Here is a 72089-nt window from a genome sequence, read left to right as displayed (position 1 = left end):
CTCACTGCTTTCACCAGCGTCCTCAGTCTCCACAGCGTGCTGTGTCGCCTCCTCCATCCCTTCCATTTTAAATATTTTTTTTCTCTGCAAAAAACTCAGTGGGAACAACGTTCTTTGTGCTCAGCAGTCTTTTTGCTGCTGGTAAATCTCCCTCCTACCTCCCACAACAGCCAACCAAGCACACAACACACCCACACATGCTTTCATTTCCTCTCTGCTCCATCTCGCTCTCTCTCTCTCGCCCCTCTTCGGCGCATGTATTGATGACCCCTGACCTCCTGAAACGCGGGAAACGACTATTGCCATGCCGTTGCTATGGACGCCGGCACTTTACGGCAGAAGGTCAAAAAATGTAACGCCAACGCCCATTTCAGAACACTCGTGGTAACGCCCATTTTATAAAATGGAAAGTTGGGGTTTTGAAACTGGGCGATAATCTGACGATCTCAAAACCCATATTTACCGCCAATGCTGGAAATAACATCCATTTTTGGGCGATCTGCACAAAAGTGTAAAGTCTAGCCCATAAGGTGGTTAAAAAGGCCTATGGGATATTTTCCTTTATTATTCAAGGCATACAACATAAGAGCAGGGAGGTTATGCTAGAACAATATAAAACACTAGTTAGGCCACAGCTACAGTATTGTGCAGAGTTCTGGTCACCACGTTACAGGAATGACGTGATTGCACTAGAGAGGGTACAGAGGAAATTTATGAGTGTATTGCCAGAGCTGGAGAATTTTAGCTGTGAGGAAAGATTGGATAGGCAGGGGTTATTTTCTTTGTAACAAAGGAGGTTGAGGGGTGATTTGATTGAGGTGTGTAAAATTATGAGGGGCCGAGATAGAGTGGATAGGAATGACCTATTTCCCCTAGCAGAGAGGTCAATAACCAGGGGGCATAAAGTTAAAGTAATTGGTAGAAGGATTAGAGGTGATTTGAGGAGAAATTGTTTCACCCAGAGGGTGTTGGGGGTCTGGAACGCAATGCCTGATAAGGTGGTAGAGGCAGAAACCCTCATCTCATGTAACAAGTACTTGGACATGCAGTTGAAGTACTGTAACCTACAAGGCAACGGACCTAGAGCTGGAAAGTGGGATTAGGCTGGATTGCTCTTTTTCAGCCGGCAGATACATGATAGGCCGAATGGCTTCCTTCTGTGCCATAAATTTCTATGGCCCTGAACTTGGTCGGCTCTAAGACCCGCCCACTTCTCGGCGGTCCCCGGGCGGGGAACATACCTTGTTTCCGCCCGCTGCCGCTGGGGCCAGTCGGGAGCGAGTTTCTCGGTGGTTGTGTCAGCGGGCGTCAGTGGGCGGCGACAGCAGTGGGCGGTAGGTGCAGGCCTCTCAAATCGGAAGACTTCAGAGGCCGTGCACCGCACATGCGCGAGACTTGGTTTTTTTGGCGTTTTATTTGCCAGCTGACGTCATTGTGGAGGCGAATCGGGCTGATGGGACATCTGCGCATGCGCTTAAATGCTGATCACTCCTTTGCACCTGTCAGTTGGAGGGGAGAGAGTGTTGGAAATAGAGAGAAACAAAGTATTCAGCAGCCATCCATGTAGGCAGTTAAAATGAGTGGATAAAAAGCTTCAAGGAAGACTGTTAAAACCAGGCCCAGAGCTCCCTGGATTAATGATGAAGAACTGGAGGAGCTTGTATCAGAGGTGGAGCGCAGGTATAAAGACCTCACCCGGGATGGTCGTGCAAAGCCTCCACCGCCCCAATACAGATGCATCTGGAGTGAGATTGGTGAGGCCGTGTCCTCAATGGGCAACATTGTGCGGGATGGAGATCAAGCAGGAAACTTTGGAAGGATGTGGTGGCGTCAGCAAGAGTGAGTAACCATTTATTGGAGCACTCCCGTACAACCCTAAAAGGTTCTGTGCCAGACGTGTGTGTGCGTGAGTGTGAGTGTGTGTGTGTGGGGCACGAGCAAAAGGGGCAAAGGCTGCAACGTTTCTTTCCGCAGAAGAAAAAGAACATCCAAGACAGCAAGCCTGAGAGCCACGGGAGGGGCCCAGCAGAGGATATAGAGTTGAGCAGCCTGGAGGCCTGCGCCTTGGCATTGATGAGTGAGCAACACCGTGCAACCACAAAGGGTGATGCAGATCATCCCATTATAGAGCATGGTAAGGTTAAACTAATCTCCAGTGTGCGTGACACTCATGTCATGAAAGGTCATGCAACCTTAAGTCAAAAGCATTTTCTCGCACACTTTGTCGGTCATTCTTGGTGTGCCCATGTAGCGATGGAACTTCTTGATGGCACAATGTGAGATTGGACAGCTCACATGTCATCCTGACCAACCCCACCCCCTCCGGCTATAGAACAAAATATTGTCCTCTACTTGAAGATGGTGAGTCGGACAGCAACGAGCAATGCATACCATCCACCTCTGGTGAAGTGTTATCCCAAGTTCTCCCACCCCAATGTTGTCACCAGCCTAAGACAGTGGCTCATTTATCCAACTCCCCCCCAAGATCATCCATATCCACCACACCCACCTCCGCCACCCAGAGTCAGGAAGACCAGGAGGGAGAGGTGGGAGAAGGGCCTGTGGTGGAGGCAATTGAGCTTGAGGAACTGCAAGAGGAAGACACCAGCCTCCTGACATGTGTGCCATCTGTCTGGAGAGCCTCAGTGTCGGGGTCCGAATTCATGGGGTTCGAACCGGATGAACCAGGAACAAGTGCTGACAGGCACAGAGGCCATCGCTTTAAACCAACCACGGTGCATTCACCCACACAGTCCCAACAATCATCTGAGGCCATTAACAAGATAGACCAGCTGTCTAGGACAAACGCCAAGCTAGGTTGCGATCTGCTGCAGACCATGGCTGGCATAGCTGCTAGCATTGCGACCTTTGCTCAACACCATACTGCCAGTATGGACGGCACATTAGTGCGGTGGAGCGCAACACCGGTCTATCGAGGCGACGAGGCAAGCGGTGGCTTGTGGCCAGGTCGTGCAAGCCTCCGACATCACACCCTCAAGGCACACAGATCCCGAGGAGCCGGACATACCAGCTCCATCAATCACGCCCCCTACCTTCTCGCCAAGATGGACACGTCTGCAGAGATCCGGCTGCCCTCCTGCACAACCTGATCAAGTAGAGGCAGTGAGGGGCAGGGGTACGGTTGAAGGTGGAGCAAAGAAGAGGACGATGGGCCTCACATCGAGGGAGGGAAGAGAGGCGGTGGTGGCGGGTGGAGGGGTGGGTGTTGGTGGTGTATTTGCTCGTTAATGTTATGATGTTCTGTCACTTTTGGAATGCTGCACTTTTCAATAAGTTCACCTTGTTCACCCAGTCTATGTCAGTGTCTCATTTGTACACAATGTGTGGTGCCTTCTGAGTAGTACACAGCTTTCCCTCTGGTGTTCCGCTATATGAGGGATATCTTTCCCTCCACCTATGATTCTACTGGGTATAATGGGTCCTACCATCAGGCCATCTCGTCATGACAAGTAAGGGTCACCAATGCAGGAAGGCTTCCATTCAATGACAGTCAGTTGAACTACTTGCAGGGCACACATTAAGGCTTGCACTTCACCCAACTTTTGCTCACGCCAAACATCGCGTGCTGAGATGGTGGATCAGTGAAATTGCAGTCCATTATATGTATTTTTCCGTCTTCCATACCTCATGTCACACTGTTCACACGATCACATGCAGAGACCTGCCAGAACTTTACATCTTCTAACTCTTGCCTATTTTCTCTGACATAAGATCATATCATCTGCGCAGTCACACTCTGTCACTAAATATCGTGCGCCTGAAATGGTTTCAAGACTCTTGTAGGGCATCTCCATTTTTCAACTTTAACATCTTTCAACACTCATTGCCACTTCCTCTACTACACCTTCCCTTCAACGGTGTAATCTGGATTTACATAGCTCAACTCTTTCTGTGCAGGTTAAGGTCCATCACATTACTATTTCTGTGCCACTGTTAATATTGCTGCACGTGCACGATACGCGGCATGTGAAGCGCTGCAGCACTCAACGATTCTCCCTGCCGCCCGACTCACAGCCAGCTCAGACCAGCTTTTTGCCAGCGGTCGTTCTGGCGGGTGGCAGGGCGATCTTAGGCCACGGTGCCAGAGGAAAATCCTGGATTTCCCGCCTCCGGCGCAGGTGTGTAGCAGCAAGTAGCGCCAGAGAAACCTCCGCGAGGAATCTCCTGGTGGGTGGCACCTAGGCGGCAGATGGGTGGGACCGGAAGAAACGCCGAAAAAAAACCTGTTTCCGGCAGAAGGTCGGCGGCTGTGGCGGAACCACGACCAAGTTCGGGCCCTATGATTCTATGATTCCTAACTTATGCCTTGTAGGTGGCGGAGAGGCTTTGGGAGTCAGGAGGTGAGCCACACCACAGAATATCCAGCAGCTGACCTGTTCTAGCAGCGACAGCATTTATGTGGCTGGTCCAGTTGAGTTTCTGATCAATGGTGATCCCCGTGATTGAATGTCAAGAGGAAGTGGTAAAACTCTCTCTTGTTGGTGGTGATCAGTCCCTGACACTTGTGCGGGATGAATGTTACCACTTGTAAGCCCAAGCCCGGTCTTGCTATATGCAGGCGTTGACTGCTTCAGTACCTGAGGACTTGTGAATGGAGTTGAACACTGTGTAATCATCTGTCAAAAGCCACACTTCTGACATTATGATGGAGGAAATGCCATTGAAGTAGCGTCTAAAGATAACTGGTTTTAGGACACGAAGCTGAGGAACTCCTGCAGTGATATACTGGGCTGAGATATTTGGCCTCCAACAACCACAACCAATTTTCTTTTTGCCAGGTATGACTCCATCCACTGGAGAGGATCCCCCTTGCCCCTATTGATTAAATTTTACTAGGGTTCCTACTTTCCACATTCGATGAAATGTTGCCTTCATGTTGAGGGCAGTCACTGTCACCTCATCTCTGAGAAAGTGCCATTTGCTATCACTGTTGATGACTATTTCCATCACTTTACTGGTGGTGGGGGTGTGGAAGAGCCCTACCTGCTCTTGCTGCCCAAGAATTCTGAATTCTGAATCCCGCTCTGCCACTGGTACTAAGCACGGGCTCAGCATAGTCACTGATCTGTGGGGAAGGTGATTTAATATTACCGCGGAGATCAATGAAGCCCTGCCTCACGATTGTCTGCAACTGGTCGGCAAACATTCTGAAACTTGAAGATAAGGCCCTCTCTAATCTGAAAGAAAAGGCAAGAAAGAAAGAAGTTGCATTTATATAGCACCTTTCATGTCCCCAAGATGCCCAAAGAAGGCAGCCAATTAAGTACTTTTGAAGTTGTAGTCACTGTTGCAATGTAGGGGAACAAGGCTGTCAACCTGGCACCCCAAGCCCCAATGGCAGCAGTATGTGCATCCAAACAGAAGCACAGATGGCCCACAAGGCCTGTGTCATTTGGGCCTCCACCTCAGATATGACACAGACTTTCTAAAGTGATTGGAATTCTATTATTCAGCTTGCTTCTTAGTTTTTATTCCTTCACATGTTAACAATAAAAGCAGCTAAAAGGCAAAGAAATTCACTATTCAATTAAGCACTGTTTTTTTCATCCAAGGTTTTATAAAATCTTTAAGTAATAAATAACATGCACTGACGATAGTAGAAAGGCCAGGTCCATTAGGAAGATCAATACTGCTCCAATCCTCAAAATGGAAGTAGGTTGAAAAAAAATTCTAAATGAATTGCATATTTCAATAAGTGGAATTGGCCATCAGTACTCCAGTGTTAAATACTAATGCATTAAATAATGAATGGCTTTAAACAACTCTCTTGAGAACACAGATTTTTACCATGCACAATTCAGATGGATGGTCGGATTTGCATGTAACTTTTTTTGTATTAGCTTGTTTATTGTTCTGTCAATCCCATACAGTTTGCATTCCTCACTGAGTGTTCCTGTATATTGTGCGATTTCTGGGTTTCAGCAGTACCCCAGAGTAACTATAGGGTGTGCAAATTAATTAACTGCCCATCAATCAGAATTGATTAAACTAAAAGGGAAGGATTCCTTAGAGCAGCTTGGCCTCTCAGCTTAGGTGCAAAAACAGACACAATAGCCCTGATACTCCTGTTCTATGTGTCTGGGGAACACGGAGTTTTCAGGTGCAAAAGAGTGTAAAAATGGGCACAGAACACTGACAACATGTTTCTGCCCTTTTTACGTTGCTCTACGATTTCTGAGATTTACTCAAAGGGGTGCAGACAGCAGCCAGAAGGCCCTACAGCCAGCGGCCATATTAGGTTTAGTGATGACTCACGAACCAGAATTAATTAACAATCTGACTGTAAGCAAAAACAGTGATCAAACATGGAGGCCTTAATTAATCGCTGGCATCTCTTGTGCACATCGCCAGTCCAGTTGCATCTCTTCAGTGTTGGAGTTGTCGGACTAACGGATTAGGCCAGTAAGTCCACTGTCCTACATACTTTTAGATCGGGATTCTTCTCCTTGGTTCCCCTCACTGTGAGGTTATCAACTCAGCTGGTTGACATGTTAAACCAAGGCACCATTTGCCTGTTGTGCTGGATGTTAAAGATCCCAGGGCACTATTGAACGAAGAGTAGTGGAGCTTCCCTGGTGTCGTGGACAACACTTATCCCTCAGCATACACCACCAAAAACAAAGTTACTGGGCATTTATCTCATTGTTGATTGTGGGACCCGGCTGTGCGCCAATTGGCTGCTGCATTTGCCTGTATAACAAGGAACTACTTGTCAAAATGTAATTCATTGGCTGTCGTGTGCTTTGGGAATCCTAAGAAAGCAGTCATTGAAGGTTGGCATGCAGGTACAGCAGGCGGTTAAGAAAGCAAATGGCATGTTGGCCTTCATAGCGAGGAGATTTGAGTACAGGGGCAGGGAGGTGTTACTACAGTTGTACAGAGCCTTGGTGAGGCCACACTTGGAGTATTGTGTACAATTTTGGTCTCCTAACTTGAGGAAGGACATTCTTGCTATTGAGGGAGTGCAGCGAAGGTTCACCAGACTGATTCCCGGGATGGCGGGACTGACATATCAAGAAAGACTGGATCAACTGGGCTTATATTCACTGGAGTTCAGAAGAATGAGAGAGGATCTCATAGAAACGTTTAAAATTTTGACGGGTTTAGACAGGTTAGATGCAGGAAGAATGTTCCCAATGTTGGGGAAGTCCAGAACCAGGGGTCACAGTCTAAGGATAAGGGGTAAGCCATTTAGGACCGAGATGAGGAGAAACGTCTTCACCCAGAGAGTGGTGAACCTGTGGAATTCTCTACCACAGAAAGTTGTTGAGGCCAATTCACTAAATATATTCAAAAAGGAGTTAGATGTAGTCCTTACTACTAGGGGGATCAAGGGTATGACGAGAAAGCAGGAATGGGGTACTGAAGTTGCATGTTCAGGCATGAACTTATTGAATGGCGGTGCAGGCTCGAAGGGCCGAATGGCCTACTCCTGCACCTATTTTCTATGTTTCTATGTTTCTATAACAATGCTCTGCAAATTCAAGCTCATTCTTTTTGCTTTCAGTAGGAATTGGCAAGTTCAGAAATAAGTGATAGTTCTTTTTCTTCAACCTGTTAAGGGTGATTACACAACCCAGTGCTTCTACCAGAGACCAATCCCTGCAGGGACTATGGGCCCAAGTTTCCACATAATTTGCGCCTGATTTTTAGGAGCAACTGGTGGGGAACAGACTATCTTAGAAATCGCAATTCTCCACATTTTTTTTTCTGCAGTTCTAGTCAGGTAGAACAGTTCTACTTTGGAACAGAATTTTTTCTTCAAAAGGGGGCGTGTCCGGCCACTGACGCCTGATTTGAAAGTTTCCACAGTGAAAACGTACTCCAAACTAAAGTAGAATGGAGCAAGTGAAGATTTTTGTAGAACTGAAAAAACCTGTTCTACACATTAAAAAATCAGGCGCAGGTTACAAATTAGGCGCCCAGAACGAGGTGGGGGGTGGAAGGGAAGTCATTAAATTCTATAATAAATCCTTATTTATACTTATACAAATATTATACAAATAAATCCAACCTGAATAAACATTTATAAGCAAAGAAAAGATTAAATAAACCATCTTCCTACCTGTGTGAAAGTGCTTCAGCCAGGGAGAATTCTGCAGCCGTTCGTGCCGCTGAGCGGGAGGGGGAGGGAGAGGGAGAGAAAGCCGTTCGTGCCGCTGAGCGGGAGCGGGGGGGGAGAGAAAGCCGTTCGGGCCGCTGAGCGGGAGTGGGGGAGAGAGGGGAGGGAGGGGAAGGAGACAACGGCTTGTTGCCGTGGAGGGAGGGGAGGGAGGGGAAGGAGATAGCCGTTTGTTGCCGCGGAGGGGAGGGAGGGGAAGGAGACAGTGAGAAGGGTAGCCTCAGTGCTGATGTGCTGATGGCAATGTGATTTTATTAAAAAATGTTCAAAAATTAAACAGCTACAAAGAACTACAAAAATGGCCGAGTGCCAATGTTTTTTTTCACACTGAGCATGCGCGAACGCTCCAACGCGCACGCGCAGCGTTGCCGGCAGGAAAAAAACTAATTTAAATAGTACCCGCCCCCTCCCACTTACAAAATCGGCGCGAGTGTAGGCTCCGCCCCCCTGGGCGCTGCGCCAAACAGACAAGGAGCTGCAAAGTGCTCGAGAATAGCACGTTTTTTTTCTGGCGCCATTTTAGGCGCGAAAAACGGGCGCCCAGCTCGGAGGGGCACCCGTTTTTTATCCTGTGGAAACTTGGGCCCATAATGTGGAGAAATGTGAAGTTATCCACTTTGATAGGAAAAATAGAAAAGCAGAATATTTTTTAAATGGTGAGAGATTGGGAAACGTTGGTGTTCAGAGGGACCTAGGTGTCCTTGTACATGAATCACTGAAAGTTAACATGCAGGTACAGCAAGCAAATACGAAAGCAAATGGTCTGTTTCCCCTGGCTGCGTAGTCTAGAACCGGGGGTCGCAGTCTTAGAATAAGGGGTTGGCCATTTGGGACTGAGATGAGGAGAAACTTCTTCACTCAGAGGGTGAATCTTTGGAATTCTCTACCACAGAGGACTGTGAAGGCTCAATCGTTGAGAATATTCAAGACAGAGATCCATAGACTTTTGGATATTAAGGATATCAAGGGATATGGGGATAGTGCAGGAAAGTGGCGTTGAAGTAGAAGATCAACCATGATCTCATTGAATGGCAGAGCAGGCTCAAGGGGCCGAATGACCTACACCTGCCCCTAATTCTTATGTTCTTATGTTATGTTCTTATGTATAGATCAAATACGTATCAAGTCAAAGATTGGGATGTTTGTAACTGGATAGAATTTACAGTCTTTTTTTATTCATTCCCAGATGTGGGCATTGCTGGCAAGGCCAGCATTTACTGCCCATCCCTAATTGCCCTTGAGAAGGTGGTGGTGAGCCACCTTCTTGAACCACTGCAATCCGTGTGGTGAAGGTACTCCCACAGTGCTGTTAGGGAGGGAGTTCCAGAATTTTGACCCAGCAATGATGACGAAACAGTAATATATTTCCAAGACAGGATGGTGTGTGACTTGAAGAGGACTTACAGGTGATGGTGTTCCCATGCACCTGCTGCCCTTGTCCTTCTAGATGGTAGAGATCATGGGTTTGGGAGGTGCTGCCGAAAAAGCCTTGACGAGTTGCTGCAGTGCATCTTTTAGATGGTACACACTGCAGCCACAGTGCGCCGATGGTGGAGGAAGTGAATGTTTAAGGTGATGGATGGGATGCTAATCAAGCAGGTTGTTTTGTCCTGGATGGTGTCGAGCTTCTTGAGTGTTGTTGCAGCTGCACTCATCCAGGCAAGTGGAGAGTATTCCATCACACTCCTGACATGTGCCCTGTAGATGGTGGAAAGGCTTTGGGGAGTCAGGAGGTGAGACACTCGCCACAGAATACCCAGCCTCTGACCCGCTCTTGTAACCACAGTATTTATGTGGCTGGTCCAGTTAAGCTTCTGGCCACTGGTAACCCCCCAGGATGTTGATGTTGGGGGATTCGGCGATGGTAATGTCGTTGAGTGTCAAGGAGTGGTGGTTAGATGCACTCTTGTTGGAAATAGTCATTGCCTGGCATTTGTGTGTTGCAAATGTTACTTGCCATTTAACAGCCCAAGCCTGAATGTGAATGTTGTCCAGGTCGTGCTGCATGCGGGCAGGGGCTGCTTATTTTCTGAGGTGTTGCGAATGGCACCGAACACTGTGCCGTCATCAGCGAACATCCCCACTTCTGACCTTATGAAGGAGGGAAGGTCATTGATGAAGCAGCTGAAGATGGTTGGCCTAGGACACTGCCTTGAGAAACTCCTGCAGTGATGTCCTGAGGCTGAGATGATTGATCTCCAACAACCACCACCATCTTCCTTTGTGCTAGGTATGACTCCAGCCAATGGAGAGTTTTCCCCCTGATTCCCATTGACTTCAGTTTTACTAGGGCTCCATGATGTCACACTCAGTCAAATCCTGCCTTGATGTCAAGGACAGTCACTCTCACCTCACCTCTGGAATTCAGCTCTTTTTTTTCCATGTTTGGACCAAGGCTGCAATGAGGTCTGGAACCGAGTGGTCCTGGCAGAACCCTAACTGAGCATTGGTGAGCAGGTTATTGGTGAGTTAGTGCCGCTTGATAGCACTGTTGACACCTTCCATCACTTTGCTGATGATTGAGAGTAGAATGATGGGGTGGTAATTGGCCGGATTGGATTTGTCCTGCTTTTTGTGGACAGGACATATCTGGACAGTTTTCCACATTGTCGGGTAGATGTCAGTGTTGTAGCTGTACTGGAACAACTTGGCTAGCGGCGCGGCTAGTTCAGGAGCACAATTCTTCAGCACGACAGCCGGGATGTATCCAATGTGCTCAGCTGTTTCTTGATATCACGTGGAGTGAATCGAATTGGGTGAAGACTGGCTTCTGTGATGGTGGGGACCTCAGGAGGAGGCTGATATGGATCATCCACTCGGCTCTTCTGGCTGAAGATGGTTTCAAATGCTTCAGTCTTGTCTTTTGTACTCATGTGCTGGGCTCCACCATCATTGAGGATGGGGATGTTGATGGAACCTCCTCCTCCTTCTTGTCAGTTAGCCTTTGAGTGCAGATGAATGTACAACGTTATGATCTAGCCTTCTGACAAAGTTACTGACTTCGTCTTCTCAGCTCAAAATACTCCATTCGTTTGCCTACAGTTTCATTCCATCTGTGTCTTCCTGCAGTGTGTTAGTTGACATTTGACTTTCGGGTTGCAAGTTACAACTCTGGTGCTATCGGTAAAGAGAACCACGCAACATTTTGGAAAAATCCACTAGATCATTGAGCAAAGAAGTATTCCAATCAGAAGGCAAAAACCCATTAAGCATAATCCAATATTTTCATTCTTTAAGGAAATTATTTAGCACTTCATTAACACAGCAGGGGTACGAAATTGCCCCTCTCCTTAAGGCCTATTACCACCGCAAATTTGTGGCCACGCTGCGGAGTGGAGTGGCTGCCGACTTTTCATGGAATGGCCGCTAATAGCCCAATTGCCTTTCTGAGGTTTCCTGGCGGTGCCCTGATCCCCCGCCCCCCACCGCTCCAGTGCTGCCAACCCGTGTTAAGTGCGTCATCACCGTGCGCACCGCCAATCTACCCCCCCGACTTTCATATTCCCATCTGAAAATCTTCAGCCCGCCTGGTGATGCCAAAACCTGTTTTTTCCCGGTGGTCCAGTGAGACTGTGGCCGCCTGCGACAGCGGTGTGGCTTCCCTTAAAGAGGAGGGCGCACAGCCGCTGCCGCCATGTTTTTTTTTGTCGGCTGATTGCCATGTCGGCACGGCAATAATGCCCCTGGGTTCGGCTGGGCCACCAACAGGCAGCCTGGAACCCCTCATCAGTGCCAGGTTGCTGGCCCAGCCGAAACCCTCTCTGATGGCCAAGTAGGCCAAAGTTTTAAAATCGCAAATTCTCTCCCCTTTCAGTGAAGGGGAGAGCCGTGATGACATGGCGCCATGATGATGTCATCGCGGCAGTCACTCCGCACGCCTCCCAACTTCCGCCCCTCAGGTGTACTCATCACCCCAACTTCTGCCCCTCTCATGTAGCCACCGCACCCGTTATGGATCCAAGTTAAAAAAAAAACAACAAAGAGCGGAATTTCGCTCAAGACACGACCTCAACCACAGCCGTGGTAAAAACCATTGAAATGGGGTGCGGTACACGGTTTCAGGTGGGGGGGCAATTTCTACCCCCAGGTATGAAACAACAAAGTCAGCTTCTCAACCAGGCCAACATATGTTGATAGCTTGAACATTATTGAAAGCTTGAGAAACATCAACAGCCATTGCTGTAAATTTGTGTCAAGAGAATTGATCCATTTCTGGAACAGTGGTAAAAGGGACACCAAAGATGTTGCACTTCCAGAAAGGATGCTCCCTATTTCAAGATCAGCTCTTGTAGTTTGATTAGTTTATAGTTATGTTACCAATTTCACAGAAAAAAATTTCATAAGAAGCAAAAGTTCCGGGGCTGGGGGGAGGGGGCGGGGAATTCAGTCGTGTCTTTGTTGCAGCGTTAACCCAGGCGGAGCGGTACTTTTAGCCCCTTGAAAAAGTTTCTGCCTCCCACCCAGAAATTGGTCAGAATTAGTCAAAGAGCTGACAGGGTCGATAAATCAGCCATTGCACACCAGAGCTGGGGGTGCGACAACGAAAGTTTGGTCGGTACATTTTGAAGACCCATTGCGAGTGCGCGGAACTCCAAATCATATCCCAGGAAAAGCCGGTCTTAAAGGAACGGCAAATCAAGTATGTGCTAGCACAGTTCAAGATTCTCACTTACCTTAGACTGAGAGGATGGATGCGCAGGAGACTGTGGAGGAAGGTAGCACAGCACGGTACTGCCATGACACAGTGCAGAGGGCTGCAACTCAATGTCGGAAGAAATTTAATGACCTGACTAGGGATATTTAGGGTGTGTACCCATTACATTATCCTTGCAATGCCTTCATGTGAGTCTCACTGCTTCACACTGCCCACACCATGTCTATGCGTGCCAGACCATGCTCCTCATTGCTGTAGACACCCTCAAAGCTGCCTATAGTCTCCCCAGACGTGCACCGCCCATCCGAGCATCTCTCACCTTCTAGCTCCCAACTCAGCCTGAGGACACCAACAAGACCTTTTAACTCTCCATCTGCGATCACAGGCCTTCAGCCTCATACTTACTCGTACCTCCTTGTGCCCAGACCCCACCTTTTACACATCCACTGTGAGCTGCCACACAGGCTGAGATGGAGACATTCACACCTCTCGACATCAGTAGCGAGTCACTTACTACAGATACATGTTGCACATCAGTAGCTACAGACTCACTGACAACATCTTGTTTTGCTCATTGCAGGCCAAGCTCACCCACAACCGGCGAGAGCAGGAGCGGACAGGAGGAGGGGAGCCAGACCTCCAGCATCTCACCGCAATCGAGGAGTGAGTGTCGACCCTCATGAGCCAACCAGTCGGAGCGGTGACAGTCGGACAGGCAGAGCCCCCGCACAATAGTGACGGTTTGTCAATATGTCCGTTTTCTCTGACAGCCCTGACCCTTGATCCCACATGCTTACAACATGTATCTGCAAACTAATGATGCCCCCTCCTTCTTGCCTTCCAGCCCCTCCTCAACTGCTACCCACACTTGTGTTACTTTGTGCTTTCAGATGATGAACCAAATGAGCCGCATCCTGCCCATTAGCCAGGGCCTCACATGAGGGGGAGGATGAGGATGATGTCCAGACGTCTGTGGCGACCTGCCGTGACCCGACCCCAGTGCCCACGAGTGGGGACACCAGCTCGGTGGAGGACACCAGCAACTTCCCGAGTTTCACGGATGCTGACACTCCTGGACCAATTGCCTGCAGCAATGCGCAGTGCGAGGGTAAGCTCAGGGGCCAGCTCTACGGAGGGTAAGTCGGCCCAGGAGTCCAGCTCACAGTCAGGCAGATGAGGACCTGGATTGGGAGGCTCTGTCTGGTCAGTCCATGCAGATGCATCGTGAGATGATGGGTGCATTGAGGACTGTGCCGCAGAGCATGGCTGCACTTGCTGTGAGTGTGGCAGAGGCCGCCTCAAGCATGGCTCATGCCTCTCAGCAGGCCACTGAGACCATCCTTGCCCGTCTAAACTGGTAAACAGCTTTAACGGTGACAGTGGAGTCCCAGAGGTGATAGCGCGTGCCATGGTTGACATGGCAGCAACCATGACATCACAGGCTGAAGCTACGCAAGGTCTTCATGATGTCATGTAGACACTGGTTGCTGGTATGCAATCTCAGACTGCAGTGGTTGAAGCGCAGACTGCAGCGTTTCAGGCGGCTCGCTGCGTTCATTCAGTCTCAGAGTGCTGCAGTTGAGTCCTTAACTCTTAAACATAATCACACAAGGCACGTACTGCAGACACAGTCACTCTGTGACCTTCACCCTTATTACCTGGACCAAGGAGTACTGGCCCTGCGAGGGACCTCCCCTTATATACCTGAATCTCCAGGTAAGGAGTGTCTCCCACAAGTACACCCCCTGTGGACAAGGTGTGCATTTCTAGTAAGTATGTACAGTATATAGTGGTTACATGAGGGTTACAATTGTGTAAGGGTTACAGTAGTATGCTGGTTACAAACATGACATCACCTCCCTCCTCATGTCTTTTTGACTCAAAGGTTAAGTCTATCAGGTGGTTGACGCTCTCTCGTGGAGCGCCGCAGTTGAGGCTCTGGTGGCTGAGCCTTGGCATGCGTTTCTGTCACCTGAGGTGATTCCGGTCTGTCCGGGCTGGCCGCAGGGACTGTGCATGCTGGTGATTGTCCTTGTTGCTCGTCCATTGGCAGTGGTGTGGTTGACATCTCATGCTCTTCTTCATGTTCATCGGTGTCCATGCTGAACATTTTCTTTACTTGGTCCAAGTGTTTGCAGCATATCTGCCCATTATTGAGTCTGACCACTATGACCCTGTTTCCCTCTTTACCAATTACGGTGCCCTCCAGCCACTTGGGTCCCAATGCATGGTTAAGTACAAATACCGGATCATCCATTTTTATACACCTCCCCCTTGAGTTGCGATCGTGGCACTCAGTTTGGGACTGGCGCTTGCCCTCAACAATGTCTGCCAGGGTTGGGAGGGACAGCCGCATTTTGAGCGTACATTTCATGAGGAGTGGCGGAACTCCCGTGAGCGAGTGCGGCCGGGACCTATAGGCCAGCAGGAGGCGCGATAGGCGGTACTGCAGAGAGGGTCCTTGGATGCGGAGCATGCCTTGCTTTATGACTTGGACCGCACGTTCCGCCTGGCCATTGGAAGCCGGCTTGAACGGTGCCGTCCGGACATGTTTGATGCCATTACCCGACATAAACTCCTGGAATTCATGGCTGGTGAAACACGGGCCATTGTCGCTGACCAGAATGTCCGGTAAGCCATGGGTCGCGAAAACCGTGCGCAGGCTCTCTACGGTGATGGATATCGTGCACGAGTTTAATATGATGCACTCGATCCATTTCGGGTATGCATCGACAATTATCAAGAACATTTTTCCCATGAACAGGCCAAGCGGAGGGCGCATCTACTAACAAGCTGCGGGACAAAAACGTATGCGCTGATGAAGGACCTGCTCGCACCCCACAAACCAGCCGACAAGTCTTTTGAAGAGCTCAGCCAGCTGATCAGCGAACACTTAAAACCGGCGAGCAGCATACACATGGCCGGGCACCGGTTCTACATACACTGATGTCGGGAAGGGCAAAACATCTCGGACTTCATGGCAGACTTGCAATGCTTGGCCAGCCTCTGTAAGTTCTCAGAGGCCTGCAGGGGGGAGATGTTAAGGCATTTTTTAATTGAGTTCATTAGCCATGCCAGGATCTGCAGGAAGCTCATAGAGACCAAAGACTTAACTCTAGAAGGGGCAGCATTGCTAGCTCAAACTTTCCTAGCCGGGGAAGAAGAGACCAAGCTAATTTACGCGATTAGTCCTGGGTCCAACGTGGCGACGGACCAAGGAATTAACATGATAAACGCGGCTCAAGATCTCGCAGTCAGGCAAAGACATTTTGAAACTGCAGCAGTCAGACAAAGGCATTTTGTAACTGCCCAAGCTGAAACCGACTCTAAGGTGGGTCCCCGACAGGGACAATGGAGAGGGGAGCGGCAATTCACGCCATCAAGGGGACCATTAACACCCACCATCAGAGTGTTTAGAAACAACCAAGGGAACAATCAGAGAGGAATGCCTGCTAACAGTCCTTTTGTGAACAACGATCTCAGCCAATGCTGGAGATGCGGGGGCAGACATTATGCGAAAAGCTGCAAATTTCAGCAGTTCATCTGTAGGAATTGTAATGCCAGAGGATATTTGGCTAGGGTTTGCAAACAGCCGGTAGTGAGGCTAATCTATGAAACAAAGGAATCAGGCAAGGGGCTTGCGGTGCAGGACAATGCCTGGGGTAAAGCCATGGATGCTGAAGTTCAACGGGTTCATGTGGCTGACGTCCACAGCTCATACACCAAAACGCCACCCATGATGATAAAAGTTTTATTGAATGGCATCCTGGTGCACATGGTGCTGGACACGGGAGCTAGCCAGTCCCTCATGAGTGCACAGCAATTTGAGAAACTATGGCCACACAGAGCTAGCAGGCCCAAACTGGAACGAATGAATATGCAGCTATGGACGTACACCCAAGAGGTCATTCCAGTGCTAGGCAGTGCAAATGTCATGATAACACACAATGGGTCACAGAACCGGCTGCCACTCTGGATTGTTCCGGGAAATGGCTCCGCGCTTTTGGGAAGGAGCTGGCTAGCTGTGATGAACTGGAAATGGGGGGACGTGCACGCCATTTCATCTGTGGAGCGAAGCTTATGCTCACAGGTACTACAAAAATTAGGGTTACTGTTTCAACCCGGTGTCGGAACGTTCAAGGGCACAAAAGTAGTTACACGCATCACCCGTACGCCAGACCAGTGCACCACAAAGCCAGAGCGGTGCCATACGTGATGCGTGAGAAAATAGAGAGTGAACTGGACAGGCTGCTCAGAGAGGGCATAATTTCGGCCATTGAATTCAGTGACTGGGCAAGCCCCATTGTTCCTGTCCTTAAAACGGACGGCTCGGTTAGGATCTGTGGTGACTACAAAGCCACCATCAACTGGGTGTCCCTGCAGGACCAATACCCGCTCCCGAGGGCGGAGGACCTTTTTGCCACATTGGCAGGTGGCAAGCTGTTCACTAAATTGGACCTCACTTCGGCCTACGTGACTCAGGAACTGGCTGAAGAATCCAAGCTTCTGACCACCATCACGACGCACAAGGATTTATTCATCTACCACAGGTGTCCTTTTGGCATCCATTCGGCGACCGCCATCTTTCAGAGAAACATGGAAAGCTTGCTGAAATCCATTCCCGGCGCAATCGTATTCCAGGACGACATACTAATAACGGGTCGAGACACCGAGGAACACCTCCACAACCTGGAGGAGGTGCTATGTCGACTGGACCGGTTAGGCCTGCGGCTCAAGAAGGCCAAGTGTGTGTTTTTGGCCCCAGAGGTCGAGTTTTTGGGCAGGAGGGTTGCCGCAGACGGGATCCGGCCTACCAAATCCAAAACAGAGGCGATCCGTCGTGCGCCCCGGCCCGGCAACACATCGGAGTTGCTATCGTTCCTGGGACTTTTGAACTATTTCGGGAACTTCCTGCCGAACTTAAGCACATTGTTGGAGCCGTTACACATGCTCCTGTGTAAGGGTTGCGAATGGTTTTGCGGGGACTGTCAAGAATGGGCTTTCAACAGGGCGTGGAATCTGCTTTGTTCTAACAAACTGTTAACGTTGTATGACACCTGTAAAAAACTACGTTTAACATGCGATGCATCATCATATGGGGTTGGGTGTGTGTTGCAGCAGGGTAATGGAGACGGACAACTCCAACCGGTAGCATATGCCTCCAGGTCGCTCTCCCAGGCAGAGCGGGGGAATGGCATGGTCGAAAAGGAAGCACTCGCTTGCGTTTATGGTGTGAAAAAAAATGCACCAATACCTTTTCGGCAGACCGTTCGAGTTAGAAATGGACCACAAGCCGTTAACTTCTCTGTTGTCCGACAGCAAGGCGGTCAATGCAAATGCGTCAGCTCGCATACAGCGATGAGCTCTCACGCTGGCTGCGTATGACTACACCATACGGCGCCGGCCAGGCCCCGAAAACTGCGCTGACGTGCTCAGCAGGCTTCCCCTTGCCACCACCGAGGGGGTGGCGGAGCAAAGCGCTGAGATGGTCATGGCCGTTGAGGCTTTTGACACCGCAGGCTCCCCCATCACAGCCCGCCAGATCAAACTCTGTGACCTTCACCTTTATTACCTGGACCAAGGAGTCTGGCCCTGCGAGGGACCTCCCCTTATATACCTGAATCTCCAGGTAAGGAGTGTCTCCCTCAAGTACACCCCCCGTGGTCAAGGTGTGCATTTCTAGTAAGAATGTACAGTATGTAGTGGTTACATGAGGGTTACAATTGTATAAGGGTTACAGTAGTATGCTGGTTACATACATGACAACTGCCATGTAAGCTGTGTCTGCCGCTATTCTCTCTGTCTTCCCCACAGTCGGACAGGGAACTGACGGTGCCGCAGCAGGTCAGCAATCTGTGGGGCCACATATTGCTCCTGCTGCTCTGGCACCGCCCCGGAGGAATGGCTGCGAGCCGCTGGAATTGGAAGGTGCTGTCCTTCCTCACGATGACAGCATTCCGGCTCCCGCCATTGCCAGTCCGGCTTTGCACCTGAGCCGGCCTGCACCCCAGCCATCCCACACTGCTGCCGCCCATCCTGAGGCAGTGCAGTTGGCAGCCGGGCCTTCCAGGCCCACAGTTGGTCCAGGGCACCCTCCTAGGCCATATGTCCTACATTCCTCAGGCACACAGCAGCCTTCAAGTGACCTTGCTGCAGGCACTGAGGAACCATTGAGGAGGAACAATAGGCGAGGGAGGGAGTGGGGGTGGCAGAGGAGTGTGAAATGCCAACAGAAAACCCATTGATGAAAGGTGTCCCCACGGGTCCCATGTACATAATGGTGTTAATGTTATTCCGCTGTTGTATAATTTGAAGGGTCCATGCTGCGCCGCTCCTGGGCCTCGACCTCCATTCCTCGCCATTTCCCACCCCCGGGCCTTGCCAGTCCTGACCTCCGTTCCTCGCCGGCTTCCGAACCTCCCGCTGCTCGCCGACCTCTTCTGGGCCCCGGCCCTGCTGCTGGGCTCGACCTCGCTCCAAGAGACGCCACCAATCAGCTACCTGGGTTGTTGTGATGTCCGTTTTATTGTCCGCTTTGATTTTGTCACCCTCTCAGGATGGCTCGCGCTGCTCCCTGCGATGGCTGGCTCCTCTTTATGTCCCCGCTGCCGGTGAGGTTCCCTCCTAGGTTGGCAGAGGGAAGGAGCAGCACGGGCCAATAACAAGGTCATGAGGCCTACACTGCATCCATTGAAACCCAGGGAGAGAGGACATGCGGGAAGGAGAAAGGAGGACAGTAGGAGTATGTGTGTATGTATGTACTAGGCCCATGCAGCGGAGCCTGGTCTCCAGTCGACTTGGACCCCCTTGCCACTGGACCATGACCTAGCTCTGCCATGCCCATGTGGTAGTTGGTGTCCCACGTTAAAAGAATTCACGCACAGGCTTCTTCCACTCTTTAAAATGATGTTCAGCGTCTGGAACGTCAGGATACTCACGGACAACCCCAACAGCGACAGACCGGAACGCTGTACAGCTATCATTGCCCGGGAGCTCAGAAGTTTCGACGTTGATATCGCCACCCTAAGCAAGACCCGGCGGGCAGGGGAAGGCCAGCTCAAGGAACAAGGTGGTGGTTACGCCTTCTTCTGGAAAGGTAAACCAGATGAAGGTCGCTGCCTCCATGGGGTAGGCTTTGCCATAAAAAATGAACTAATCAGCCATCTCAGAGACTCTCCTTGTGGGATAAACAAATGCTTAATGACTCTTCAACTCACCCTAGCCCAGAACCAGTGCGCTAAGGTCTTCAGCACGTATGCCCAACACTGGAAGCTACAGACGGGATCAAAGAAGAATTCGACCCCAGCCTCGAAGAATCCCTGTCCCGAGCCCCAACGGGCGACAAGCTGATCCTCCTTGGTGACTTTAACGCCAGAGTTGGACCTCTGGGGAGGTCTGATTAGCAGAGAGGAGGTAAGGAAAACCAACTCCAATGGCACCCTCCTCCTGACGAAATGTTTAGAACACAGCCTTGTCATAACCAACACCCTGTTCCATCAGAAAGACAAGTATAAAGCTTCATGGCAGCACCCTCGCCCCAAGCACTGGCATCTGCTAGACTATGTCATCGTCCGAGCGAGGGACCACAAGGACATGTGCATCACTCGCGCCATGATAGGAGCAGACAACTGCTGGATGGATCATCGCCTAATCCGCTCTGTCATCACCATCAACATAGCCCCAAAACAGCAACGACAACAGAAATAATGACACAGGAAAATCAATGCTGGAGCACTCAAAGACTCTGGTAAGGAAGCCCTATTCAACCAGCACCTCACTACCAACCTGATGACTCCCAGCAAGCCAGAGATGCAGAGTGTCGACAGCATCTGGTCTGCCCTCAAGGCCTCCATAATTAGCACCTGTGAAGGTTACTCAACCAGGAAACACTAAGATTGATTCGATGAGAATGACCAGGAGATCCAGGAGCTAATAAGCCACAAGCGCAAAGCATTCTTGAACTGGAAACAGCAACACAACTCCAGAGCAAGAAAGCAGCTCTATAGACATCTGAAGGCCGAGGTCCAACAAAAAACTTGCGAACTAAAGAACAGATGGTGGGTGGAGAAAGCGCAGGAGACCCAGCAACTAGCCGATATCCACGACATGTCTGGATTCTTCAGCACAGTCAAGACCACCTAGGGCCCTACCCCACTGCTGGCCAAGAAAGGAGAGTTACTTATCAAGGTCAGGGAGGCAGTCAGTGTCCGCTGGAAGAAGCACTTCGAAGATCTCCTCAACCGAGACTCTGTCTTCGATGTGAGTGTCCTCGACTCCATCCCGCAGCATGCTACCCACCACCATCTCAGCACAACCCCAGCCCAGCATGAAGTAGGAAAGGCCATCCAATAACTGAAGAACAACAAGGCCTCAGGAGCAGATGGAATCCCTGCCGATGCACTAAAACATGGCGGAGAAGCACTATTGACACGAATACATGATCTTATTTCTATCATTTGGAAGGAGGAGAGCATGTCAGGGGATCTCAGAGATGCGGTAATTGTGACCATCTTCAAGAAAGGTGACAAGTCTGATTGTGGTAACTACAGAGGAGTTTCCCTGATGTCTGCCACAGAGAAAGTCATCACAAGAATCCTCCTCAATCGCATTCTCCCTGTGGCTGAAGAGGTCCTCCCAGAGTCGCAATGTGGATTCCGTCCACAATGGACATGATCTTCACCGTGTGACAAATCCAAGAGAAATGCAGGGAACAGCACCAACCCTTGTATATGGCCTTCTTTGACCTCACAAAGGCCTTCAACACTTTCAACTGTCAGGGATTATGGAGCGTCCTCTTCAGATTCGGCTGCCCTCAAAAGTTTGTCACCATCCTTCGCCTGCTTCATGATGACATGCAAGCAGTGATCCTGACCAACAGATCCACCACAGACCCAATTCACTTTCAGACCGGGGTCAAGCAAGGCTGTATCATCGCACCAGCGCTCTTCTCGATCTTTCTTGCTGCAATGCTCCATCTCACCCTCAGCAAGCTCCCCGCTGGAGTGGAGCTAATCTACAGAACAGGAAGCTGTTCAACCTCCGCCACCTCCGGGCCAGATCCAAGGTCATCCCATCCTCTGTCATTGAATTACAGTACGCATATGACACCTGCGTCTGCGCACACTCGGAGGCCGAACTCCAAGTCATCGTCAACACCTTCACTGAAGCAAACGAGAGCATGAGCCTTACACTAAACATCCGTAAGACAAAGATCCTCTACCAACCTGACCCCGCCACACAGCACTGCTCCCCGATAATCAAAATCCATGACGAGGCTGTGGACAACGTGGACCATTTTCCATACCTCGGGAGCCTACTGTCAAGAAGGGCAGACATCGATGACGAAGTCCAACACCGCCTTCAGTGTGCCAGTGCAGCCTTCGGTCGCCTGAGGAAGAGAGTGTTTGAAGACCAGAACCTCAAATCCGGCCCCAAGCTCATGGTCTACAGAGTAGTGGTGATACCCGCCCTTCTATATGCTTCAGAAACACGGACTATGCACAGCCGGCACTTCAAAGCACTGGAGAAGTACCACCAACGCTTCCTCTGCAAGATCCTGCAAATCCAATGTCTGTGTTGTCGCTCAGGCCAATATCCCTAGCATCGAAGCTTTGACCACTCTAGAACAGCTCTGTTGGATGGGCCACATCGTCTGCATGCCTGATACAAGACTCCCAAAGCAAGCACTTTACTCAGAGCTCTGACATGGCAAGCGAGCCCCAGCTGGGCAGAGGAAATGCTTCAAGGACACATTGAAAAAGTGCAACATCCCCATCGACACCTAGGAATCCCTGGACCAAGACCAGTCAAAGTAGAGGAAAAGCATCCGGGAAGGCGCCAAACACCTCGAGTCTCTTCGCCGGGAGCAAGCTGAAGCCAAGCGTCGACAGCGGAAGGAGCCCATGGCAAACCAAGCTCCCCACCCACCCACCCGTTCCTTCAACCATCATCTGCCCCACCTGAGACAGAGACTGTAGGTCCCGCATCAGACTCATCAGTCACCTGAGAACTCACTTTTAGTGTGGAAGCAAGTCATCCTCGACTCTGAGGGACTGCCTAAGCAGAAGAGAATTTGAAGGGGCAGGTGCTCCATTTTGTATTATTTGAGGGTGTGGTGCTTTAATGAAAAAGTCCAAGGTCAGATATTTTCTTTTCTTTCAAGAGGCGGGAGCTGCATGTTGATTTATTTGAGGGTGTGGGGTTTTTGGGAATGTTACAGCTGTGTGTTTAATAAAGTGTTACTTTGACCGTCTTCTTCAGCCGCTGGTGTATGACTGTGGACTTGTAACGGAGATGTGGCACAATACGCGCTCATTATTAGCTGCATCACTCAGCTCACTCCATTTAAGCGAAGCATTCCCTTATGAGCTGCTGCCGAATAGCTCTGCAGCTGCCAACATTTGCACGCTGCCTCCTCCATGGCTGTTCCTGGTCCTCGTCGTCTTGCTGGACATTCGGGGCATTGGCACGCCAGGTGGCCAGGCCGTATCCCTTGGCACCGAGCAGCCAGCCTCGGCCTTCTTATGGTGGCTGAAACAGTTGAGGCACAGTGCTCTCCCGACGGATAAACGCATCATGTGTGCTTCCAGGATAGTGAGCATTGACTGCGAGGATGCGCTGCGTGTGGTTGCACATCAGCTGCACATTTAGGGAGTGCTATCCCTTTCTGTTTCTGAAGACCTCTGCATTCTGGAATGGTGCTCGCAGGGCCACGTGCGTACAGTTAATTGCGCCTTGCACCCTGGGGAAGCCTGCTATCCTGGCAAACCCACATGCGCACTCATCCTGTTTCTCCCTGCTCATCGGGAAGGTAATGAAATCCATTCGATGGGTATACAGAGCATGTGTAACGTCGCGGATGCAGCGATGTGCTGCGAATTGTAAGACGCTGCATATGTCCCCTGATGCAGCCTGGAAGGAGCTGGAGGCATAGAAAGTGGGTGCCACCGTGACCTTCACTGTGACGGGCAGCGCAGGTGCCGATGTGAAGCTGCAGGTCTTCCTGCAGGAGATGGGATATCTCAATAACTACATCCTTTCGGAAGCACAGCCTTCTGACACACTGCTCCTCGGAGAGGTCCAGGTATGAGCATTGCCACCAGTAAAGCCTCCTGTCCCGACATCTAGGGGCTCTCCTCCTTTGGCCGCCGACATGGTCAATAGCCCTTCTCTCTTCGCACCGCCTTGCTGGAGCATGTGGAATGTGACGCTGGCGAACTAGTAATTAAAGTTTTAGAAATGACTTTTTCGCAAGCTGAACTGTTGTGTCTGTCTGCCGCTGCAAACTCGGAGGCTCACCACCGTGCTCTGTGTAAACGTTGCACTGACTGTGACCTCTGAGGGAAGCGCTTCCTCATCCGTTTAAGTAGCCACCAGTTATCACTTGTACCGACTGTTTTTCCAGACGTTGTTATTGGCGGGCGCTCAATGAGGCGCACGCACCGAATTTACCGACCAGGGCGCAAGCGTGTGCGTTGCACCAGGAATACGTTATGATCGGAGTGATCAGCCAGGCGCCAATGGTGAGCGTCTAATGAATTTTCTGTCGGGGTGGTAAAAGCTGCGCGCCCGGTCGCTAAGCTCTAACGCTCGCATTAACGCTGCTAACTGAGTCTATAGACAACCGAAAATCCAGCCCCCAGTTTTATACGTTAGTGAAAGAGTAGTGAAAGGCAAAACTAGGTGGTATATAAGTTCTATTTAAATTGTGCTCAGGCACAGTTCCCCAGAAGCAAATATGCAGATTGAGTGCTAATGAATTATAAGTAAATGAAATTTTAGTTGTTGCCATCCTTTCTTTCCAGTTACAAACTGTTAGGAGCAGTATAAGGAAGGGTGTTTTCTCCTGATTTTCTGAGTTAGGGAAAAACCTCAAAATGCAACAACAAATTTGACACTGTGGGATGGGCTTCCCTTCACCCAATGGAAACGTCATAGAATTTCCACCCACCTGTGTGTTGCTGTTGGAAATATTTTCCTGGGGGAAGACCTCCTTTGGTACATAGGGTAGATTTTCAGCGCTTACCACCATTGGGAGAGAGGGATATGCATTTTTTTGCTGCAGCATTTAAAAGGCTGCAGCTCCTTAAAGGACCAGAAGAACTTGAACATTGGGGAAGACAGAGAGAGAGAGAGCGAGAGAGAGCCAACATAAAGTCTAGAATGAAAGAAGAAGGAACAGAATTGTCGCCATCAGTTGGGACAAAAGACCCTTGATTTCTGAAGCTTTTATTCACAGAGCTCAGGACTAGGAGAGAGTGGCTGGTTGGCAGGAAGACCCAAATGAGAGTGCCTGTACCTCTGGTATGCAGGTAGGTGGCTCAGGCAGTCCACGAACAACATCACATTGTCAGCAAGAGTTTACTGACATCACAAATTGGCCATGGTGAGTGAAATCATGACCCATGCATATCCTGAAAGAATACTAGAAGCATGATTCATCTCTATACCTACCATGGCCTTGCAGTGTGAGTGAAGAAATGGATGAAGATTCATAAGGTAGCACACCCCTCCACCCCCAACCATCACATTCGGCTTCCATCCATCATCTGTGTCTGAGACCAAAGACAGTAGATAGACAGCACCTGAAAGCATCCTCAACATGGAATGCCTGCAGTAAACTGGGCAAAAGTATATGTTGCATCAATCAGGTGCCTTACATAATGTGCGTTCTCCTTGCAAAATAAAAGATTGCCCATAAAAAGTGGTCGAGAAATGCCACGGGGGAAGAACCATTACAATCAGACCACTTAGTGTACAAGAGTAGGAAACTGTACAACTCCTCAGCAGAGGTGGCCAGGATGGGGAATTTTGTAGGAAAGCCGCCAAGAACAATTTGGTAATGGAAGTAATCATCGGCTATAAACTGAGTTGTTACAGTCGCCAGTTATTCACCTAAATTGTAAAGCTACTTATCATTTCTCAGCTATTTCTTCTAAGTCCACCTTCATATCTTTGTAATCCTTTAGGTGCTACACTTGTCGACGACCATTCTCAGTCACAGCCTGGCCCTCCAGAGTGACCTCTCTAAATCCGTCATGACACTTACCTGAGCAGCAGCCCATATTCACCCAATTGGGAGGATATAATCTAGAAAGACAGAGGGGATATCACAGGGTGATTCACCTTGTCTCCCATGAGGGAGGAGAAATGGTTCCCTTCGCTGAGAACTCTTGGGATGATTCTTCTCTGCCACCTCCTGAGGTCCCCACCATCATAGAAGCCAATCTCTAGCCTATTCAATTCACTCCATGTGAGATCAAGAAACTTCTGGGTGCACGGAAGAGAGCTTAACCACCTCCCTTTGACATTCAATGGGAATGCCATTGTCCAGTCCACCACCATCAACATCCTGGGGGTCACTATTGACCAGAAACTCAACTGGACCAGCCACATAAATGCCGTGGTTACTACAGCAGGCCAGAAGCTGGGTATTCTGCAATGAATGACTCACCTCCTGACTTCCCAAAGAATCCCTACTTAAAGGCACAAGTCAGGAGCGTGATGGAATAGTCTCCAATTGACTGGATGGGTGCAGCTCCAACAGCACTCAAGAAGCTTGACACTATCTAGGAAAAAGCAGTGAACATGACCTCCACCACAACTACTGGGTTAAACAGTGACTCCTTCCACCTCCGGTGTACCAAGGCCGCAGTGTGTACTATCTACAGGATGCATTGCAGCAACTCACCAAGACTTCTTCAGCAGCACTTCTCAAACGCACGACCTCCACCATCTAGCTGGTCAAGGGCAATAGGTGCATGAGAATACCATCACCTCCCAGTCCCACATCATCCTGTAAGATTTGGAGCACAGGTCACACACAGATTACCCAAAGGGTCTTAGGAGTTGTAAGGCATTTTATTAAAGAGCTACCGTTTTAAGCACAATCAGATACTACACACGATTGAGATAGATATAGTAGACATACAACCCGTGACAGATGAGAGTGATCTACAGCCCCGGAATGGAATACAACAATCAGACGGATGGATGGACGGATGATAAGGCAGAACGGTGGTCTCGGATTGGTAGATCCCTGCAGGCTGCAGCAGTGGTCACTTCTGTTGGGTCGTCCCTCGAGCTGTTGGAGGTGTTAGGCTGTCAGCCAGCATCCATCCACCCCAGAGGTTAAGCTTGACCAAGGTGTTAGACTGTAGCCAGCATACATCCACCTAAGGGAAGGTGTCCCCAATAACTGCCTGTTTTTCTCTCTGTCGCCCATTTTTATATCTTATTTTGATGGGGTGGTGAATATCATCCCATGGTCCAATGACAGGGGAAAGGGTTCCTTTAACAGTCCGCTCCCATCTTCCTAAGGTCAGCTTTTTTCTTATCTCTGTGCTAAATGTCTTGTTGAGTTTCTAAAGACAGTTTGCTTATCCTACTGGCTGCGTGCTAAACCCTTTATCAGCATAGCTATACTGTGAAAGCCGGTTTTTCTGTCTTGACCTTAGCTCTATGTGTCTATTTATTTTATAATTCGCAATTTCTTTGCATTCGTGATTTCTTACAATCCTGACTTGCACATATATCAATGTTCCTTCATTGTCGCAGGGTGAAAATTGTGGAATGCCCAGCATTGAGGGAGCATCTTCACCACATTGACTGCAGTGACCTTCTCAAGGGTAACTAGGGATGGGCAATAAATGCTGTCCGTGCCAGTGATGCCCACACCCCCCCAGAAGCTGGCTTTCATTGGCGCAGGTTTGTGGCAGAATACCACATTGCCCTACTGCACCTCACTTATTGCCATGAGACGGTCCAAAATTGGACGCGTTTTGGAAGGAAACTCCAGGCTTAATTGTCTGAATTGATTCCCTGATGTGGACACAAATCTTTCCCCATCTCTTCCTCTTAACCTCCTCTTGATCATTTTTAATTCAGCTCATCGCGGTGCAAGTATTCCCTTCAGTGTTTTGCACCAATTAATATGTGTGAAACATGAAAAGATTTTTCTCCAGGCACATGAACATGTAAAGACAGTGTCTAAATATAGTATGCTTCCCTCATACTGCTCATCATCTGCTACAAAATCAGTGAATCTTCCTAAGATACTGCAACAAATTCCAACAGTACACAAGCGTTACTAGCAATTCTTGGGGAGGGCTGATCTTTGGCATTCATTCAGTTGGGAGGTGACAGTGTTTGAGAGTAGCATGCTTTTCAGTTTTCTTCATCCTGTCGTTAATCCTTTCCTTTTTTCAGCCCATGCCAAGCACTTCCGAGCCAGGTTATATGCAGAACATATACCTCACTGAATTAATAAGGGAGAAGGTTCCCTCAGTCCATCATTTGTAGTGATTTTTTAAACATGTATTCTTTCACGGGATGGGGCCGTCACTGGCAAGGCCAGCATTTATTGCCCATCACTAACTTCCCATGAGAAGGCTGCAGTGCTTGTGGTGAGGTACTCCCACAGTGGGCAGTTCCAGGATTTTGAACCAGCGACGATGAAGGAATGGTGATATATTTCCAAGTGACTATGGCGTGTGACTTGGACGGGAACTTGGAGGTGATGCTTTTCCCATGCGCCTGCAGCCCTTGTCCTTCTAGGTGGCGAGCCCTGAGCAGCCCCAGCGGGACAACACACAGCAGGCTCTGAGTAGTCCCAGCAGGCCCTGAACAGCCCCATCGGGATAACAAATAAACATTACCTTGCAGTTACCGAAAGGATCCCGCGCCGGCCACTTCTGTCCCGGGCCAAAGGGACCCCACGCCGGCTGCTTCTATCCCGGGTCGAAAGGACTCCACACCTACCCACGCCTGGCCCTCTGGTCGCACACTGGCTGTTCATTGTGCTGACAGATTGGGGGACGTCGAACGGCCAAAGGGACTCTGGGGATGTTGAACGGCCAAAGGGACTCCGAGGCCGGCGTTCAACCGGCCGAAGGGACTCCGGGCTGGCGCTGAATCAGCCGAAGGGACTCCGGACTGGCGCTGAATCAGCCGAAGGGACTCCGGACTGGTGCTGAACTGATTGCGGCAGTTGGTGAGAGGGGAGCGACCTATCAAAAGCCCAGCGGGAGATCGAGAGCCAGCAGCAGTTGGTGAGAGGGGAGCGGCCTATCAAAAGGCAGCTACAGCGGGAGAGAAAGCAAAATAGAAGTAGAAAGTAATCAAAAAGTGACGTCACAGCCAATGGGGTAAGTGATTGGCTGGTGATTGGTGAGTAGCTTTTCTTTTCTTTTTTATATCAGTAAGTGAACTGTAACATTGTTATTACCAATTTAAGTGTATCTAAGGTTAAGACATGGCAGGAGAGCTCGGCCATGTGATATGCTCCTCCTGTACCATGTGGGAACTCGGGGACACTTCCGGTGTCCCTGGGCGCTACGTGTGTGGGAAGTGTATCCGCCTCGAGCTCTTGACGGTCCGCGTTGCGGAATTGGAGCTGAGGGTGGATTCACTCTGGATCATCCACGATGTTGAGAATGACGTGAGTATCACGTGTAGTGAGTTGGTCTTACCGCAGGAGAAGGGTCCACAGCCAGATAGGGAATGGAAGACCAGCAGGAAGAGCAGTGCAAGAAAGATAGTGCAGGGGTCCCCTGTGGTCATCCCCCTGCAAAACAGATACACTGCTTTGAGTACTGTTGGGGAGGATGACTCATCAGGGGAGGGCAGCAGCAGCCAAGTTCATGGCACCGTAGGTGGCTCTGCTGCAAAGGAGGGCAGGAAAAAGATTGGGAGCGCGATAGTGATAGGGGATTCGATGGTGAGGGGAATAGATAGGCGTTTCTGCGGCCGCAACCGAGACTCCAGGATGGTATGCTGCCTCCCTGGTGCAAGGGTCAAGGATGTCTCGGAGCGGGTGCAGGACATTCTGAAATGGGAGGGAGAACAGCCAGTTGTCGTGGTGCACATTGGTACCAACGACATAGGTAAAAAAAGGGATGAGGTCCTACGAAAAGAATTTAAGGAGCTAGGAGCTAAATTAAAAAGTAGGACCTCGAAAGTAGTAATCTCGGGATTGCTACCAGTGCCACATGCTAGTCAGAGTAGGAATCGCAGGATAGCGCAGATGAATACATGGCTTGAGCAGTGGTGCAGCAGGGAGGGATTCAAATTCTTGGGGCATTGGAACCGGTTCTGGGGGAGGTGGGACCAGTACAAACCGGACGGTCTGCACCTGGGCAGGACCGGAACCAATGTCCAAGGGGGAGTGTTTGCTAGTGCTGTTGGGGAGGAGTTAAACTAATATTGCAGGGGGATGGGAACCTATGCAGGGAGACAGAGGGAGACAAAAATGAGGCAAAAGCAAAAGACAGAAAGGAGATGAGGAAAAGTGGAGGCCAGAGAAACCCAAGGCAAAGAACAAAAAGGGCCACTGTACAGCAAAATTCTAAAAGGACAAAGGGTGTTAAAAAAGCAAGCCTGAAGGCTTTGTGTCTTAATGCAAGGAGTATCCGCAATAAGGTGGATGAATTAACTGTGCAAATAGATGTTAACAAATATGATGTGATTGGGATTACGGAGACGTGGCTCCAGGATGATCAGGGCTGGGAACTCAACATCCAGGGGTATTCAACATTCAGGAAGGATAGAATAAAAGGAAAAGGAGGTGGGGTAGCATTGCTGGTTAAAGAGGAGATTAATGCAATAGTTAGGAAAGACATTAGCTTGGATGATGTGGAATCTATATGGGTAGAGCTGCAGAACACTAAAGGGCAAAAATCGTTAGTGGGAGTTGTGTACAGACCTCCAAACAGTAGTAGTGATGTTGGGGAGGGCATCAAACAGGAAATTAGGAGTGCATGCAATAAAGGTGCAGCAGTTATAATGGGTGACTTTAATATGCACATAGATTGGCCCAGCCAAACTGGAAGCAATACGGTGGAGGAGGATTTCCTGGAGTGCATAAGGGATAGTTTTCTAGACCAATATGTCGAGGAACCAACTAGGGGGGAGGCCATCTTAGACTGGGTGTTGTGTAATGAGAGAGGATTAATTAGCAATCTCATTGTGCGAGGCCCCTTGGGGAAGAGTGACCATAATATGGTGGAATTCTGCATTAGGATGGAGAATGAAACAGTTAATTCAGAGACCATGGTCCAGAACTTAAAGAAGGGTAACTTTGAAGGTATGAGGCATGAATTGGCTAAGATAGATTGGCTAATGATACTTAAGGGGTTGACTGTGGATGGGCAATGGCAGACATTTAGAGACCGCATGGATGAATTACAACAATTGTACATTCCTGTCTGGCGTAAAAATAAAAAAGGGAAGGTGGCTCAACCGTGGCTATCTAGGGAAATCAGGGATAGTATTAAAGCCAAGGAAATGGCATACAAATTGGCCAGAAATAGCAGTGAACCTGGGGACTGGGAGAAATTTAGAACTCAGCAGAGGAGGACAAAGGGTTTGATTAGGGCAGGGAAAATGGAGTACGAGAAGAAGCTTGCAGGGAACATTAAGGCGGATTGCAAAAGTTTCTATAGGTATGTAAAGAGAAAAAGGTTAGTAAAGACAAACGTAGGTCCCCTGCAGTCAGAATCAGGGGAAGTCTTAACGGGGAACAAAGAAATGGCAGACCAATTGAACAAGTACTTTGGTTGAGTATTCACTAAGGAGGACACAAACAACCTTCCGGATATAAAAGTGGTCAGAGGGTCTAGTAAGGAGGAGGAACTGAGGGAAATCTTTATTAGTCGGGAAATTGTGTTGGGGAAATTGATGGGATTGAAGGCCGATAAATCCCCAGGGCCTGATGGACTGCATCCCAGAGTACTTAAGAAGGTGGCCTTGGAAATAGCGGATGCATTGACAGTCATTTTCCAACATTCCATTGACTCTGGATCAGTTCCTATGGAGTGGAGGGTAGCCAATGTAACCCCACTTTTTAAAAAAGGAGGGAGAGAGAAAGCAGGGAATTATAGACCGGTCAGCCTGACACAGTAGTGGGTAAAATGATGGAATCAATTATTAAGGATGTCATAGCAGCGCATTTGGAAAATGGTGACATGATAGGTCCAAGTCAGCATGGATTTGTGAAAGGGAGATCATGCTTGACAAATCTTCTGGAATTTTTTGAGGATGTTTCCAATAAAGTGGACAAAGGAGTACCAGTTGATGTGGTATATTTGGACTTTCAGAAGGCTTTCGACAAGGTCCCACACAAGAGATTAATGTGCAAAGTTAAAGCACATGGGATTGGGGGTAGTGTGCTGACGTGGATTGAGAACTGGTTGTCAGACAGGAAGCAAAGAGTAGGAGTAAATGGGTACTTTTCGGAATGGCAGGCAGTGACTAGTGGGGTACCGCAGGGTTCTGTGCTGGGGCCCCAGTTGTTTACATTGTACATTAATGATTTAGACGAGGGGATTAAATGTAGTATCTCCAAATTTGCGGATGACACTAAGTTGGGTGGCAGTGTGAGCTGCGAGGAGGATGCTATGAGGCTGCAGAGTGACTTGGATAGGTTAGGTGAGTGGGCAAATGCGTGGCAGATGAAGTATAATGTGGATAAATGTGAGGTTATCCACTTTGGTGGTAAAAACAGAGGGACAGACTATTATCTGAATGGTGACAGATTAGGAAAAGGGAAGGTGCAACGAGACCTGGGTGTCATGGTACATCAGTCATTGAAGGCTGGCATGCAGGTACAGCAGGCGGTTAAGAAAGCAAATGGCATGTTGGCCTTCATAGCGAGGGGATTTGAGTACAGGGGCAGGGAGGTGTTGCTACAGTTGTACAGGGCCTTGGTGAGGCCACACCTGGAGTATTGTGTACAGTTTTGGTCTCCTAACTTGAGGAAGGACATTCTTGCTATTGAGGGAGTGCAGCGAAGATTCACCAGACTGATTCCCGGGATGGTGGGACTGACCTATCGAGAAAGACTGGATCAACTGGGCTTGTATTCACTGGAGTTCAGAAGAGTGAGAGGGGACCTCATAGAAACGTTTAAAATTCTGACGGGTTTGGACAGGTTAGATGCAGGAAGAATGTTCCCAATGTTGGGGAAGTCCAGAACCAGGGGTCACAGTCTAAGGATAAGGGGTAAGCCATTTAGGACCGAGATAAGGAGAAACTTCTTCACCCAGAGAGTGGTGAACCTGTGGAATTCTCTACCACAGAAAGTAGTTGAGGCCAATTCACTAAATATATTCAAAAGGGAGTTAGATGAAGTCCTTACTACTCGGGGGATCAAGAGGTATGGCGTGAAAGCAGGAAGGGGGTATTGAAGTTTCATGTTCAGCCATGAACTCATTGAATGGCGGTGCAGGTTAGAAGGGCTGAATGGCCTGCTCCTGCACCTATTTTCTATGTTTCTATGTTTCTATGAATCAGCCGAAGGGACCAAGGCGGCGGCATTCAACCCAACGTCTTAAACTCCCAACCAACTTCTATCAATTTTTAAACTTTTAATCAACTTTTAAACTTTTTAAACAATTTGGGAGAACTTTTAAAACTTACATTTTAGACTTTTAATTGAAATATTTTTAAACATCTATTATTGGTCTACATTTTTGACTTTTTAACAACCTTTAGAAATTTTTTTAATTGGGGAAACTTTTAAAACCTATTATTGATTTACATCTTAGACTTTTTAACAACTCTTAGAAACTTTTTAAACAAATTGGGAATCTTTATCAACTTTTAACTTTTAAACTGACTTTTTTAGTGACCTTCCTACTGCCTGCCCCCCAACCTAGTCTCGTGCCATCTATCACCAATGGTGCTACCCGGTGCCGAGCTTGCGGCCAACACTTCGCCGTAGGCAATTAGGCTTATTCAGCAGTGCCTGGTCTCCAGTTGTCTTGGACCCCCTTGCCACTGGACCAAGACCTTGCTCAGCTAAGCCCGTGTGATTGCCGGTGTGCAGTGGCCACCCCACATTAAAAGAACTCACGCACAGGCATCTTCCACTTTGTCAGTATGAAGTTTGGGACCTGGAACGTCAGGACCCTCATGGACAATCCCAACAGCAACAGGCCGGAACGCCGCACCGCCATAGTTGCCCGGGAACGCAGACGTTTTGACATTGACATCGCCGCTCTAAGCGAGACCCGGCGGGCAGAGGAAGGCCAGTTGAAGGAATATGGTGGAGGTTACACTTCTTCTGGAAAGGGAAACCAGAGGCAGAACGTCGTCTTCATGGAGTCGGCTTTGCCGTTAAGAATGAGCTGGTCGACTGCCTTAAAGATTCCTCCTGTGGGGTTAACGAACGCCTCATGACTCTTCTTACTACCCTATCCCGGAACCAATGCGCCACAGTCATCAGTGCGTACGCCCCTACACTCGATGCAACGGAGGAGGCTAAAGAGGGTTTTAATTTCAACCTTGAGACATCCTTGTCCCGTGTTCTCATGGGCGACAAATTGATCCTCCTGGGTGATTTTAATGTCAGGGTCGGCAAAGACACAGCCCTCTGGGTAGGTGTGATTGGCAGAGAGGGGGTAGGGAAAGCCAACTCCAGCGGTACCCTACTCCTGACAAAATGTCTAGAACATGAACTCCTCATCACCAACATCCTGTTGCGCCAGAGGGACAAATACAAGGCATCGTGGCAAAACCCTCGCTCCAAACACTGGCACCTGCTTGACTATGTCATCGTCTGAGCCAGGGATCACAAGGATGTGCGCATCACCCGCGCCATGACAGGAGCTGATGACTGCTGGACGGACCACCGCCTAATCCGATCCATCATCAACATTAACATTGCCCCAAAGCAGAGGGGACAGCAGAAGCAATTCCGCAAAAAAGTTAATGCCGGGGCACTTAGAGACCAGCGCTTCACAGCCAATCTGGCATGCCTTGATAAACCTGAGATGCTGAATCCCCATAGCTCTTGGTCTGCCCTCCAGGCCTCTATAACCAGTGCCTGTGAAGAGACACTTGGTCACTCAACCAGAAAACATCAGGACTGGTTTGATGAAAATGATCAGGAGATCGAAGAACTAATAGATTACAAGCTCAAAGCATTTCTGAGCCTCAAGCAACAACCCAACTCGGGAGCTGCAAAACAACATTATAGACAACTCAAGGCTCAGGTCCAACGAAAAACCCAGGAACTAAAGAACAGGTGGTGGATGGAGAAAGCACAGGAGATACAACAACTGGCCGACAACCACGATATGCGAGGATTCTTCACTGCAGCCAAGGCCACCTACGGTCCAAACTCCCAAGGCCCCACCCCATTATGGCCATGAACAGGGAACCACTCATCAAGGACACCGAGGCTGTCAGGGCCCGATGGAAGGAGCACTTTGAAGATCTCCTCAATCGAGACTCTGCCTTTGACTCGTGTGTTCTCTACTCCATCCCACAGCATGCGACCCACCACCAACTCAGTGAAACTCCAACGTTGCAAAGTCATAAAACAGCTCAAGAATAACAAGGCTACAGGTGCGGATGGAATCCCTGCTGAGGCGCTAAAGTATGGCGGAGAGGTACTGTTGGCACGGATACATGACCTCATCTCTCTCATCTGGAGGGAGGAGAGCATGCCGGGAGATCTCAGAGATGCAGTGATTGTGACCATTTTTTTAAAAGGGGACAATTCCGACTGCGGCAACTACAGAATCTCCCCGCTATCAGCCACTGGGAAAGTTGTCGCTAGAGTTCTCCTCAATTGTCTTCTCCCTGTGGCCGAGGAGCTCCTCCCGGAATCACAATGCGGATTTCATCCCCTAGGGGGTACAACAGACATGATCTTCGCAGCGTGACAGTTGCAGGAAAAATGCAGGGAGCAGCACCAGCCCTTATACATGGCCTTTTTTGATCTTACAAAGGCCTTTGACACTGTCAACTGTGAGGGTCTATGGAGCATTCTCCTCTGTTTCAGATGCCCCCAAAAGTTTGTCAACATCCTTTACCTGCTTCACGATGACATGCAGGCCGTGATCCTTACCAATGGATCCATTACAGACCCAATTCACGTCCGGACCGGGGTCAAACAGTGCTGCGTTATCGCTCCAACCCTCTTCTCAATCTTCCTCTCCGCCATGCTCCACCTCACAGTCAACAAGCTCCCCGCTGGAGTGGAACTAAACTACAGAACCAGTGGGAAGCTGTTTAACCTTCACCGTCTCCAGGCAAGGTCCAAGATCACTCCAACCTCTGTCGTTGAGCTGCAGTATGCGGACGATGCCTGAGTCTGCGCACATTCAGAGGCTGAACTCCAGGATATAGTCAATGTATTCACTGAGGCATATGAAAGCATGGGCCTTACGCTAAACATCCGTAAGACAAAGGTCCTCCACCAGCCTGTCCCCGTCGCACAGCACTGCCCTCCAATCATAAGATTCACAGCGCGGTCCTCGACAACATGGACCACTTCCCATATCTCGGGAGCCTCTTATCAACAAAGGCAGACATTGATGCGGAGATTGAACATCGCTTCCAGTGCACCAGTGCAGCGTTCGGCCATCTGAGGAAAAGAGTGTTTGAAGACCAGGCCCTCAAATCTACCACCAAGCTCATGGTCTACAGGACTGTAGTAATACCCACCCTCCTGTATGGATCTGAGGCATGGACGATGTATAGAAGGCACCTCAAATCGCTGGAGATATATCACCAACGATGTCTCCACAAGATCCTGCAAATCCCCTGTGAGGACAGGTGCACCAACATCAGTGTCCTCGCCCAGGCTAACATCCCCAGTATTGAAGTGCTGACCACACTCGATCAGCTTCGCTGGGCAGGTCACAGAGTCCGCATGCCAGATACGAGACTCCCTAAGCAAATGCTTTATGTGGAGCTCCTTCGTGGTAAACGAGCCAAAGGAGGACAGTGGCGCGCATGGTGATGACGTCATTGGCGGAGGCGCAGTGTCCTGGGACGCTATCGACGGGGGCATGGCGCTACCCTTTTCGCGCCTCCGCTAACTCCCGCACAATTTCGCGGGGACTGGTAGCACCACCGCCCCCCCCCCCCCCCCCGCCCCGCGCAAAAACTATTTTGCGCCCCAATAGTGCCCACTGGAGGCGCGAGCAGGAGACGCAGAACAGGAGAATTTTGGCCCCTCTGTTTCTATGCTATGAAAACCTTTCATAATTTTAAAGACTTCTATTAGGTCACCCTGTAAAGCCAAACAGAAATGGAAATTTTCCGTAGAGTCATTGATTTCCCATGGTTATTCTCACCAAGTCAGGACACAACGAACTTCCCTCAGGGTGTATTCATGATGCTGTGGGCATCGTTATGGGAACCTGCGGCTTCTGAAGCTGGTGAATCTCCATCTAGTGGCAGATGTGCGCAACTGCAGGCATGACTGTGGGCCACAGATTGACGATGCCCAAATAAGGGTATGCAACTGACATGCCAATTTTAATGTAGCACAGATAATAACCATTCAATTCATGTACAGAACTGGGGTATTTTCGGGATATGACACACTTTGTTACGCAGCACACTTATTTTGTGATAAAATGTAACTATATTCCTTTGTAGCAGTCATCTCTAGCTGTCAGCAGAGTGAGTGGGTCGTGGTTTGAGAGCACGCTGAAAGTCTAATTTAGTTAAAAAGTCATGTGTGTTTAAAGACACTGCACAGAGATGTATCCTTTGTACATGTAAGCAGTACGAGACTGCATTTTTTCCCTTTGTTAGGATTTGTTTCGAGCTGCAATCCTTTCTTTTCACTCTTCTTCACCCATGCAACAACAACAACAACTTATATTTATATAGCGCCTCTAACGTAGTAAAATATCTCAAGGCTTCACAGGAATGTTATGAAACTAAATTTGACACCGAACCACATAAGAAGAAATTAGCGCAGGTGACCAAAAGTTTGGTCAATGGGGTAGGTTTTAAGGAGCGTCTTAAAAGAGGAAAGAGAGATAGAGAGGGGTAAAGGTTTAGGCAGGGAATTCCAGAGCTTAGGGCCGTAGCAGCTGAAGGCACGGCCATCAATAGTGGAGCGATTAAAATGCTCAAGAGGCCAGAAATGGAGGAGCGAGGAATCTCGTGGGTTGGAAGGCTGCAGAAGATTAGGGAGGGAAAGGCCATGGTGGAGTTTGAAAACAAGGAGGAGATTTTTAAAATCAAGGCATTGCTTAACCGGGAGCCAATGTAGGTCAGCGAGAACAAGGGTGATGGGTGAACGGGACTTGGTGCGAGTTAGGACACGGGCAGGCGAGTTTTGGATGAACTCAAGTTTACGTAAGGTAGAGCATGGGAGGCCAGCCGCGAGTGTGTTGGATTAGTAAAGTCTAGGGGTAACAAATGCATGGACGCTCAGCACCTGTACAAATTGCTAAAAACAGATACCTAACCCAATTGCAAAAAAGGAAGAAAAAAAGTGTCAAGAGAGTCTGGGAAGATAACAGAAACTGAAATAAAATTAAACTGTACTTAATATCAATGGCTTCCTGCTATGAAATAGACAAACAATGAAACTAGCTACATAGCATTATATTTGGCATGGAAGTGACAATCAGGTACAGTTAAATGTTATGACCTTATGTAACTGTAAACATGAAAAGGATGATTAAACCCGCACTAAATATTAACTTTATGACAATATGGGAGCTGCCTCACATATATCAGTCCATGTACTAATCTAATTAGATGGCAGTCTATCTATCAACTGATATATTTACATGAAGAATGATTATTTTCTGTTTCTCATATGTTAATGACAAGATACGATAATATGTCAATTGTGTTCCTAACACAAGGTGAGACTGCACACAGGGAGGTTAAAGTAACAGTGACCTCAGTCTTTATTAAGACACTCCAGAGTGAGGAACAGGCCTTAGGGGCCGGCTTATATACAGTGCTCCCAGGGGATGCTGGGATCCCTTGGAACTTCAGGGGATGCACACCCTGGTGGCGGAACATGGGAGTGCATGCTTTACAGATACACAACATCACTCCCCCCAAAGTCAAAGTGAAAACTATAAACAAGGTGAGGCGGTCGGGAGCCTTTCTTTCCCTGGTGGACCGCCTCGGTACAAATGTCTGTTCTGGTGTGTTGGCTGTGCCCTCGCTGGCCTGGCGTGTTGTTGGCCCTGCAGGGCTGCTGGGTGAGCCTGGCCTTGCTGGGCTGTTGGGCATGATGGGTTTGATTTCCTGGTCCGGGGTGGTGTCGTTGATCCTTTGGGTGTGTGTTGTGGGCTCGAAAAAGGTGGTGTCTGCTGTGGGTTGTTCAGGGCAGTCTGTGAACTGCAGCCCCATTTGGTCCAGGTGCTTTCTGCAAATTTGTCCATTGTCTAGTTTGACTACAAACACCCTACTCCCTTCTTTAGCTATCACTGTGCCCACGATCCACTTGGGACCATGTCCATAGTTTAGCACATACACAGGGTCATTCAGATCAATTTCCTGTGACACAGTGGCGCGACCATCATTTACATTTTGTTGCTGCCGCCTGCTCTCTACCTGATCATGTAGGTTGGGGTTAACCAGCGAGAGTCTGGTTTCAAGTGTCCTTTTCATGAGTAGCTCAGCCGGGGGCATTCCTGTGAGCGAATGGGGTCTCGTGCGATAGCTGAGCAGTACTGGGGACAGGCGGGTTTGGAGTGAGCCTTCTGTGACTCGTTTAAGGCTCTGTTTGATTGTTTATACTGCCCGCTCTGCCTGCCCATTGGAGGCTGGTTTAAACGGAGCCGAGGTGACATGTTCGATCCCATTGCGGGTCACGAATTCTTTAAATTCGGCACTGGTGAAACATGGCCCGTTGTCACTGACCAGTATGTCAGGCAGGCCGTGGGTGGCAAACATGGCCCTCAGGCTTTCAATGGTGGCGGTGCTTCCCGACATTATTTCACCTTCAATCCATTTTGAAAAAGCATCCACCACCACCAGGAACATTTTACCGAGAAACAGGCCCGCATAGTCGACATGGATCCTTGACTATGGTCTGGAGGGCCAGGACCACAAACTTAGTAGTGCCTCTCTGGGCGCGTTGCTCAACTGAGCACACACGCTGCATTGCAGTACACAGGACTCTAAGTCAGAGTCGATACCGGGCCATCACACGTGCAATATGGCTATCGCTTTCATCATTACTATACCCGGGTGTGTGCTGTGGAGATCCGAGATGAACGTCTCCCTGCGCTTTTTGGGTAGCACCACGCGGTCACCCCATAACAGGAAGTCTGCCTGAATGGACAGCTCGTCCTTTCGCCGCTGGAATGGCTTGGTTAGTTCTTGCATTTTAACGGGGATGCTGGCCCAGCTCCCATGCAGTACACAGTTTTTTACTAGGGACATCAGAGGATCTTGGCTCGTCCAAGTCCTAATCTGGCGGGCCATGACAGGTGATCTATCATTTTCAAACGCTTCCATGACCACCAACAAGTCTGCGGGCTGCACCACCATCAACAAGTTTGCAGGCTGCGCCATTTCAACCCCCGTGGTGGGCAATGGTAGCCGACTGAGAGCACCCGCACAGTTCTCGGTGCCTGGCCTGTGGTGGATGGTATAGTTATATGCTGATAGCGCGAATGCCTACCTTTGTATGCGGGCTGAGGCATTTGTATTCATCCCCTTGTTTTCAGTGAACAGAGATATGAGGGGCTTGTGATCGGTTTCCAGCTCAAATTTGAGGAACAACAGGTACTGATGCATTTTCTTTACCCCGAACACACACGCTAATGCCTCTTTCTCAATCATGCTGTAGGCTCTCTCAGCCTTAGACAAGCTCCTGGAAGCATAGGCGACAGGTTGCAACTTCCCCGCAACATTAGCCTGTTGTAATACATACCCGACTCCGTACGACGATGCATCACATGCTAGCACAAGTCTTTTACATGGGTTATACAATACAAGCAGTTTGTTGGAGCATAAAATGTTTCTGGCTTTCTCAAAAGCAAATACTTGGTTTTTTCCCCATACCCAGTTCTCACCTTTACGCAATAACACATGTAGGGGCTCTAAAAGGGTGCTTAACCATGGTAGGAAGTTACCAAAATAGTTGAGTAGTCCCAGGAATGTCCGTGATGTTCTGTGGCCTGGGCGCGTTCCTGATAGCCTCTGTGTTGGCGTCTGTGGGCCGAATGCCGTCTGCCGTGATCTTTCTCTCCAAAAACTCCACTTCTGTTGCCATGAAGACGCATTTCGACCTCTTCAGCCGCAGCTCGACACAATTCAGTTGCTGGAGGACCTCCTCCAGATTTTGTAGGTGCTCGACGGTGTCCCAACCCGTGACCAATATGTCGTCCTGAAAAACCACCGTGCGTGGTACCGACTTGAGTAGGCTCTCCATGTTTCTCTGGAAGATCGCTGCAGCCGATCGAATTCCAAACGGGCATCTGTTGTCAATGAACAGTCCCTTGTGCATGCTGATGCAGGTGAGGCCCATCGAAGACTCCTCCAGCTCCTGCGTCGTGTAGGCCGAAGTCAGGTCGTGCTTGGAGAATGTCTTGCCTCCTGCCAGCGTCGCAAATAGGTCGTCTGCCTTAAGTAGTGGGTATTGGTTCTGTAGCGAGAAACGATTAATAGTTACTTTATAATCGCCGAAATCCTGACCTTTTGAGTACTGGAACTATCGGGCTGGCCCATTCGCTGAATTCCACTGGGGAGATGATGCCCTCGCGTTGCAGTCTGTCCAGCTCGATTTCCACTCTCTCCCTATTCATGTGAGGTACCGCTCGCGCCTTGTGGTGAATGGGTCATGCCTCTGGGACCAAGTGGATCCGCACCTTCACCCCGGAAAAGTTTCCAATGCCTGGCTCAAAAAGGGAAGGAAATTTGTTCAGAACCTGGGTACATGAGGCCTCATCGACATGTGATAGTGCTCGGATGCCATCCCAGTTCCAGCGGATTTTGCCCAGCCAGCTCCTTCCAAGCCATGTCGGGCCGTTGCCCGGGACAATCCATAGTGGCAATTCGTGCACCGTGCCCTCGTAGGTGACCTTGACCATGGCGCTGCCCAGGACAGTGATGAGCTCTTTGGTGTACGTTCTCAGTTTCGTGTGGATGGGGCTCAGGGCTGGTCTTAGTACCTTGTTGCACCACAGTCTCTCAAACATCTTTTTGCTCATAATGGATTGGCTAGCGCCAGTGTCCAGTTTCATGGCTACGGGTAAGCTGTTCAATTTTACATTTAGCATTATAGGTGGACATTTCGTCAAAAATGTGTGCACCCTGTGTATTTCAGCATCTGCCTCCTCTCTCTGAGGCTTGAAATTGCCTTGATCCACCATAGACCGATCTTCCTCTGCCACGTGGTGGTTCGCAGGTTTTGCAGACTGCAAGCTCGTTGGAGGTGCCCCATTGTTCCACAGCTCTTGCAAACATACCCTTTGAAGCAGCATGAATGGGCTGAATGGAAGCCTCCACAACGCCAACAAGGTGTGAATTGCCTTGCATTCATCCTTTGTTGGGGACTCTGAGTCATCTGAGTCACCTGAGACCTGCTGGCAGTTGCAGACTCATGGTTTCTGCCCTGTACATTTCTGCTCGCAAACACAGTTCCAGTTAATTTATGAACATTGTTCGCACATGTGTGCTGAGAGATTTGTTTGGTGTTATCACTGGTGGATATAAACGCCTGTGCTATCGCAATGGCCTTACCGAGGGTCGGTGTCTCTACAGTCAAAAGTTTTCATAGGATGGTCTCGTGGCCAATGCCCAGCACAAAATAGTCTCTGAGCATCTGCTACAGGTTGATATCAAACTCACATTGCCCTGCAAGTCGCCTTAGCTCGGCGATGTAGCTCGCCACTTCCTGACTTTCAGATCGCTGGCAGGTGTAGAACCGATACCTCGCCATCAACATGCTCTCCCTCAGGTTAAGATGCTCCCGAACCAGTGTACACAGCTCCTCATAGACTTATCTGTGGGTTTCATCGGAATCAGAAGATTCTTCATGAGGTTGTAGGTTGGTGCCCCGCAGACCGTGAGGAGGACCGCTCTCCTTTTTGCAGCGCTTCCTTCTCTGTCCAGCTCGTTGGCTACAAAGTACTGGTCTAGCCGTTCGACGTAGGCTTCACAGTCCTCACCCTCCGAGAACTTCTCGAGGATGCCCACAGTTTGCTGCATCTTTGCATTGGATTCGTAGACTCGTCGCTAGTTATTGTGTTCCTCACACGGATGAGACTGCACACAGAGAGGTTAAAGTAACAGTGACCTCAGTCTTTATTAAGACACTCCAGAGTGAGGAACAGGCCTTAGGGGCCGGCTTATATACAGTGCTCCCAAGGGATGCTGGGATCCCTTGGGACTTCAGGGGATGCACTCCCTGGTGGCGGAACATGGGAGTGCATGCTTTACAGATACACAACAATGTCCACTTCCCTTTGCAAATTATCTTGCCTTTTCTGCCCTCTTCTCCTGGAGGTGGAGAACTTTGCTTTTTAAATAGTCACTTCCGTGAAAGTCAAACAAACGCAGACTGTGGGGATCGCAGCAAGTGACCGGCTGTATCCCACATTTGTCCTTTCACAAAGATAAAACATGTTTCTCATCCTGTTCAGACACACGAAGATAGCACCAGCAGCAACGATGAACTGCGTCACGGCAGGCACTTCTGGAATATCTGTTGCATAAGAAACAGCCGGAGATGAGGTGGGCATGAAATGTAAGACAAATATTGGGTGTGTCATTTCGCTTCACATTGTGGGCAAACTTTGTTCAGTAGGCAACCAAGGTAGAATTCAGATCTGCTGCTCTGTGCCACCTAAGATTGCTGTGTTTTAACACTGTAATTGCACAATATTGCACAAACTTGAACCGTCTCCTTATTTACAGCACTGCCAAAACTCAGATCTGCCAACACAATGGCAGTCATCTCTGTAATTAATGCATAAAACACAGAGAAAGTGCAAGTCATCTAAGAGCATCAACTGATTCATCATAAATTAAAGAGTTCACAATGTTCCCAACCGACTTTTGTCACTCCTTGTCTTTGTCACAGAATGAGTTTCTGGTGAAATTGGGAGCATTGGGCACGGTGTATGCTTTTGGGCAAAATCACCAAGTGCGCCCTTAGCAAGGCTTATTGCTTGGCCTGATGAACACAGGGTTTGACAAATTCATTCACAATGTCATGTTCATTCAATTCTTCCAGTTCCAAAATGTGCTTCTTCCAGCTCCCTCATCAGACCAGACCGATACTGTACACAACACAGGCAGCTTTTTGGGTCAAGAAGGCCACACAATTATCCTATTAATGCATTTCTTCCAGCTCCTAAATGCACTTAATCCAACTTTCCCCCATAATACCAGACAGACACTGGACAGCAAAGGCTACGATTCAGGGTTTATGGAGTTACATAGCATCTAAAGCACAGAAACAGGCCTATGGTCTATGCCAGCATTTATGCTCCACACAAACCTCCTCCAAAATTCTAGCCCCACTGCAGAGATTTGAGCACATAATCTTCAGTGTAGTACTGCTGTAATGTTGGAGGGTGAGATGTTAAACCAAGAGTTGTCTGCTCACTCAGGTGGATGTAAAAGATTCCATAGTACTATTTGAAAAAGAGCAGAGGAGTTCTCTTGGTGTTCCGGCCAATATTTATCCCTCAATCAACATCATTAAAACAGGTCATTTATCTTATTGCTGTTTGTGCAATCTTGCTGTGTATAAATAGGCTGCCTACATTTCCCTTCATTACAACAGTAACTGCACTTCAAAATGTACGTCATTGGCTGTAAAGTTCTTTGGATGTCCTGAGATTGTGAAAGGCACTAAATGAAAAGTTATTTTCATATTTCTTTCTCAGCGAGAACCACGGACCTGAAATTTCAGGACCAAGCACTGCAATAAAATTCTTAAGGGGCTTGACAGGGTAGATGCTCGAGGATGTCCCCTGCCTGGGGACTCTAGAACTAGGGGTCACAGTCTCAGGATAAGGGGTCGGCCATTTAGGGCTAAGATGAAGGGAGATTTCTTCACTCAAATGCTAGTGAATCTTTGGAATTCTCTACCCCAGAGGGCTGTGGAATATATTCAAGACAGAGGTCGATAAATTTTTGGATACTAAGGTACTCAAGGGACATGGGAATAGTGCAGGAAGATGGAGTTGAGATAGAAGATCGAACATGATCTTATTGAATGGTGGAGCATGGCCTACTCCTGCTCAAAGGGTCGAATGACCTACTCCTGCTCCTGTTCCTATTTCATAACATAAGAACATAAGAAATAGGAACAGGAGTAGGCCATACGGGCCCTCGAGCCTGCTCTGCCATTCAATAAGATCATGGCTGATCTGATCATGGACTCAGCTCCACTTCCCCACCCGCTCCCCATAACCCCTTATCCCCTTATCATTTAAGAGACTGTCTATTTCTGTCTTAAATTTATTCAATGCCCCAGCTTTCTGAGGCAGGAAATTCCAGAGATTTACAACCTTCTGAGAGAAGAAATTTCTCCTCATCTCAGTTTTAAATGGGCGGCCCCTTATTCTAAGATCATGCCCTCAAATTCTAGTCTCCCCCATCTGTGGAAACATCCTCTCTGCATTTACCTTGTCAAGCCCCCTCATAATCTTATACGTTTCGATAAGATCGCCTCTCATTCTTCTGAACTCCAATGAGTAGAGGCCCAACCTACTCAACCTTTCCTCATAAGTCAACCCCCTCATACCTGGAATCAACCTAGTGAACCTTCTTTGAACTGCCTTCAAAGCAAGTATATCCTTTCCCAAAATTGTACACAGTATTCCAGCTGTGGCCTCAACAAAACCTTGTATAGCTGTAGCAAGATTTCCCTGCTTTTATACTCTATCCCCTTTGCAAAAAATGCCAAGAATCCATTGGCCTTCCTGATCACTTGCTGTACCTGCATACTATCCTTTTGTGTTTCATGCACAAGTACCCCCAGGTCCCGTTGTACTGTGGCACTTTGCAATCTTTCTCCATTTAAATAATAACTTGCTCTTTGATTTTTTTCTGCCAAAGTGCATGACCTCACACTTTCCAACATTATACTCCATCTGCCAAATTTTTGCCCACTCACTTAGCCTGTCTATGTCCTTCTGCAGATTTTTTGTGTCCTCCTCACACATTGCTTTTCCTCCCATCTTTGTATCATCAGCAAACTTGGCTACATTACACTCAGTCCCTTCTCCCAAGTCGTTAATATAGATTGTAAATAGTTGGAGTCCCAGCACTGATCCCTGCGACACCCCACTGGTTACTCGTTGCCAACCCGGGAATGAACCATTTATCTTGACTCTGTTCTTTGTTAGTTAGCCAATCCTCTATCCATGCTAATATATTATCCCCAATCCTGTGAACTTTTATCTTGTGCAGTAATCTTTTATGTAGCACCTTGTCAAATGCCATCTGGAAGTCCAAATACACCACATCCACTGGTTCCCCTTTATCCACCCTGTTCATTACATCCTCAAAGAACACCAGGAAATTTGTCAAACATGACTTCCCCTTCATAAATCCATGCTGACTCTGCCTGACCGAATTTTGCTTTTCCAAATGTCTTGCTACTGCTTCTTTAATAATGGACTCCAACATTTTCTCAACCACAGATGTTAGGCTAACTGGTCTATAGTTTCCTGCTTTTTGTCTGCCTCCTTTTTTTAAATAGGGGCGTTACATTTGCAGTTTTCCAATCTGCTGGGACCTCCCCAGAATCCAGGGAATTTTGGTAAATTACAACCAGTGCATCTTATGTTCTTGTGTTCTTATAATCCTGATACCAAGATCGCAGTTGTGGGCAGGACCCAGATTTTCCTGATTTCCATATCATTTGGCTTGATTTATAACTACTCATGACCTTCAAAATGAAGCTGTGGCTAATCTAATAGACTCTTAGTCTATCTGCTGTAAGTCGAATTCTGATTTGAATCTGCTTATTTCAGGCTGTGTGTAAAATCTGTGACATCTTCTGACCCTTATATCATCTTTGCCTTGTGGGTATTTCTTCCTGTAATATATATAGTTCCACCGGTTGGACTATTGTTGCATTGCAGCCATTGCTGTTTACAACAATAAAGAGGGAACAAGTCATCTGATTGGTTCCTGAAGTTATCAGCCATTTTAAAGCCTGTGTGTTTGTTAGGTCGTACTGAACACATAACATTGGCGACGAGGATGGGATAATGGGATAACCTAGCTGAAATTTTTGTCGGTGGATGATTCAGCCAACTGACAGAGAGACTCTGAGAGCTGCTCTGTTTTGATTAATAGCTAAAAATCCAAGATAAATTACAAGCACACTTGGCTGAACTGCCAGAGTCCAGATGGCCACGCATATGGGAATAATAGGGCGGTTGGGGAGTTTCAATGTAACTGTGAAAGTTTCAGGGCATATGTGGAGCAGCTAGAATTTTTTTTCATCGCAAGTAGTATCATCGAAGTCCCCGATGATGAAAACCATAACCGGGTGGTTTTGGAAAGAAAACAGGTTATTTTCTTAGCTGAAGCAGGGCCCGAGGTGTATGAAACCCTGAAAAATTTGCTTGTGCCTGTCAAGCCAAAGGACACATCACTTAAGCAGAGAACAGTACTACAGTCCTAAGTCCCTGGAAATTGCTGAAAGTTATTGTAGCGGAATACGAGATCAGTTAACCAATGAAAGTGTCAGTGAGTGCATTGTAGCATTAAAAAACTATCTATTCACTTTAATTTCGTAAACTTTCAGGACCGAGCATTGCGTGACCGCTTTGTTTGTGGGATGAAAAATTATGTGATCAGAAGAAGGTTATTGACAACTCTTAACTTGACTTTTGATTTAGCTTGTCAGACAGCTATGCCAATGGACATGGTCGACCAATATTCCCGGAGAATTTCATACCATTTCCAGTCGTCAGACAACCGAGGTGAATTGCCTGCAGGTTAAAAGTAAAAGGCAGTTGTGCTCCAAGGTCTCAGAAACTGGCAATGGTAACAGAGCACTGAAGTCATGCTATCGGTGCCTGGGACAACACATTGCTCAAAGTTGTCCTTATGTGAAGGCAGAGTGTTTCTTCTGCAGGAAAACTGGGCATCTTGCGAAGGCATGCCGACTGAAGAGTAACCCAATATTCAAAGCTATAAGTAGAAATCTCCAGAGACTACATAGCATGGAAGAAAAATAACAGGACGAGGAGGTTTTAGAGCTACACATCAACAGGAGCATGAAGGTATCTAAGAGCGATTCGAAAAGTATCATCATCCACGTAGATGTTGCAAGGACCAAAATACCCATGGAAATCGACACTGGTGCATTCGTGAGTGTAGTACCAGAATCGCTATATCTCGACAAATTGCATGATTTTCCATTGGAGAAATACAAGATAGAGCTGCGAGGCTACTCAGGAGAGAACATTCCTGTGGTAGGTCGTATCACCGTACCGGTGAAGTACAAGGATCAATTTCAGAGCTTGCCTCTCTTAGTAGTGGCAGGAGACAAGTCTGCCTTACTATGAAGAAATTGGTTGGGATCATTGAAGCTGGATTGGAGTGAGATTTTTCATGTTGAAACGAGATTTACATCAAAGGATGATATCATCAAGAAGTATCCGAAGGTGTTCTGTGAAACAGGCAGTCCGATCCAAGGCTTCAAGGTGAGTGTCAGGGTGCAGAAGGACGCTAGATCGGTTTACTGCAAGCCACATCCTTTACCATATGCACTCAAGGAGAAAGTTGAGCAAGTACTCAAAAGTCTAGAGACTGAGAACATTATCTCTAAGATAGATCTATGTAATTGGGCTACACCCATTGTTATTATACCTAAGTCCGATGGTAAGGTAAGTTTGTGTGGTGATTATAAAGTAACCATAAACCAGGTTCTAGAGCATAACCTCCCCAATACATTGCCAAATGTAGAAGATTTGTTCACAACACTGACAGGTGGTCAGATCTTCTCAAAGTTGGATCTTACTTACAACTTGAACTAGATGAGGAGTCCAAGTCATGCTTGACTATAAATACTCATCTAGGCTACCATTTGGAATGTCTTCCGCCCCAGCTATATTCCAAGGGGCAATGAACCAGATTTTGCAAGGTATTGAAGGGGTAGTATGTTATTTAGATGACATATTAATTTCAGCACCAAACAGGCAAATTCATAATAACATATTGAATGAAGTCCTCAAACGGCTAGAGAAGCACAGAGTCCGAGTGACTGCTCGCAAGTGTAAGTTATTTCAAAACTCAGTGGAGTACTTAGGGCACAGAGTAGACAAAGATAGTTTACATCCAACCAAGTGAAAGCTGGATGCAGTCAGAAATGCAGCCACTGCCAAGAATGTCACTGAACTTTGATCATTTTTGGATGTTTTGAACTATTATGAGAAGTTCCTACCAAATTTGGCTACAGTGTTACATCCACTGAATGAACTCTTGAAAAAACAGGTCCATTGGAAGTGGTCAGAAGAATGCGACACAGCATTCAAGGAGTGTAAAAGCCAATTGGTAGAGAGTACCATGTTAGTTCACTATGACATATCTAAGGTGATCAAGCTAGCATGTGACACCTCTCCATATGGAGTTGGGGCAGTGATCTCTCATGTACTACATAGTATGGAAAGTGGTCCACGTTGTCCAGGGCCTTGCCGTAGATCTTGATGACTGGGGGGCAGTGCTGTGTGGCAAGATCAGGTTGGTGGAGGACCTTTGTCTTACGGATGTTTAATGTAAGGCCCATGCTTTCGTATGCCTCGGTGAAGTTGTTGACGATGACTTGGAATTCAGCCTCTGAATGTGCGCAGACGCAAGCGTCATCCATGTACTGTAGCTCGATGACAGCGGATGGGACGGTCTTGGATCTGGCCTGGAGGCAATGAAGTTTGAACAGGTTCCCACTGGTTCTATAATTTAGTTTCACTCCAACGGGGAGCGTGTTGAGTGTGAGGTGAAGCATTGCAGCGAGGAAGATCAAGAAGAGGGCTGGCGCAATGACGCAGCCCTGTTTGACCCCGGTCCGGACGTGGATTGGGACTGTGGTAGATCCATTAGTCAGGATCACGGCTTGCATGTCGTCGTGGAGCAGGTAGAGGATGGTGACAAACATTTGGGGGCAGCCGAAACGGAGGAGGCGGTCCATAGTCCCTCTGCGGTTAACAGTGTCAAAGACCTTTGTAAGGTCAAACAAGGCCATGTACAAGGATTGGTGCTGTTCCCTGCATTTCTCTTGCAGTTCTTGCAGGAACGTGAACCACTTTCTATGCCTCGGGAGCCTATTACCAGCAAGGGCAGACATCGACGATGAAGTTCAACACCGCCTCCAGTGCGCCAGCGCAGCCTTCGTCCGGCTGAGGAACAGAGTGTTCGAAGATCAGTCCCTCAAATCTGGCACCAAGCTTATGGTCTACAGGGCTGTAGTGATACCCGCCTTCCTGTATGGCTCAGAGACATGAACCATATACAGTAGATACGTCAAATCGCTGGAAAAATACCACCAACGATGTTTCTGCAAGATCCTGCAAATCCCCTGGGAGGACAGACGCACCAACGTTAATGTTCTCGATCAGGCCAACATCCCCAGCATCAAAGCACTGACCACACGTGACCAGCTCCATTGGGTGGGCCACATTGTTATCATGCCTGACACAAAACTCCCAAAGCAAGCGCTCTACTCAGAACTCCTACACGACAAGCGAGCCCAAGGTGGGCAGAGGAAATGTTTCAAGGACACCCTCAAAGCCTCCTTGATAAAATGCAAAACCCCACTGACAGCTGGGAATCCCTAGCCAAAGAATGCCCCAAATGGAGAAAGAGCATCTGGGAGGGTGCTGAGCACCTCGAGTCTCATTGCCGAGAGCATGCAGAAAACAAGCACAGGAAGCGGAAGGAGCGTGCGGCAAACCCAGACTGCCCACCCACCCTTTCCTTCAACCAAGTCTGTCCCACCAAGACAGAGACTGTAATTCCCGTATTGGACTGTTCAGTCACTAAGAACTCACTTTAGAGTGGAAGCAAGTCTTCCTCGATTTCGAGGGAACTGCCTATGACTGACTGACGACATAGTGGTGAGGAGGGACCAATTGATTTTGCTTCACACACTTTCAGTGCCAGTGAGCGTAATTATGCACAAATCAAAAGGGAAGCTTTGACATTAATGTTTGGGGTCAAGAAGTTCCACAAATACTTGTATGGTTGTAAGTTTACCATTGTTACAGATCATAAGCCCCTGACAACAATCCTCCATCCAAAGTCCCCAGTTCCAACATTAGCTGCAGCCCGAATGCAGAGATGGGCTTTGATTTTGTCAGCATATACAGTTGATCACAGTAATGCTGATGCTATGTCTAGATTGCCTTCCCCATCGTGAGTTACACCCGATAGTGAAGAAGTGTTCTATTTTTCATAAATTGATGAACTGCCAGTCACAGCTGAAGAGATTGGTAGAGCAATCAAACGTGACCCAGTAATGTCAAAGGTATATTACATTGCAAAAGGCTGGCCAAACCAGGTAACAGACAAAGATATTCATCCATTCTTTATTCATAGGAACGAATTATCAGTTAATAAAGATTGTATCATTTGGGGTGCAAGAGTAGTTATACCAAATAAATTCAGGTCCAAATTATTAGGGGATCTTCATGACCAGCACCTTCATGTGCTTGACCAAAAGGTTTGCATGCAGTTACTTGTGGTGGTCAGGCATAGATAAAGATGGAGTACATCATCAGTCAGTGTATGACATGTCAATTGGTAAGCAAGCAACCACCATCACTAGCATTACAGCCATGGAAATTGCCTCCCAGTGTGTGGCAAAGGTTACATATCGATTTTGCTGAGCTCAAAGGACAACAATTGTTCATTGTGATTGATAGCCATTCAAAGTGGGTGGAGGTGTTTCCAATGCGGAAAATAACAACAAGTAAAACATGAGACATGTTGTGAAGATTATTTTCTTCATTTGGCCTCCCAGAAGAAATTGTTTCTGATAATGGACTACAATTTTGTTCAGAAGAATTTTCACAGTTCACGAGCAAAAATGGTGTGAAACATACCAAGGTTCCACCATACCATCCTGCTTCAAATGGTGCAGCAGAGCGCACTGTACAAATTGTAAAACATGCCCTCATCAAACAGATGTTGGATCCAAATCCAAAGAAACGACAGTTGTCATTTGACCACGAATTGGCTAATTTTCTAATTACGTATCGTAATACTCCTCACACAACTACTGATGGAACACCAGCAGAGTTGTTTCTCAAACGACAGCCACGAACCAGATTCTCGTTGTTAAAACCAAACTTGGCACAGTCCGTAGAAGAGAAACAATTAAGACAGAAAGAGAATCATGATAGAGGTAGAGTAAAAGAGAGAAGTGTGAAATTAAATCATAAGGTGAGAGTGAAGAACCATCACCATAAATGGTTAAAGTGGTTATCAGGAAGAGTGGTGAAGATATGTGGTCCTTGCACATATTTGGTCAAGATGTTTGACCATGGACAGGTTAGGTTTGTTCACATTGATCACATTTTACTGACAGATGTGGAAGGAGTTGAAGGTTGGAATGATTCGATTATTTCTGACTCATCAGATAGTTTTGATGCAAATAATAAAGCAGTAGCATATCCTACATCAAATGTACTGGAAACAAGTTCAAGGGTTAAACTTTCGGTACATCATCGCCCATTTATCACCCATTTAGTGCCCATATAAGTACTGAGACGCAGTCTATCGCCCATATTTGCTGAAAAGTGGAAACTAGTGCCCGATTATAGCCCATTTATCGCGAGCGCAACTTTCAGCATACATGAATCAGCTGCATCGCCCAGCCTATTTAAAAATATATATATATAACGTCATCCTCTTGCATGGCTGAGAATAGTGTTTATAATGGAAACTAGCGTCCGATTATGGCCCAGATTATCGCCGAGCGCTACTTTCGGCATTTCACCCATAATTCGCTCAAATGATCGCTGGCCGAAAAAGACGCTGAAGAAAAGCTGCAATCGCCTGACCTTAACTCGGCACTATGGGCGCCATTTTGTAACTCGAAGGATCTTAAATAAAAGGCTGCTTGAAGTGCTTGTCAAGAGAAGCAATTTGTGAGCGATTGTAAGGGTGTTTTTGACTCTTGCTAATCATCTAATCACATTTGTATTTGTTGAGGACAAACTAAGGGCATTTAAATGATTTATAGTGATGGAGTCTGTAATTTCACAACCAGTATTGATCACTAATCACATGCTGCAAAATAGAGATGGGAGACGGTATATTTGAAGAGCATCATGTGCCCAATCAAAGAGGTGGCAGACTGCTGAGGGGGAGGAGACGTTACACCTAACGCATTTACAGGGATAAGAGATCATACCTAGACTTGTGTGTTAGAAGGCTGCGCTTCCGAAAGGAGGTCATCCGTGAGATATGCCAGCTAATTAAGGGAGATCTGCAGCCTTCCAGGACCGCACTGCCGGTTGAGGTTAAGGTTACTGCGGCACTTTCCTTTTACGCATCGAGCTCCTTTCAGGCCTCAGCTGGCGACATTTGCGGTATCTCTCAGCACGCCACACATTGCTGCATTCGACAGGTGACTGAAGCCCTTTGCGCACATAGGATGGATTTTATAAACTTCCCTATGACCAGGGAGGCATAGACAGAGAGAGCTTTGGGTTTCTCGAGAATAGCAAACTTCCCCAAAGTGCAGGGAGCAATAGACTGTACGCACATCGACCTGCGAGCACCTTTACAGGATGCAGAGGTGTTTCGGAACTGAAAGAAAGGGATTCCACTCCCTGAATGTGCAACTTGTTGTCGACCACAAGCAAATAATCATGGCAGTAAATGCAAATTTTCCAGGGAGCCTGACCTGTTTAAGAGTCAGCCACAAGGTCACAGTTGGATGCTGGGGGATAAAGGATAAGGTCTTGCCAGTTGACTCATGACCCCCCTGCCTAATACCCAGAGGGAAGCCAAGAAGCGCTACAATGAAAGCCATATAGATACACGCAATATCGTCAAAAAGATAATTGGAGTGCTTAAGCAGCGCTTCAGATGCCTGGACCACTCAGGAGGCAACCTACAATACCACCCTGAGCAGGTCGCTGAGTTCATTGTGGTATGCTGCATGTTGCATAACCTAGCTATCAGAAGAGGACAACAATTGCCAGATGGGATTGCCGGTCCACCTCAGGAGAGAGGGGAGGCGGAAGAGGAGGACGAGGAGGACGAGGAGGGCCTCAGGGAGGACAATCAGCCTGCCAATGAACCCATGCCTCCACACCCACCCCACCCCCCCCGCCCACGCAACACTGGAAAAGCCCCATGGTGGTAACACAGCTGCAAAACTCCTGTGTCAGCAGCTCATAAATAAAGGCTTTGCGTGGTTACATTGGTGACAGTTACAGTTGCATTATCTTTCATCCTTGCCTGGCCTGGCCAGGCCATGGCCATTGTTTCCAAACATTGTATTGACGTTTTACCTTACGTTATTAGAAGATACTTCACAATAATTGTAAAGTTAAATAAAAATGTTTAATAATTGAAGATGTAATTTTTTTAACAAACATATATAATATCACGCCCCCAACAGTCAACAACATTTTCAACACAACAATATAACAACACCCTTCCACCATCCCCAACAGTGAACATTCAACAATGTTTTTTTATAACAACAACAACAATACACAACCCCCACCACCCCCTCCTCCCTACCCGAGGCCACGCTTCCCTCCTGCACCTTGACCCCACTTGGTCATAACCCCCCATTTCCCTCTAACTCCCCGAGTAATGGCACCAGGATGTCTTGCAGCAGAACACCTCAGGGCCTGCTGCTATGTGGGGGGGGATTGGGGGGGGGGGCGGGGGCGGTGACGTCGGCAGAATGATCTCAGTGGCTAGAGGAGAAGACATTTCCAAAGAAATGGCTTCCGAGTCAGAAGGAAGTTCTTCCTCCTGTCTCGCATCTGTTGTGGTGGTTGGTGGTATGGCACTTTGGGGTGCAGTGCCGTCTCCCAAAACTATCACAAGCTGCAAGGCATTGACAGAGTCAGTTGTTCGCCCCATTGCCGCAACAATCCACTCCGTTATGCCCTCCGTTATTCACGCAGACAGCATGGCAAAGTTGCCGGTCACCGCACCAAGTGCCTAGAGGAGCTCTCGACCTATGTCGACACTCGCCCTTGACAGTGAGACCATGTCCTCATTTGCATCTGGCCATCACAGCGCATGCCTACCTCGCCGACTCAACCTCCGCGGGGTCAGCGTGGGCACTGGATGCCTTGGAGTGGCCTGCTGCAAGCAGCTTGGCCCCGCTACTTCATCTGTTGATGATGACGTGGCTGCAGGTACCATAGATGACAACTCAGGCTCCTCTTCATCCTCCTCAGATTTCTGTTCCTCACCCGTGGTGATGACGACATGGAGCAGTAAAGGGGTTGTTGCTGAGGCCTCCCTTTGCACCTGGGGAGTCTGGGTAGCTGCAAAACATAATTGAGGTTATTAGAAGAGAAAGGTAGACATGAGAATGCTTGAGCTGCGCCGGCATATGTACAAGGAGCAACACTACAGCAATGAACGAGGGATGTTACATTTAATTAACATGACAGTACAGAAGCTGCATGCATAACATTACATCATTCATATATTATAATGAAAGGCCATTAAATTATTTTAAATTACCACTGCTTTACCACTGCTTTACACATTACTCATGTTGCAACAATGGAATCTGCACCACCATGGGTGGCAGAACGATTGTGGGTGCCCACTTGTGCTGTGGCATGTTCCTCTAAGTCCGTGAGCAGATGGAGCTCAGCAGGCCCTCCTCTGGTCCGCCTCTGCTCCGCCCGATTCTTAGATATTTTCCTCTGCAAATGTGACAAGAGCATGGCATAAGCTAATTAACTAGGTACTATTACGGAAACACAACAGATATTTTAATCCACAATTAGTCACCACACATTCTATTCATCCATAACTTTAATGTGATATGCTAATACAGTTTGTATCCACAATGGATGCATGGTTATAACATCCACGTTCAGAGAAACTATTTAATAAGATCGTGTTTATGAACTAATGCTTGACACCAATACCCTGTACAACTGTAACAAGACTTCCCTGCTTTTATACTCCATCCCCTTTGCAATAAAGGCCAAGATTCCATTGGCGTTCCTGATCACTTGCTGCACCTGCATACTAATCTTTTGTGTTTCATGCACAAGGACCCCCAGGTCCCGCTGTACTGCAGCACTTTGCAATCTTTGTCCATTTAAATAATAACTTGCTCTTTGATTTTTGTTCTGCCAAAGTACATAACCTCTTCACTCAGAGAGTTGTTAACCTGTGGAATTCCCTACCGCAGAGAGCTGTTGATGCCAGTTCATTGTATATATTCAAGAGAGAGTTAGATATGGCCCTTACGGCTAAAGGGATCAAGGGGTATGGAGAGGAAGCAGGAAAGGGGTACTGAGATGAATGATCAGCCATGATCTTATTGAATGGTGGTGCAGGATCGAAGGGCCGAATGGTCTACTCCTGCACCTATTTTCTATGTTTCTATGTGTGAGGGGGAGGGATTCAAATTCCTGGGACATTGGAACCGGTTCCGGGGGAGGTGGGACCAGTACAAACCGGATGGTCTGCACCTGGGCAGGACCGGAACCAATGTCCTGGCAGAGTGTTTGCTAGTGCTGTTGGGCAGGGTTGAAACTAAAATGGCAGGGAGATGGGAATCTATGCAGGGAGGCAGAGGGAAGTAAAAAGGGGACAGAAACAAAAGGTAGGAAGGAGAAAAGCAAGAGTGGAGGGCAGAGAAATCAAGGGCAAAAATCAAAAAGGGCCACATTACAACATAATTCTAAAAGGACAAAGAGTTTTAAAAAAACAAACCTGAAGGCTCTGAGTCTCAATACGAGGAGCATTCGTAATAAGGTGGATGAATTAACTGTGCAGATAGCTGTTAATGGATATGATGTAATTTGGATTATGGAGATATGGCTCCAAGTTAACCAAGGCTGGGAACTCAACATCCAGGGGTATTCAATATTCAGGAAGGACAGACAGGAAGGAAAAGGAGGTGGGGTAGCGTTACTGGTTAATGAGGAAATTAACACAATCATAAGGAAGGAAATTAGCGTGGATGATGTGGAATCTATAAGGGCAGAGCTGCGAAACACCAAAGAGCAGAAAACATTAGTGGGAGTTGTGTACAGACCACCAAACAGTCGTAAGGAGGTTGGGGATGGCATCAAACAGGAAATTAGGGAGGCGTGCAATAAGGGCACAGCAGTTATCATGGGTGACTTTAATCTGCATATTGATTGGGCTAACCAAACTGGTAGCAATACTATGGAGGAGGATTTCCTGGAATGTATAAGGGATGGTTTTCTAGACCAATATGTCGAGGAACCAACTAGAGAACAGGCCATCTTAGACTGGGTCTTGTGTAATGAGAGAGGATTAATTAGCAATCTGGTCATGTGGGGCCCCTTGGAGAAGAGTGACCATAATATGGTAGAATTCTTCATTAAGATGGAGAGTAACAGTTAATTCAGAGACTAGGGTCCTGAACTTAAAGAAAGGAAACTTTGACGGTATGAGACGTGAATTGGCTAGAATAGACTGGCAAATGATACTTAAAGGGTTGACGGTGGATAAGCAATGGCAGACATTTAAATATCACATAGATGAACTACAACAATTGTACATCCCTGTGTGGCGTAAGAATAAAAAATGGAAGGTGGCTAACAAGGGAAATTAGGGAAAGTGTTAAATCCAAGTAGAAGGCACATAAATTGGCCAGAAAAAGCAGCAAACCTGAGCACTGGGAGAAATTTAGAATTCAGCAGAGGAGGACTAAGGGTTTAATTAGGAGGGGGAAAATAGAGTATGAGAGTAAGCTTGCCAGGAACATAAAAACTGACTGCAAAAGCTTCTATAGATATGTGAAGAGAAAAAGATTAGTGAAGATTAATGTAGGTCTCTTGCAGTCAGAATCAGGGGAATTCATAATGGGGAACAAGGAAATGGCAGACCAATTGAACAAATACTTTGGTTCTGTCTTCACTAAGGAAGACACGAATAACCTCCCGACAATAGTAGGGGACCGAGGGTCTAGTGAGAAGGGGGAACTGAAGGAAATTCTTATTAGTCAGGAAATGGTGTTAGGGAAATTGAAGGGACTGAAGGCCGATAAATCCCCAGGTCCTGATAGTCTGCATCCCAGAGTAATTAAGGAAGTGGCGCTAGAAATAGTGGATACATTAGAATCATTTTCCAACATTCTATAGACTCTGGTTCAGTTCCTATGGATTGGAGGGTAGCTAATGTAACTCCACTTTTTAAAAAAGGAGAGAGAGAGAAAACGGAATTATAGACCGGTCAGCCTGACATCGGTAGTGGGGAAAATGTTGGAATCAATTATTAAAGATGCACATTTGGAAAGCAGTGACAGGATTAGTTTGGTCAGCATGGATTTATGAAAGGGAAATCATGCTTGACAAATCTTCTAGAATTTTTTGAGGATGTAACTACTGGAGTGGATAACCAGTGGACGTGGTGTATTTGGACATTCAAAAGGCTTTTGACAAGGTCCCAAAGAAGAAATTGGTGTGCAAAATTAAGGCACATGGTATTGGGGGCAATGTATTGACGTGGATAGAGAACTGATTGGCAGACAGGAAGCAAAGAGTGGGAATAAACGGGTACTTTTCTGAATGGCAGGCAGTGACTTGTGGGGTGCCGCAGGGTTCAGTGCTGGGACCCCAGCTATTTACAATATACATTAATGTTTTAGACGAAGGAGTTGAATGTAATATCTCCAAGTTTGCAGATGACACTAAGCTGGGTAGCAGTGCAAGCTGCGAGGAGGGTGCAGGGAGACTTAGACAGGTTAGGTGAGTGGGCAAATGCATGGCAGATGCAGTATAATGTGGATAAGTGTGAGGTTATCCACTTTGATTGCAAAAACAGGAAGTTAGATTATTATCTGAATGGTGACAGATTTTTAAAAGGGGAGGTGCAACGATACCTGGGTGTCATGGTACATCAGTCATTGTAGGTAGGCATGCAGGTACAGCAGGCAGTAAAGAAGGCAAATAGCATGCTGGCCTTCATAGCGAAGGGATTTGAGTATAGGAGCAGGGAGGCCTTACTGCAGTTGTACAGGGCCTTGGTGAGACCACACCTTGAGTATTGTGTGCAGTTTTCGTCTCCTAATCTGTGGAAGGACATTCTTGCTATTGAGGGAGTGCAGCGAAGGTTCACCAGACTGATTCCCGGGATGGCAGGACTGACGTATGAAGTAAGACTGGATCGACTAGGCTTATATTCACTGGAATTTAGAAGAATGAGAGGGGATCTCATCGAAACATGTAAAATTCTGACGGGATTGGACAGGTTAGATGCAGAAAGAATGTTCCCGATATTGGGGAAGTCCAGAATAGGGGTAAGCCATTTAGGACCGAGATGAAGAGAAACTTCTTCACTCAGAGAATTGTGAACCTGTGGAATTCTCTACCACAGAAAGTTGTTGAGGCCAGTTCGTTAGATATATTCAAAAGGGAGTTAGGTGTGGCCCTTACTGCTAAAGGGATCAAGGGTTATGGAGAGAAAGCATGAATGGGGTACTGAAGTTGCATGATCAGCCATGATCATATTGAATGGCGGTGCAGGCTCGAAGGGCCGAATGGCCTACTCCTGCACCTACTTTCTATGTTTCTATGTTTCTATGTTCTCATGCAATGATCTCATGCCATGTCGTTCTTGTGTTACCTTTTACAGAAGAAGCTTTCGAGGAATAGGGCCGAGCAGAGGCGAACGGGTGGGGGCCACCAGTCATCAGCAACCTCACTGACATTGAGGAGCGGGTGCTGGCACTAGTGGGGAGCCACCCCCGGTCAGTCACACATGCAGCTGCAGAACCTGATGTGATGCCACGTGAGTAACGTATACACCATTGTGTGATGTAAAGTCAATAGATGCCACACTCACTCATATCCGACCAATAGTATATGATAGACGAATGATAAAAGTGTTCTCTGAATAATGATGGCCTCATGAGAATCATTGCAATGCAGAATTTCTTGATGGTCATGAAATGTGATGTCTGTGATGATTTTGATAGCGACCGTGCTTTTGACGTGCATATGCTGTGTTTAGCGCTGGAATCACCTTGTGACCCTAGCACCCCCTTCTCCTCTAATAACCTCATTCATGTTTTGTTGTGCGGCCCCATGCAACACCACCGAGCCCAGAAGGTGGGGCCATGGGGCCGGACTCAACGGACGATCCTCCATCTGGTGCTGAGGAGCCCCGATTCTCGTCCGTGGATCTGCTGGGTCCCTGCTCCACGGATGACAGTGCCGACTTTGTGGAGCCTGCATAGCCAAGCTCCATAATGCAGTCCACACCAAAGACATCTAGTGTTCCTGTGGTCATTCCCACCTCCACCGTGGAGGTACCGGGTCCAAGCACCTTGCCACAGGATATCTGAAGAGTCTCCAGGACGGCACCGACCAAGCGCAGGTTTGTTCGACACAGCAGGTCTGCTCCACGAGCGGCAGATCTGAGCGGGGATATGGTACACTTGTCCAGGAGGAGTGTTGACATCGGTCAGCAGATCCTACAGACAATGAGGGGCATATTCCAACAGCTGCCCAGCATGCCCGCCACCATGACAGAATATGTGTCGCGGATGGCGGAGGCCCTGGAGGTGATAGCCAGGAACAATGCTGGCAGAGACCTCCCAGTGGTCCCGGAGCACGGCACTGCACCCCAAGGTGCTGTACCCCCACTGCCAATGCCACATGAGAGCCAGGAGGAAGATCTTGCTTCTGGCTCAGAGCACGTTCCCACCTCGGGACCGTCCGCTCCCGTATCCGTTCAAGCAGCGATCCTGCCGTCATCCCCCCCAATGAAGCAGTGCCTGAGGAGCTCCTCGGCCAGGCGGCTTGGAGTCAGGAGGGGAAGGGGAAGGGGTGGGGAGGAGAAGCAGGGAGGGGATGGAAGGGAGGGGGCGGGGGGTGGGGGGGAAGGAAAGTGAGGTGTATGGCCACAGGCGTTGTCTTGGTCATATTTTTATGTTGTTGTTGCTATTTTGTTGGGCGGTTTGGGGGAAGAGGAGGAGGGGGCTACCTTGTTTTTTGCATTTGTGTTCTGTCTTGTTGGAACTGTTGAACATTTGATTGATTTAATTGTTCTAAATTTGTTGTGGGGTGGGTTGGGAGTGGGCTGGGGTGTTTTTTTAGTTATAATTATGATTTCATATAAATGTTCTCATGAAATGTTTTTTATTTAACATAACCTTGTTGCGCATTGTCTCAGATAGCTGCACCTACACACTGGTGATTCCTTAATATGAAAGGGGATAATTAAACTTAACTTGAATCAACTTAAAACTTTAATTGTCACCAAGGTGATGCACACCATTGATGTATGAGCTGCAGACACAGTAATGTTGCAGCTTTGTAAATACCACCAACGATATTTCAAGCAAAGCTTGAGTCTTGCAGCTATGTTGTCTCCACAGGCCCTTTCCTGCCTTCTAGAGGGGGGCGGGGGTATGGTTTCATCGTCAGCATGATTGCCTGCCCCGAGGTCAGCTTCCATCTCCTCATCCTCCACTTCCTCTCTCTCCTGAGGTGGACCAGCAATCCCTTCTGGAAATTCTTGTCCCCTCCTGATAGCCAAGTTGTGCAGTATGGAGCACACCACCACGAATTGAGCTACCTGCTCAAAGTGGTATTGTAGCTCACCTCCAGAGTGGTCCAGGCATCTGAAGCACTGCTTAAGCATTCCAATGGTTTTCTCGATGATATTGCATGTGGCTCTGTGGCTCTCGTTGTATCGCTTCTCGCTTTCTGTCTGGGTGTTACACAGGGGGGCCATCAGCCAGGTGGCGAGGCCATATCCTTTGTCACCAAGCATCCAGCATTGACTTTGTGGCTGACTGGTAAACATGTCAGATACAGCGCTCTCACGCAGGATGTGAGCATCATGGATGCTACACTGAAATTTTGCATTCACTGCCATAATAATTTGCTGGTGAAGAACAACCAGTTGGACATTCAGGGAGTGGAATCCCTTGCGGTTCCTAAAAACCTCTGCATCCTGAAAAGATGCCCGCATGGCAATGTGCATACAGTCTTTTGCTCCCTGCACCTTGGGGAAGTTAGCAATTCAGTAGAATCCTAGAGCCCTCTCAGTCTGAGTCTCCTTGGTCATCGGGAAGCTGATAAAGTCCATCCTGCGTGCGTAAAGGGCTTCAGTGAACTGTCGAATGCAGCAATGTGTGGCATGCTGAGAGATAGCTCAAATGTCGCCAGATGAGGCCTGAAAGAAACCCGATGCGTAGAAGGAAAGGGCCGCGGTAACCTTGACCTCGACGAACAGTGTGGCCCTGATTGTGCTGGCAGGCTCCCCTGATGAGCTGCCATATCTCACTGATAACCTCCTTGTGGAAGTGCAGTCTTCTAAGGCACATGTTATCGGACAAGTTCAGGTAAAATCGCTTCTCCCTGTAGGTGCGTAGGGTGTAAGGTCTCGTCCTCCTCAGCAGTCTGGCATGTCTTAGATTGGGCACATAATGCTATTGACTATACCTTCTGCCATCTCTAGTCTGCAGCATGTGCGTAGTCATGAAAACAAACTGAGAAATTACAGGCCCCATTAAAATAACAATCAGTATTATACCTATTGTTCACAAACAATAAATTTTCCCACTAAGACACCTAAACTAAATTCCAATTGTCCACAGTATGATAAGATGTTTGTTCAGATGTTCAAATCACCTTAAAAGAACTCCACAGTACATCCAAACTCCCCAGAAGTTGAAGCAACCTTTCAAATGAAGCGACCTGCAATTTACAAAGTGGCGTCCATACCGCTGTGATTAGTTCAGGTGAGAGCAATTTTTTCACAGCGGTTTTCTTCAGCACTAAATATTTTCGGCGATATGTGTGTGAGGTGCCGAAAGTAACGCTCGGCGATATTTTGGGCATTAGTTTCGGAAATTCTGATCTTTATGACAAAAAAAAATGGGTGGGCAGTATTATTATTTCTCGGCGTTAATTACATGCCAAAAGTAACGCTCGCCGATATTTTGGGCGTTAGTTTCGCCCATTCTGATCTTTACACCAAAGAAAAGTGGGCGGGCAATACTATTTCTTGCTGTTAAATACATGTGAGCGATAAGTGGGCGTTATTTTCCATTTTGTGCCTAAATGGGCGATATCTGGGTGTTATACCTCATCTCAGCATTAAAATGGACATTAAGTGGGCATAATCGATGGAAAAAAAGTGGAAAATCTAGCCCCATATCTTTTGTTATGTATAACCATGCAAGTTATGTATGATGATTGTTTGTTATAATTACGTCTTCATTTAGGAAGGAGAAGTGGACTATGTGGCATTGCAGTCATTGCTATTTACAATAATAGGGGGAACATAAGAACATAAGAAATAGGAGCAGGAGAAGGCCATACGGCCCCTCGAGCCTGCTCCGCCTTTTAATATAATCATGGCTGATACAATCATGAACTCAGGTCCACTTCCCTGCCGCTCTCCATTACCCTTTATTCCCTGTATTGTATGGGGTTAATCACATAGGGTTTATTATGATATTTCAACATTTACAGTGTGTTTCTGCTTCATGCCTCGTGGAATGTTGTTGATGCAGAGAGAGAGAGAGAGAGAGAGAGAGAGACCTTGAGGCGCACACCATCTTGTTTATGAGACGGTCGGCGCCTCGAGATCTCATGCTTTGTGGAAGAACAGCTGAGGTCTTACAGATTAGGAGTTGGCCATAAGCCACATGCACCCATGTTTGTTCAATAGTATAAAGGAACGGAACTGTCCAGTAGCTCTTTGAACTTCACCTTGGACCGTGATTCGCGAGCAATGCCGGGACCCCCAAGGCTCCTGACCAACTGTCGTTGCGGAGTTCCCGACGGGCTGAAGGCCGTGAGCTTTGTTGCATCTTATCATACTTCTCTTTTCTTCGTAAACTGTATTATTATGTTTCTTTTCTCTCAGTAAACGGTGTTTTATCTTTACTTCATTTGTCTTGTCTCTTATTTAACATTCATCCAGATCCAGAACCTGGATCTATTATTATCGATCCAAAACATTCCCTTATCGGTTAAGAAACTGTCTTAAATTTATTCAATGTCCCAGCTTCCACAGCTCTCTGAGGCAGCGAATTCCACAGATTTACAACCCTCTGAGAAAAGAAATAACTCCTCATCTCAGTTTTAAATAGGCAGTCCCTCATTCTAAGATCATGTCCTCTAGTTCTAGTTTCCTCTATCAGCGGAAACATCCTCTCTGCATCCACCTTGTCAAGCCCCCTCATAATCTTATACATTTCGATAAGATCACCTCTCATTCTTCTGAATTCCAATGAGTAGAGGCCCAACCTACTCAACCTTTCCTCATAAGTCAACCCCCTCATCTCTGGCATCAACCTTGTGAACCTTCTCTGAACTGCCTCCAAACAAGTATATCCTTTCGTAAATATGGAAACCAAAACTGCATGCAGTATTCCAGGTGTGGCCTCACCAATACCCTGTACAACTGTAGCAAGACTTCCCTGCTTTTATATTCCATCCCCTTTGAAATAAAGGCCAAGATACCTGATCACTTGCTGTACCTGCATACTAACCTTTTGTGTTTCATGCACAAGTACCCCCAAGTCCTGCTGTACTGCAGCACTTGCAATCTTTTGCCATTTAAATAATAACTTGCTCTTTGATTTTTTCTTCCAAAGTTCATAACCTCACACTTTCCAACATTATACTCCATCTGCCAAATCTTTGCCCACTCACTTAGCCTGTTTATGTTCTTTAGCAGATTTTGTGTGTCTTCCTCACACATTGCTTTTCCTCCCATCTTTGTATCGTCAGCAAACTTGGCTACGTTACACTCAGTCCCTTCCTCCAAGTCATTAATATAGATTGTAAATAGTTGGGGTCCCAGCACTGATCCTTGCGGCACCACACTGGTTACTGATTGCCAACCTGAGAATGAACCATTTATCCCTACTCTCTGTTTTCTAATATACTAACCCCAACTCTGTGATCTTTTATCTTGTGCAGTAACCTTTTATGTGGCACCTTGTCAAATGCCTTCTGGCACCTGACTTGTTCCTTACGTTATCAGCCATCTTAAAGCCTGTCTGTTTGTGAGGTCGTACCGAAAACATAAGACTTCCTTAAGTCCAATCCATGGCTTATCACAGTACCTAAACCTAATACACAGCTGCTTTTAGGTCTAAACTCCAAGCCAGTCTCTCAAGCTGTTCTTTCTTGCCAAATCCACTGGTTCCCTGTGCCGCAGCAAGTCAACTTCAAGATCCTCCTCGTCGTGTGCAAATCTCTCCATGGCCTCACACCATCCTATCAGAGCAATCATTTCCAGCTTTTAATCCCTGCCTGCACTCTTGGTTCCTCTGTCTCTCGCTTTACTGCTTGCCCTGTTCCCTTTGCTCTACCATGCAGTCACTTTCTCCCCAAACTATTTTGCTTGTTACCTCCATCCTTGTGTTCAAAAGCCTAGAAATCCCTTCAGTTCAAATCCATCACAAATCTCAGGTTGGAGTGTATTTTGCCTTCAGAATCACCATAGAGGAATCTGTTACTCTGCAGCTGACCCTGCAATGAAAAAAATAAGCAATAAATATGTCACCTTGAACATATAAAAAAATATATACTTTCTCCAGGTGACAGTTATGTGTTTCGGTCCAAGTATATACTGCTAAGTCTTATCAGTTGCACAAATTCCATCTGCCTCTCTAAAAATAACAATTTTAATTTCAAATGCAATGGATGTATTCATTTCTTTTTGCAGCAGGACAATTTTGATAAGTCTTTTTATGACATAAATGAACATCAGCGAAGATTGAATAAAACTGGCAGCAGTCAATAGCTTTCAAAAATATTATACATGATTTGATTCCCAATGTATTCTGGTCCAAGTAATATTTCTTCCACTATCTTAGATATAGGATAAAAATGTGTGTGAAGCTTAATAAAAACATTAGGTTGTCAGCGCAAAGAAGACGATATGTTTATATTATTATATAAACTTATTTCGACACTCTCTTCACAACTGCAAACTCATTTCCTTTTTACGTCTTCCTGTGAATCACATGACACTATTCTATGGTGGCCCTTTTTTTACAGTTTACTTTTTTACATTGTAAATCATCGTGTTCCTTAAGTTGTGGGATATTAGTGCAGAGGGGAAAATAAATGATTTTGAATTAATCTGATGTCAGGTATCACACAGGCTGAATGCAGAATTGAGCTTTTTTCACTCTGCTACAACAATATACCTTAGCTCAGCATCAGAAGTGTCCATCTTTAGCTGATCAATGCAACATTTATGTTTTGCTCAGTAGTCTGCCTAATGGACTCTGAGTAACACTTCCAATCTAGTACCAGTGTTGAACGATGGGCAAATTTGTGCTGCGATCGTTTGCCTACTCGAACGGAATGCCACTGACCAAACTCATTCCATTAACCAGCAGAAATTTCCACCTCGTTAGTCCGGGCTAGATTTGAAGTGACAGCTCGGAGGCCAAAATGCACTTTGACAGAGAGGGTTATTTTGACTTTGTGCGATAGTGTAAAATGGACGCTATCAATTCAGCCCCACATTATACGCCTTTCCAATTTTAATTTCCATAGACTTCAAATCTGTGCTTGTTGTCCAAAATTAACCCATGTCTATCTAACTGACTATTAATTTTATCCCATAAAAATGATAAACATTAATGAGCGAGCACAGTCAGAACACTTCACACCACAACAGTGGCTCTGTACTCTGCTGCAGAATACTGCTCTGCCTCATGGTCCTGCAGCCACCACACAAGGATCATGGACGTGCAGCTAAACACCACCATGAGGACGGTGTCAGGGACGCTCAAGTCCAATCCAACTGAATGGATCCCAGTGCTGTCCCACATTGCACCACCTGCCATTTGCCGCCACGCCATCATGCTCCGTGAGGAGGAAAAAGTCATGTGCAACACGACCTTCCCATTCATGAAGACTTGAAAAACCCAGCACGAAAGCACTTAAAATCACCCTGCCTTTCTGGGAAACAGCAGCCAATATTCACGCAGCTGGTATCGACACACTATCCAGGTGGATGGAATCGTGGGACGCATGTAACGTAAAGAACCAACACCTCATCACCGCTCGAACAGGAGAGGCCCCTGGCTGCGACCTACCTGAAGACAGCGGACAGTGCTCCACCGAATCCACATAGGGTATGGACAATGTGACCTCCTGCTCCACTAGTGGAAGATGAGGGACGACCCAAGTGTGACTGTGGCCATGAGTCCCAGACCATGGAACACATCACATCAACCTGCCCACTAAGATTTGTTGTGGGAGGCACCTCCTCTCAGGAGACCATCGAATAGAGAGCCAAACTAGACATCCCATTATAAGCTTTTCCCATCATACGAAACAACAACATCTCATAGTATGGCCTTAGAAGCTTACTCAACATTGATGTCAAGTTGACTAGCCTATAGTTACCTGATTTATCCCTTTCTTTCTGTTTCAACAGAGGTGTTATATTGGCAACCTGTCAGTCTTCTGGCACAGCTTCCATATCCAATGAAAGATTGTGTGCAGAGTCCCGCCTTGACAATTATTGACTGTAAACTGTAGCCAGTGGATCTGATTTGTATTGATTCACTGGCTACATATTGTATTGAATTGTATTGTTCCTGTTATGGCTGATTTAAGCCTCACAATGCCAATTTTCTTATTATGTTTATTCAAGAAAAATAAAACAAACTAATTTGTGTAGATTGGCTTGCTTAAGGGGCCAGCTGACAAAATATCTTGTAAGACATCTTCCCAGGACCGAAAACAAAGAAGGGATGTAATGATTTAATTGCTAATGTTATTTCACCAATCATATTTGCCCTCAAAGACTTGTAAACTTTAATTAAAACTATCAAATAAAACACATGGGAAAGTTTGTATTGTCACAGGTGTTAGAGCAAAAATGTCCCCCCCTACAGCCACTACAGCTGTAGTTTGGAGTGGGCGACGGGTGCTTGTTCCAGGAAGTGAGCTTTGCTGAAATCCCCAACCTGGAGTAATATTGAGTTAACATGGAACAGGTGCAACAATGTAAATATGAATTTTGTGATTACTCTCCGAGATGTTAGATAACTGCAGAAATAAAGATTAGTAACACAATTGTGTGAAAGCTGAGTTTCAGTAAACTGACAATGAACCGGACGAATCCTTCATTCCCTCCTTAAAGTCCTTACCAAAGAATCATTTGTGATATTATATCTCAGTGTTGGTCTATATATGTGACGCCTGACTCAGCCCACCAAATTGTCTTACATTAACCAGTTCAGATCAAAATGAATTTAATTTACCAACTCTCAACTGAGTTCGCCTCAAACTGCTGAGTGAGTAAATTAACTCTTTCTTGGCAAACTATCAAGGAAGGTGCCAAACCACACATCATGCACTAAATATTATCTATTGATTACAAATAATACCTTAAAATAAAGTTGGGTAGATGGATGCTTAATAGACATGCATCAATGTAATTAGACTTACCGATCAATTGATTAGCAAATCATGAATGGGCAGCAGTACCTAACAAGTGAGTAATAAAGTTTGCACAGGCAATTCAGTGTTTCACTGTAAATCAGCACTAATGGATGCTGAGTATTAACTATAGTGGTGACCAGAGTCTGATGTTATAAATTGGTGAGATTACTTTAATTTCTTAGTGTGATATCTTCACAGAGCACAGCACACACAGCTTCCTAACATGGCAGGCTGCTCTGTCGGAACTCTCCGGAAAGCCTGTTCTGTTTAATGATTAACTATACAGTTGCAGTACACAATACGTCCACATCCACATTGTGGAGCTACAAGCATTACAAGCTTACAGACATTACACTTCTCCCTCCTTAATGAAAACGTCATCATAACAACCATCATACATAACTTTCATTTTTATACATATTTACAAATTTAACTTTACCACTAGTTTTCTGTTTCGAAGAGGATACCTTCACTCTTGAACAGAAACTTCCAAACATGGTGTTGATTTCACACTCATTTGAGGCTCATCCTGAGGAACATTTTCCTCCATGAAATTTCCTTGATTTTCATTTGCACTCACTCAAACTTCAGGCTCTTTGTTTCCCTGACTTGGACTCAGACTTTCATTCTGATTCTCTCCTGGATTTGTTTCCAGTACATTGGATTTAGGATTTGCTACTGGTATATCAAAACTATCTGAAAAGTCAGAAATAATTGAATCATTCCCACCTTCAACTCCTTCCATGTCTGTAGGTAAAATATGATCAATATGAACAAACCTAACCTGTCCATTATCAAACATCTTAACCAAATATGTGCGAGGATCACATATCTTCACCACTCTTCCGGGTAACCACTTTAACCATTTATGGTGATGGTTCTTCACTCTCACCTTCTGGTTTAATTTCACGCTTCTCTCTTTTACTCTACCTTTATCATGATTCTCTTTTTGTCTTAATTGTGTCTCTTCTACAGACTGTGCCAAATTTGGTAGGAACTTCCCATAATAGTTCAAAAGACCCAAGAATGAACAAAGTTCAGTGACATTCCTGGGAGTGGGTGCATTTCTAATTGCATCCAATTTTTCCATGGTTGGATGTAACCCATCTTTGTCTACTCTGTACCCTAAAGTACTCCACTGAGTTTTTAAATAACTCACACTTACAAGCAGATACTCGTACTCTGTGCTTCTCTAGCCGTTTGAGGACTTCATTCAATATTTTATTATGAATTTGCCTATTCGGTGCTGAAATTAGTATGTCATCCAAATAACATACTACCCCTTCAATACCTTGCAAAATCTGGTTCATATCCCCTTGGAATATGGCAGGGATGGAAGACACTCCAAACGGTAGCTTATTAAATTGATATAGGCCTAGATGAGTATTTATAGTCAAACATGACTTGGACTCCTCATCTAGTTCAAGCTGTAAGTAGGCATTCGTAAGATCCAGTTTTGAGAAGATCTGACCACCTGTCAGTGTTGTGAACAAATCTTCTATATTCGGCAATGTACTGGGGACATTACCCTCCAGAACCTGGTTTATGGTTACCTTATAATGACCACACAAACTTACTTTACCATCAGACTTAGGTACAACAACAATGGGTGTAGCCCAATTACATCGATCTATCTTAGAAATAATGTTCTCAGTCTCTAGTCTTTTGAGTTCTTGCTCAACTTTCTCCTTGAGTGCATATGGTACAGAACGTGGCTTGTAGTAAACCGATCTAGCGTCCTTCTGTACCCTGACACTCGCTTTGAAGCCTTGGATCCGACTGCCCGTTTCGCAGAACACCTTCGGATACTGTTTGATAACCTCATCTGTTGATGAAAATCTCGCTTCCACACAGAAAATCTTACTCCAATCCAGCTTCAGTGAGCTCAACCAATTTCTTCCTAGTAAGGCAGACTTGTCTCCTTTCACTACTATTGGAGGCAAGTTCTGAAATTGATCTTTATATTTCACTGGTACGGTGATACAGTCTACTAAAGGAATTTTCTCTCCCGAGTAGCCTCGCAGCTCTATCTTGGATTTCTCCAGTTGGAAATCACGCAATTTGTTGCGGTACAGTGGTATCTTGAATCCCACAACATCTATGTGGATTTTGATGCTTTCCGAATCGCTGTCCGTTAATCTCGTGCTCCTGATGCCGTGTAACTCTAACATCTCCTCGTCCTGTTGTTGTTCTTCCATGCTATGAAGTTTCTTTGGATTTCTACTCATAGCTTTGAACGCTGGACTCATAGCTTTAAAAGCTGGTTTACCCTTCAGTCGTCATGCCTTCGCAAGGTGCCCAGTCTTCCTGCAGAAGAAACACTCTGCCTTCACGTATGGACAACTTTGCTCAATGTGTTGTCCCAGGCACCTATAGCACGACTTCGACGCTCTGGTAGAATTTCCAGTTTCTGAGACTTTCGGCCATGGCCGTCTTTTACTTTGAACCTGCAGGTGATTTACCTCGGTTGACTGACGACCGTAATCATTATTTAATTCTCAGGAATATTGTTCAGCCATGCTCATCGACCTCGCTGTCTGACAAGCAATCTCAAAAGTTAAGTCATCTGTCGTCAATAACTTCCTTCTGATCGCATCATTTTTCACCCCACAAACAAAACGATCTCGTAATGCTCGGTTTTGAAAGTTTCCAAAATGACAATGCATCGATAGCTTTTTTAATGCTATGATGTAATCAGCGATACTTTCATCTGCCTTTTGATTCTGAATCCCGAAACGATAGCTTTCAGCAATTTCTAACGGTTTGGGTTGATAGTGCTTCTCCAGCTTCGTTAAAATCTCTTTAAGCGTTGTGTCCTTTGGCTCGTCAGATTTACAAAGATTTCGTATAATGCCGAACCTGCCACTGATAAGAAGATCGCTTTCTTACATTCCAACACAGCCTGGTTCTGGACTGCATTGTTTGGAACTTCGATTATGTTATTTGCAGTGAAATACATTTCTAGCCGATCCACATACGCTTTAAAATGTTCCTAGTCGTGTCTATATTCACCCAAATATCCGATTGCACTTGCCATTTTAAGCTCTAGCTGTTCACACCATGTGCTGTTTTTTACCTCGGATTTTGTAGCTTTTTTTTCAAAGACAGAAACTTACCTTTTCCATCCTAGAAATATTTCCTAACTGGGCCTGAGTACACTCAATGACTTCTTTAACTCACTCATATGGGCTTGGCTTTAACAGGAAGACAGGGATTCAGTTTAATATTTCATTTGAAAGACAGCGCCTCCAACAATGTTTCATTGCCTCAGTACTTCACCGAAGAAGCAGTCCAGCTTAAGTGCTCATGGCTTAGAGCAGGTCTTGAACCCACAAACCTCTGGCTTAGAGAGGACTACCAACCAAGCCAAGCTGACAACAGCATTCAGATCAGCCACTGATTGATATATTCTAATCCCTAAGGCTAACACAGCAAATGGAATATAAAATAACATTTTGAAGAACAAGAAAGGGAATTCTACCTTTTCAAGCAGATGGAGATATGTAAATATCAACCAGGTAAATTTATTACATATGATGGAAGTTCCTGGAATAGGTTCTGTCTACATTAAGAACCTTTGTGTATTATTGTTTTTATATTTCATTTGTTCCTCTTTTTGATCATCCCTTCATAACATGATTCTCCACATATCTTCCCTCAGGTTAAGCAGTGAACAATTGGGATTCGTACAGTTACTTCAATCTCTAAAGCTATATGCCCCTATGAGAATGCCCCTCAGATGCCTCTTTTCCAGGCTGAAAGCCCAAGTTTCTCCAGTCTTTCCTCTTAAATCAGATTATTCACATTCAGTAATCAAGGTGTGATCTGACCAGAGGACTGTTTCGTTTGATCATGGCTTTCTCTGAATTATATTTTACAGTTTAGGCTATGTAGTTCAATATTCTATTGGCTTAGTTGATTGCTGCTCTATATTGGTTGTACACGAGGAGCGTCGAGTCTATTGAGG

The sequence above is a fragment of the Pristiophorus japonicus genome, chromosome 4 (genome assembly GCF_044704955.1).
Source record: "Pristiophorus japonicus isolate sPriJap1 chromosome 4, sPriJap1.hap1, whole genome shotgun sequence".
Lineage (NCBI taxonomy): Eukaryota > Metazoa > Chordata > Chondrichthyes > Pristiophoridae > Pristiophorus > Pristiophorus japonicus.
This window is presented reverse-complemented; position numbering follows the sequence as displayed.